The following is a 65973-nucleotide window of genomic DNA, read 5'->3' as shown; positions in this document are numbered from 1 at the left end:
GATAACAGAGTTAAACGCTAAGGAAAGAAGATGGGAAGGAAGTGAAAGAGAAAGATTGCACTTCTTAATAGGGTGACCGCTTATATATCACTCAGAAAGAGGAAATGCATCACACACACACACATGGGCAAAAGAGGATACAGATTTACATACAATTTGCACATATTGATTTTTATTTATAAAGCCAATTTAGATATAATTCCTCAGATTTAAATCAAATTACAATATATCTCACTCTAGTGGGGAAAACTGTGAGGTGGTGACCTGTATGCATTCCTGCCCAATTGCAAACTGTTGATGGGCATCTTCAAGGCCCCCTGCTTTGCCATGATTCTTTATCTAAAACTGGATTTGGACAGGACAACCCTTCAGACAGAGATGCCTTCAAGCAGAGGTCTGTCCTCTGTAAAGTAGGACACATGGACACCCATGTGGTACCATCATGTACTGACAGACTTCCCATAGTTGAGGGTTTGGTTCTGCCGCATAAGGGAATGATGTGGTCAAATGAAGTCTGTGTGGCTACTCAGTGAGACAAGGTGTTCAGACTGAGAAGCTGACATGAATGTAAGGCCTTTATGAGGCCTGGTTTGTTCCAGTTGTCATTTGGGTGTGTCCGCTGACAGTATTCAGGCTGTGAGTTCAGCTGACTACTAAGGCTATAACTGGGCCCTTAACCCACAGAGTCTAATCTACTTGGGTTGCTGAGAAACCAGTCTGCTCAAAGTCCTCGTTTCAGATTCCACCCCATTCCTCTCATTCCTCCCTTACAATCTGAGAATGTGTAAATACAGCCCCTGGGCTAAGTGATAACCAGAAAGATCAGGTGTGGAAAATGTGTGGCCTCTCCAGCCCACATCCCACCCCCCAGTGCAGCCCTGCCAACCCTCTCTGACTCTTCCTTTCCCTGCTGTCACACCGCTGCAATTTGTGATAGCAATAAATAAATAAAACACCATCCGTTTAACTACTATGGAACCATAAACAGGTCAAATTTAGCTTGTTCTCTTTTTACTGCTCTGTAGCGTCGATGGAGCAGTAATAAGGTCAAATTTAGCTTGAGAATAAAGTAAGTGGTAGTCCGGGCTGTGGGGACAGAGATGGCACCTAGGCCCATTGCAGCTGTCCACACGAAATAATCTTTCTAGTCATATCAGCTTAATAACATCAGGAAAGTGCTGAAGATGTTTTTTGGATTTCCGAAAGACATAGAGGGTGCTATGGCTAGTATCTTTGGCAATCCTGTAGAAGCCCTGGTTAATAGATGGAATCAAGATCTAACTAGGGCTATCGATATGATCGCCCCCAAATGTCCTCCCCGACCCGCTTCTAACCGGGCACCCTGGTATAAAGAAGATCTCAGGGAGCTGAAGTGGGAAGGATGACGACTGGAGCGCCAATGATGGAAAACTTGACTTATATCCGACAAGACACGACAGAGAGAACATCTTCGTTCCTATGGGGTGGCAATACGTGCAGCGAAGAAAGCTTTCTACCCTGCACGTATTGCATCTGTAAATTCGCGTCCAGCATACCTGTTCAGGGTGGTGGTGGGTTTATTGCAGACACCTTCCCCTCAGAACCCGATCTTACAACCTTCGGTATTTTGCTGTGATGCCTTTAACGATCATTTCAGATAAAAATATCTCAGATAAGGGCTGACTTAGACGCTGTCAGTATAGCAGAAGCTGACAATGGAGTGTCCAGCAACTCTGCGAGTAGAATTACACTGTTATCAGTTTCAGTAGGTGAGTACCGAGGACATGGACAAGCTGAGTGAGGAGGACAACTTGTCCTCTAGATCCCTGTCTTTCTTGGCTGGTCACCTTAGTGGATGATCTACGCTTCAATATTAACAGGGGGAGTGTGTTCCTGCTGGTAGTTTTGAACCTCTCAGTGGCTTTCGATACCATCCACCATGGCAAACTTCTGGAATGCCTGAGGGGATTGGGGGCATTGTGTTTCAGTGATTGTGGTCCTGTCTCTCAGGCAGGTTCCAGATGGTGATGCTTGGGGATAGCTGCTCCTGAAAGAAGAAGCTGTTGTATGGGGTACCACAAGGCACCATCCTATCCCCAATGCTGTTCAACATCTACATGAAACTGCTGGGCGTGACCATCTGGAGGCATGGAGTTGGGTGCTATCAGTATGCTGATAACCCCAAATATATTTCTCTATGCCTTCGACAACAGCCTCAGCTCAGGATAGTGTGTCACCTCTGAATGAATGTTTGGAGGAGGTAATGTGCTGGATAAGGAAAAACAAACTAAAGCTGAATGCAGACAAGATGAAGCTGCTTGCTGTCAAAGGCCCCAACCTGGGTTTGGAGGTGTGTCAACCAGTTCTGGATGGGGTTACACTCCCTCTGAAAGACTGTGTTCGCAGCTTGGGGGTGTTCCATGCCAGCTGCACCCCTTGCTAGAGTTGGAAGACCTAAAGATGGTAGCGCACGCACTGGTAACATCTAGGCTTGACTTCTGCAATGCGCTGTACATAGGGCTACCTTTGTGCCTAGTCCAGAAACTTCAACTAGTTCAAAATATGGCAGCCAGGTTGGTCACCGGTACACCTAGGGGTGACCATATTAAACCAACTTTAAAATCACTTCACTGACTGCCAATTAGTTTCTGGGTGAAGTATAAAGTGTTGGTTATTACCTTTGAAGCCCCACATGGTTCAGGTCCAAGTTACCTGGGCGATAACCTTCTCCCATACAATCCGCCCCACACACTCAGGTCCTTTGGGAAGAACTTACTCCAGTCAGCAAAAACTAGGCTGACGACTGTTACCCAGGGGACCTTCGCTTCTGCTGCTCTGACTGTGGAATGGTCTGCCAGGAGGGATTCCTCAACTTAAAAGTCTTCTGGAATGTAAGAAAGCCATAAAGACTTATCTCTTCCAGCAGGCCTACCCAGTTGAATTTAAAGATACCTTTTAATAATGTGTTAGTTTTATGTTTTTAATCAGTTATATGTATTTTATGGTGTTTTTTATTTGGTGTTGTACCCCGCCTTGATCCAGAGGGGGAGTTAGGTAAGAATTATTATTATTATTTCAGCACTAGTGTCTATCCCTGCTACCACTCATCTCCTCTGTCCCCTGGTAAGCAGAGAAGAAGAGCACCTTGCCTAGGGCTGGCCCTGGAGTTACCGATTGACCTTCAGACTAGAGACTCTTTGTCTCACTGTTTCCCATTTAATACATGAAGCTTTCCTACATAAGGCTTTTAATTCACTGTATCTACTTTTTGCTTTCAGTGCAGAATTCAGATCTGAGCCCTACAGAAATAGCTTTTTCTTTCCTGCTTTAACCTGTAGGTAACGCTGTACTATAGGTGGCACTGTACTATAGTAGAATAATGTAATTATTCAAGTAGGGAAATAAATTTTCTTTTGTTTTCAGAAATAATTCTCTATTTCGCCCCGCTGTAAATCCCCCCCGCCCAGAAAATGGTCTTTAAAAAACAGAAGCAAAACTGAATGGTCACAACGTAAAGAAAATGTAAGGAATGTCAAGTTTACAATAAATACCTCGTGTAGAAAAGCTCATGGTTTCATGTTCCCTCGAGGAAAGAGAGTCCTCATGCAACAGGAGTCCCAAGGAGGAGATGAATCCACTCCCTGGACTTTTCTATGTGGATCCACTGGCATTGGAACCCACATTTCATCTCATGAAGCCCAAAGTGCTACCTCTGCCGGCAGAATCTGATCAGACTCGGAACCATCTGAACTGCCTCACTCAAAGAAATTCCTGCAGCTTCAAACTCCGCTATCCAGAAGCCAAAGGCTGCCTATAAATTCCCTGGTCCTTTTATTGGCCACATTCAGCACCTGAAGGGGAGGGATGGGCTCTAATTGTGACTACCTAATCCAGACTATAAAACTCTAGCAATTCTTTCAGGCCATTGCTGAGGCAATTTGCTTCTTTGCATCAGCTGGAGGATTGCTAATTGTGGTCTTGAACTCTACTTCAGCACCTTGTCCAGTCCCCTGGCCTTGCCTTATTTCTTAGCCAGTCCCAGAGTCCTGGCCTAATGGCCTCCATCTTGCTTCAGTCATCACCTCTTCTTTGTGGAAGGAATTACAGTTGATCAGGATACATTGCATCTACATTTCTAGAATATCTTTTAAATACCTATCCGTCAGGGCTGGGCACCTTTTAGACTTACAGATGTTTTGGCCTACAACTCCCATCAGTCCAAAGCATAATCAGTGGTGAGGAATGAATATAAGTGTAGCCCCAAACCTCTGGAGGGCCAGACGTTGTGCATCCTTGGCCTGTATCCTTGACAATATGTTACCTATGTATGCATGTGTATAATGTTATGTGGGGCTCACAAAGCTGAGTACAAATACAAAATTGAAACAATACAACAAAATACAAATGTATACAAATTTAATACAGCAATACATCAACAATATCTTTAAAACACAATTCTAAAATCAAAATTCACGATTCAAAAAGAAAGCAGGAGGAACTTCTCCTCTTCCCCAGAGAGTCCTTGCCCTTTGGGCAGCCATACAAAGGGCCACCTTCAAAGTAGTTTCTGAAAAGGTTCCCAGTAGCTACCTGGCTGGGGCAGAACAGGTGGAAAAGCTCATGCTTGCTGGTCAGCCTTTATTTATTTATTTATTACATTTCAACACTGCCCTATAGCCAATAATGCTCTCTGGGTGGATCACAGAAATTAAAATTCTAAAGTACAACGTGATAACTGTTGCATTCTGCAATCCCCCACCACATTCCAGGTACAAAGTGCCACCAAGGAATTGTAAGTTTGCCATATCCCAGGTATTAACAAACAGAGCTTTTGCCTGTTTACCCTACCCTGTGCCTGTTTGCATTCTCTTTCCCTCCTTATTGTTTACTACAACTTTATTAGATTGTAAGCCTATGCGGCAGGGTCTTGCTATTTACTGTGTAATCTGTACAGCACCATGTACATTGATGGTGCTATATAAATAAATAATAATAATAATAATAATAATAATAATAATAATAAGGTGTGAGATCAGGCGTGTCAAGGTCTCTGGAAAGTTCTGCTATACAGCAATCTGCCTTGGACCACAAGGTGGCGATCAAGTCCCATACTGATGGAATCCTCAAGCACAGCGAACAGGTGTGTCTACATGATCCACATTTCATATAAGACAGCAGTCCCCAACCTTTTTGGCACCAGGGACCGGGTTTGTGGAAGACAACTTTTCCATGGACAGAGAGGGGGGGTGAGGAGATGGTTTTGGGAAGCCCCCCCCCGCCCCACTCCAGCGTCCTGGCTTCGTTTCAGCTGGGTGGGCGCCAGCCGAAGCGAAGCCAGGAAGCTGGGGCAGCCGGCCGGCTTCGGAACGGCACGCCCGGAAGTCGCTCTCCCAGAGTGGCTTCCGGCCGGGTGCGCCGTTCCAAAGCCCCCCCCCCCCCAGCATCCTGGCTTCGCTTCGGCTGGGCAGGCAAGATGGCGTCCCACGCTCAGGTATGGGGGGGTGAAAGCAGCTCACCTGTGCGGCCCGGTTCCTAACAGGCCACAGACCGGTCCCGGTCTGTGGCCCAGGGGTTGGGGACCCCTGATATAAGAACATTAGACAAATACATACTTACATTATTGTTTACAACCAAAGCACACTGTAAAAGCCTTTTAAGTTTAGTTCTTGGACTATTGCCTTTTAAGTAACAAAATATCTCACCCACATGGTTTTACTGAGCTTGCAGCAAAACGGAGTAAAGAAGTCATGGAGTCAGGTGTTAAACCTTAGGTCTAGCTAAGGCCTTGGTCTCGCATGGGTGGTTGAGAGCATTGTTTGGCTGATCTACACATGAGAATTACAAGGCAACTAGCTGTACCCGGTGTAACATATACCGTATCTTAGCCCCCTGCCCCCCCTCTCCTCAGCTGCTTCGGCCCCCTCACGTATGAGGGCTTCAGTTCACCTAAGGGGTTGAGCATGCGGGCAGTGCTGCCTTTCCCTCAGGGCCCCCCCACAGGCCACTCCCCCGCTGCCCGCATCGCTTTCCGTCAGTAAGATTCCCAGCCCATTATCGGCCTTGAGCCCCACCTGAATCCCTGAATCGGCCAGTCCTTCCTGCCTCCCTCCCTCCCTCCAGCGGCCAGGCCGGTTCACCCAGAGAATGGTCACCACACTCCTTCCCCCCTCTGCACCCCGCTGTTGTTATTGTTGCTTAGCAACTTGGTTCTGAACGCAAGTCTGGAAGCCCCACCCACCAAGGGGCGGAGCTTGTATGGAAACATACCTAAGCATTTTTTATATATATAGTGTCGTTGGGAGGGCTTCACTCCAAACATAAAGCCACGGCTCCTTCTATGAACAAGCGTCCTGCTGATGAAGAGATTTCAAAACGGGCACTGTACCGGACACCTGTCTACTTTTTACTTAGGCGCCTAGCATATTGAACTTGTTGGGTGGTATTTTTGATTTACCTACACATTGAAGGCTTCCGCCTTGTTGGAGGCTTCGCTGGAGCGCTGATTCAGCATCCTTATTTCTATACGTTAAAGGTTGTGTATCAACAAGAGCAGCATATCTTTTTGTATGTTCGATTATTACCATTATATAATAGTATCTTCAGGCAGCATATGTAGGTTTGATTCAAATATGATTCACCCACAATAGAAATATATAAAAATGTTTGTTTATTTTCCACTTTAAATGTGAGTTTTTGTGGTTGAGTGCTAAGCACCCTAATTGTGTTCTGTTTGGTCTCTCATGAGGACAGGTGTGGTGTCCTGTGAGAACCAACGATTGATTCTGTGATGACGGGGAAATGTCCTGGAGTTCCTGTGGTTTGGTTCTTATATTTAAATGAGTTCTTATAAGCACTGCTTCTGTGCTTCCTTTCCGTAGAATGGAATTTCTTTAATAATTAGTTATTTTTTTTCACAGTTCCCAGCTGTGATTTGGGAGTAATAAATTTATTTCATACCTTGTTTGCTTTCTTGTCCTCTTTCACGCATCTATTTCTTTTTCACAACATTTTATGTTCGCTTATTTGCATCAGAACCTGAACATGTACAATTGTTTAGCAAGCAGTTATCCTTTCTCTCCCCCAACTTTCTTATCGGAAACACCTACTGGCTTTTTCTGAGTTCAGCTGAAAAAAAAATCATTTTTCTCATAGCAGGCTCCTAGGTCAGTGGAAGGTTCAGTAAAAAGTTAGCACAAATGCTCCTGTTAGAATAGTGTTGTTAGAATCAAACTGATCCAACCTTCATATGATAATACATTCCAATATTTCTTTATGAAAATGGTAATTTAGGTCATTTTAGCAATTTATGAGAAAAATGTGGGAGATCAATAACTTTATTTTGGATAAATATTTGCAAAGTAGCTTATTATGTAGGTTGGTGCAGGAGTCTTGCCAAATGCAAAAGCTTCTGGGGCAATTATTTGTCACACACTGATGGGTGGGATTTTAGCTTTTTAAAACAGGCTCTATGCAGAAATGCTTCACTGAACTGGGGCAAAAATATCATGTAGGCCCCCTCGGTTGCCAGAGGATAACAAGATGAGCCTTAATTTTACAAATCAGTGTAAAAGTTTACAAAGTTTACAGATCTTTAATTTAAAGTGATTCTATATAGAATATGTCCCCACTGAATAATCATTAAGTATTCAGAACATTCTGCATGAGGAGTCTTGTAGAAAGTAAATCCATGCATTACTGCTTGTATTACTAAATCTATATATTACTAAAATATTTTCCAAATGCTTACTTCTAATAATTTATTAACTTTGCAATCTTACACCTCTCTATTCAGAAGTAAATCCGACTGAGTTCAATAGGATATAGTCTCAGGTAATTGTGGGTAGGAATCCAGTCAAACTTCGTTAATTTTCCGTTTTGTTGTCCGCAACAGATAACGAGTCATTCTTAAGAATAATCGCATTGTCACAATACAAAGAGTTGTGAAAATTAGTAGTGGTTTGTGGTCGTCTGCTACGTCGTCTGTAGAAAATATAGGCTGTGACCGCTGCACCAGCGAGGATGAAGATAACCAGTAAAACAGCCGTCACCGTTTTGCCCTGTGTAGATGCAACAATCCCTTTGTTTGCTGTGAATGGAAAAATGTGGATACAAAGCATTAAATATTATGGCAGAACTATGAGTACCCCTTGCATGAATTGGAGAAGTAGCTGCTATTTGCTGCACCTGATCATGGTGTGTTGACAATTTTCAAACAGAGGAAATGAGAGGGAAGGGGGTGTAGATGCAGAGCAGATATGGCATCAGAACCCAGGCTGGTATAGGAGCAGCCCTGAAGCTTCTTGAGTTGGAACAGGCTTTGGGGAATGGGGCTGGGATTTCTTTTGCAGAAAAATGTAAGATTGTGGATTTAAGCTAATGGAATATGGATAATTTGAGGTTATTTTGTGGGTTATTTCTTACATGGGAGCAACATTTCTTAAGGGGTTTGGCAGGTCTGTTTTTTATTATGCCTTTTTACTGTTGCTGAGGCAGCTGCTGTTTTATTTTTCAAAAAATGATGTAGTGAATACGTATCATTTGAGAGCATAAATGGTGGCTCCCACAAAAACAATGGTAGCTCCCCACTGATAGCAGCCATTTTGTGTGGCGGGTGCTCTTCCCCTCCACCCACACCCCTTGACACCCCAGAACAGTACTACATCTAGGAATTTGGGAGGGAATGAAAATGGCAGCCAGCAGCCACCTTAAGATTTTCTACTGTCACTGCTTCAAGCATCTAAAAAAGAGGCCCTGTGGCCACTGCAGCCTTTCAAAAGGAAGCACCCGCGGAAACCTCTTAAGAAATTTTTGCTACTTACTTGTCAGACAAAAGTTCTCTTTTGAGTACTTTTGGCTCAGTACTATGGATAAAACAAATCCTTATAATTAGAAGTGTTTATTAAAAAAAGAAAAGAAAACAAGCAGCCTTACCGTCATGTTTTGTAGGGTTTGTAGTTGCAGACACTTCAATAACTAGAAAATTAAAAAAAAATGTATTGCATTGCAGCAAACTCTGGAGGCATGAAAGAATTTTAAAGCATGTTTTCTCAGCGCAGCAGGAAGACAAGCATACAAGGGAGATTTTTTTTTAGCTCAAGGCTCTGACCAGAAACAAATTTTGACTGTGAACCATACTGAGTTGGAGAGAAAAAGATGAGGGCTCAGGCCAAAATGGTCTTTCTACTAGGGATGTGCTCCGCTTCTAATCGGACCGGAGAAGCAGGAGCGGAGCGGGGGGCTTCGCCTGCCCTTAAGGCGGAGGCGAAGAGGATTGGGGGGCCGGCAGAGCGTGGCGGAGAGGATCGAGGTGAAGGCGGATCCTTCGCCTTGATCCGGAGCTCCGCCGGAAAGGTAAGTGGGGTTTATCGGGCCCTGCCGCTGTCGCTGTCGCCCATGCGGCGACAGCGGCAGGGCCCGGTAACCCCCCCGCCCTCCTCTCCATTACCTGCCTCCGTCCGCGGTCCGTCAGCATCTTCAATTGAGCCCGCGGTTCCACCAGGAAGTGTGGGCCGCTTGCGGCCCAGACTACCTGGTGGAACCGCGGGCTCAATTGAAGACGGCGACGGACCGTGGACGGAGGCAGGTAAGGTCCCCCTCTCCCTTGGTCCCTTACCGGGCTCTGCCACCATCGCTGCATGGGCGGCGATGGCGGCAGGGCCCGGTAACCCCCCCTATGGGGGGGAACGGAGCTCCGATCCGGATCCGGAGCTCCGAGCGGAGCGGAGTGGGCACAGGCAGAGTGGGGGTGGGGCGGAGTGGCCCCATCCGAAAATGGCGGATCTGAAAGTGAAGCGGAGTGGGGGGTCCGTGCACACCCCTACTTTCTACAAGCAAGTCAAACCATTCTCCATACAGCACTCAAAAGTGAGTTTGGGCATTTGACTAGTCAAAAAAGATTTGGTCAATTGATTGGTCAGATATTATCAAATTGGCAAACAATATAAGGGATATTCCATTGGAACAATATAAGGAATACTTCAGTGGAACAATGAAATATTTCATTATCAACAGTTATGATACTTATGGTCATTATTGAACAAGTTAGTTAGCTGTTATGGTGAAACCATGTAATTAACATTTAAAGCAGACTCCTTATTATAAAATATTATGTATGGTTTCTATAAATATGAATGATTCAGTGAATACTTCTTCTCTTTGGCCTAATCTACACCAAGCAGGATATTGCCCTATGAAAGTGGTATGAAAGCGGGATATAAAAGGCAGGAGCCACACTACTGCTTTATGGCGGTATTGAAGTGTACTGACAACTGTTGGGGCCCATTGACACATACCTCATGCAGCTTTCATGTAGCTATATCCTGCTTGGTGCGGCTCCTGACTTTTATATACAGCTTTCATAGTGCTATATCCTGCTTGGTGTAGATTAGACCAATATCTTTTATACTGGAATACCAGGGATAGTTACATTGCTTCATATATATATAAAACAGCAGTTGTGTTAAGTAGGCGGCAGGCCCATTTTTCACGCATCAGTTCATCTACTGACAATATCTGACCATTAAATTGACTGGAGGGCCAAAAACAAATAATATGGCATTGGCTTAGATTGGGTAATGTGAGAAAGAACCGAAAGGGACAAAGAACATTTTGAAGTCAAGGCTCTAGATTGGGCTCTGCCCTATGGAAGCAGCTGTTACCTAGAAATGAAAATATATCTCAAATAGGTCAAATGGTAAGCGACCATTTGTCTATTGCATTTGTATTCCACCCTTCCCACAAAGAGCTCAAGATGGTGTACATTTTTATTGGTGTACAAAATGGTGAGCTTTTCATCCTAGCAATGAACCTGAAAGACATGAGAGATCAACTCCAAAGTCTATAGCTCCCTAGTGAGCTTAATTGCTGAGGAGACCTTATCCCCACATCTCTCTGATTTAAGCCCAGCATCTTATATGCTAACTCCACTAGTTCACAACTGCAATGTCTGGGAAGTACAGTTTTTTCTGATCCCATTTCCTTGGATCTAAAACTATTTTCTTGTACAGATTTTTCTATTAAAAACCCAGAAGCAAGACATTCCAAGGTATATGAGAATACTATGGGCCAGTTCATAGGTCACTTATCTAGTGCAGACATTGCATTCTGAACATGTAGCCTGCAGGTCTATCTGCCATGAATGCATTCTCTAACTGCATTCTCTTCTCAAAGATCTTCCACTGTGGATTTTTAAGACTGAAAGATCATAGGAACTGGGCATACATGGATGCATTGCCTGCTGAATATACACATGATGGTGTCTGGAGGTCTACATATCCTCGTATGTTCAGTATTATATTACTACGCTGGAGTGAACAGAGGCTCAGAGATGCTCTAAAAACATTATAAGTAAAACTAACTAACCTCTTTAAATTCTAAGAACAACTCTGTCAATATGGAGTCTATTACACTATGCTCCCTTGTGAAGAAAAGTATCAATTCATTAATGCTATAAAAACAACACACAACTATAATAGCACAACAGTTATGCAGATTGCAAATGATAGTTGGAAACCTGATTATTAAAAGTATAAGTACAACTAACTAACCTATTTACTTTCTAAGAACAATTCTAACTGTCAATATGGAGTCTATTACACTGTGCTCCCTTGTGAAGAAAGAATTAATTCAGTAATTCTATGAACCCGTGGAACACAACAGTTATGGGGACTGCAAATGATAGTTGGAAATCTGATTATTAAAAGTTTACCAAATATTAATACTGTTATTAAATATCAGTATTAGAGATGGAACATTTTATCATTGGTAGCAAAAATCAATATGTTTCAGCATTGGTTCTTATTGAACTCCAGCCATTTATTAATAGATAGAGCATGACTGGAAGCATCAGTCAAATTTGCCACAAACTGAGAAGAGAATAGGAGGTGACCAAGAGTAAGAAATACAGAATATAAGGAATAGTTTGAAGAACTGTGTTTTCCACTACAGCAGGGGTGAGCAACTCATAGCCCTCCAGATGTTTTGGTCTACATCTCCCTTCATCCCTCACCTTTGGCCATGCTGGCTAGGGCTGCTGGGAGTTGAAGGTCCAAATATCTGGAGGACAAGTTACCCACTCTTGCACTAGAGAAAGGATGATTAAAAGACTGTCAAAATGAAAACTCAGAACAAGAGATCAAGATGGAATGTTTTAAGATACTCAGAGCTTTTCTAGATGAAGCTTTTTAACCCTCTACTTCTGCTTCCAGACTCTATGCAAAATTAAAGTTGGATCTTTTATACACAGGGTTCCCCCCCTTCCTTCCTTTCCATACTTTCAGCGACATAACCTCTAGGCTGTACTGTAGTATAGTGGGAGAAAGCTGAATAATCCAACTACATTGGTGGAGAGTTGCGCTTTGCTTTACGATATCAAAAAAGAACCACATTCTCAACCCCCACCCCAAAATGGAAACATGCTTGAAAACACAGGAGAGGAACTAGAGGATGACAATGTTGTCTAAAGTACCATGTAAACTACCATGAGTGAGGAATGGGAAACTGACAATAAAACCCTGATCTAGAAATGCTGCTATTGCCCAGAGATGCCAAGGATAACTGTAATTAGCATGAATTAAGCCAGAGAACAGTTACACTAGAGTGCCATAGGGCACTAATAGTGTAGTTCGAAACAAGTCGGCTCAGTACTTGAATGTTTTGAATAAGAGTCATTGCTAAATTCAGTATAATAATGTAAGCCTTACTTTTGGGTGTTTTGCAAATAAATCCCTTGTGGAAATAACTGCAGTGGGATTTGGACCACTCCCCAGTATCTCCATTCATGAAAATGCATTGGTCATGAAAACTAAATTCAGTTTCATATGGAAATTCATCATCATGGAGCTGTCCCCCTTCCCAGTTGACAAAATCCACTTCGGTGTTATCTTGCCATATCCATTCTCCTGTAAAAAGAAATGTATGGCATCATAAGTAAAAAGGGAAAGAGCACCACGTTGACTGTAAAGGACTCTATACAGGGAATCTATATTTTAAAATTATACTGATTATCCTCTGAAGCCTTTTCACTTTGGGGGGAAAAATGCAAGTGCATCAGATTTAAAATCCTCTCTTATTTCTGGGTAACTTTGGCTGGGCTTGGAGTTAATTTAATTTCTCAACAGCTCTCTGCCCTGGCCAGTGCTAGGAGAAGGACAGAGGGCAGGTAAAATGAAACTGCAATTCTCAGGGGTCAATATGATAATGAATATGCACACAGCACCATCAGAATATATCCGCCAATATTAAGAATCAAGAGGGAATTCTCAGAAAACGGTTGAGCTTTTTCTATGAACCAAATTTATTAGTGCAGTTCACAAACACTGGCCACTTTTCCTATTAAGCTCTTTCACATTGAAAAAATGCAATGTGTATCATATTTCACCATACTGCTATATAGAAATATATTTAACACTAAAGAATTACCGTCTGTATTTTTGAACATTCCTATCCAAAACTCCTTATGGCTGAGTTCTTCAATGTGTTCCGTCAAAAATCTCTGTTCAGTTAAATCTTCTACTGAAGTTAAGGTGGCACCTAAGGAACAGAAGAACGTAAGAACATAAGAAGAGTCACGCTGGATCAGACCAAGGGTCCAATCAAGTCCAGCACCCTGTTCACGTAATGACCAACATGAGAAGAGACAGGTGAGCTCATCAAAAGTTGTTCACCAGTTGAAAGACATGAAGCAACTTCACAGAGTAGGACGAATGAATCACCACCCAGCACTGGCAACCATGCACAATGCGCAGTTGTCTAAGGGCACTTCTTTTGCAGACTGCCCGGATGCAAATGCCACCACGGCACGTGCATGATGATGATCACAGAAAAGATACGGCATGTTTGTTCTATCATCAGTGTTAAGAGTCCTTGGGATTACTCCGTCTGATATCTGTAGAAAGTGGATTTTACTTTATAACTGGGACAGCATGCCTTTAGGGTTAGGGAAATTTGAAATGCTAGCTTTTGGCGCTTTAGAACTAGTTCCCATTTATGACATGTTGATTTTAATCTGTCTTGGATGGAGATTTGATTCTTGAACTTGGTCACTGGGCAAGGGCTCCTGTTGAGAACATGGGTCTTGTATTACATCTGCAGTAACCACTGATTCGTTTGATCCATGTGGAGGCACCAGTGGCTCAGGATCAATTTGGACTATGGGCGTCACATTGCTATGCTGCTACAGCTCACATTTCTTACATTTCTGCTGGGTAGGTTTTGATGAATCCTCCAGCAATTTGAAGAGTTATTTTTGTATGTTGCTGGGTCATTTTTATTTTACTTTTCCTACCCACTTTTATATTTTTGCTCTTTTTTGTGGGCCCTTCCTTTGATTGCTTTTCCTTTCCTTAATAGACTTTTTGTGGAGCATGCTGTTTTTCTGGCCAGTGTTTACCTATGTCTCCTTTTGGTTGTCCTTGCTCAGAGTAGGCCAGGCTGGCCCCCTGACTGCCTTATATATTTCAGCCATAGTGCTAAGCAGCCCATGGCATTCTGACAGGAATTTCTTACTTAGCTCCAATTCCTTGGTTACTGAGACAATATGGTTCTCAAGCATTCTTTCTTGTGAGACCAAAAATCCCTAGAAAAAAGTCTTATCCCATTTATGTATAACAGGACAATAGGCAGAGTTTGAATCCTCATCACCCTCTTGAACCCTTGGGTTAATTCATATGTTTTGGCTTCACCCAAGGGCTGTTTCTTCTGGAATTCCAGCAAAAGAACTTTCTAGTTTCAGCTGAGGCAAACCGGGTCCACTCCAGGACCCAGGGGTTAGACCTGCTAAGCTTTCCTCTTGGGCAGTTTCAATTGCTAGGTTTGTTCCCCCCTGTTTCAATTGGTGTTTCAGATCTCTTCCATGAATAATCCACAGTCCAGTCTAAAGCATTGGTATGGGTGTTAACTGCTTCCTTTCCCCTCTTATTTTTCCATTCTTTTTTTTAAGAGGAAAAGGGATGAAATTGTTGTTTGACTTTTCCTTTGCGGTAAGTCAAGCACTAAGGGCGAGAAAACCCCCGGAGTCTTACACCCATGTCTTGTAAGGACCATACTCACAGTAAATTTCACCAGCTCAGCTCGGTGTCTGAGCAGTTTTGAGGGAATAATTCAGTTAAAATCCAGTTAAAAACTTTTAAAAGCTGAAAACAAACTTTAGAACAGTAAAAACAGTTAAAATCCAGCTAAAACCATTAAATGGTAAAACAGACTGGGGCGCTCCTGACGCAATTTGAAACAGCCCTTGTAGCCCCATCCTCACCCCTATGTTTAGCCCAGAGTTAAGCCTTTCCACTACAGCAGGCCTCAAACGGCCACTGCCCAAGGCCGCTGCCTTGGCCTTCTGGTTCTTAAAGACTAGCAGTCTGGGCCACGCCTCTGGAGCAAGCTGATGCTGTTGGGTGGCAGGTAGATGGCTAGTCCCACAGGTGGGCACTTCTCTTACCCCCTTCCCCAACCTCCCCTAGCAGAGAAAATTATCATGATGGTGATGATGTAATTCAAAATGACACCTACCTAACTGAGTACATTTCGTGGATGCTCTAGACCAGGATTCCCAGACAGGGTAGATGGCATAGCAATGAGACCGAAAAGGAATCCAAGGTACCTGGTTTTGTTTTAATGAGGGGCATTTTCCTGGATGCTGTGGAGTCTCAGTTGGGACTATACCTATTAAAGACATAAAAATTGTTAAAAAAGAATTGGTATCTTAAAACCTATATTTACAACTATAGCTCATCTTTACCTAGTCCCAGTTCATTTATTTATTTATTTATTTATTTATTTATTACATTTTTATACCACCCAATAGCCGAAGCTCTCTGGGCGGTTCACAAAAATTAAAACCACAAAAAACATCCAACAGGTTAAAAACACAATTACGAAATACAGTATAAAAAGCACAACCAGGATAAAACCACACAGCAAAGTTGATATAAGATTAAAATATAGAGTTAAAACAGTAAAATTTAAATTTAAGTTAAAATTAAGTGTTAAAATACTGAGTGAATAAAAAAGTCTTCAGCTGGCGACGAAAGCAGTACAGTGTAGGCGCCAGGCAGACCTCTCTGGGGAGCTCGTTCCACAACCGGGGCGCCACAGCGGAGAAAGCCCTCCTCCTAGTAGCCACCTGCCTCACTTCCTTTGGCAGGGGCTCACGGAGAAGGGCCCCTGTAGATGATCTTAAGGTCCGGGAAGGTACATATGGGAGGAGGCGTTCCTTCAGATAACCTGGCCCCAAACCGTTTAGGGCTTTAAATGTCAATACCAGCACTGTGAATTGGGCCCGGACCTGGACTGGCAGCCAATGAAGCTGGAAAAGGACTGGTGTAATGTGATCTCGTCGGCCAGTCCCTGTTAGTAAACGGGCTGCCCTATTTTGTACCAGCTGAAGCTTCCGGACCGTTTTCAAAGGCAGCCCCACGTATAACGCATTGCAGTAATCCAAGCGAGAGGTTATCAGAGCATGGATAACTGTAGCTAGGCTATCTCTGTCCAGATAAGGGCGTAGTTGGTATATCAACCTAAGCTGATAAAAGGTGCTCTTTGCCACTGAGTTCACCTGTGCCTCAAGTGACAGTTCTGGATCCAAGAGCACCCCCAAACTACGGACCCGATCCTTTAGGGAGAGTGCAACCCCTTCCAGGACAGGGCAAACATCACCTCGCCGGACAGATGAACCACCCGCTAACAGTACCTCCGTCTTGTCTGGATTGAGTCTCAGTTTGTTAGCCCTCATCCAGTCCATTACCGTGCCCAGGCACTGGTTCAGAACAGTCACTGCCTCACCTGGGTTTGATGAAAAGGAAAGGTAGAGCTGGGTATCATCCGCATATTGATGACACCTCAGTCCACATCTCCGGATAACCTCCCCCAGCGGCTTCATGTATATGTTAAACAGCATAGGGGATAAGATAGAGCCCTGTGGAACCCCATGGCTTAGGAGCCATGGCACAGAGCAATAATCCCCCAGCACCACCTTCTGGAATCGGCCATCCAAGTAGGAGCGGAACCACTGCAACGCAGTACCTCCAACTCCCAGCTCAGACAACCTATCCAGAAGGATACCATGGTCGATGGTATCAAAGGCTGCTGAGAGGTCCAGGAGAATCAACAGGGTCGCACTCCCCCTGTCTCTCTCCCGACAGAGGTCATCCCACAGGGCGACCAAGGCAGTTTCCATTCCAAAACCAGGCCTGAAACCCGATTGAAATGGATCTAGATAAGCCGTTTCATTTAAGAGTGCCTGGAGTTGTCCTGCAACCACCCGCTCAAGCACCTTGCCCAGGAAGGGGATATTAGCCACCGGCCTATAGTTGTTAACATCCCCCGGGTCCAGATTAGGCTTCTTCAGGAGTGGTCTAATTACCGCCTCTTTTAAAGAGGCCGGCACCACTCCCTCTCTCAAGGAGGCATTTACAACCTCCTGGACCCAGCCGGCGATCCCCTCCTTATTTGATGTAATGAGCCACGAGGGGCAAGGGGCAAGCACACAGGTGGTCGACCGGACTTGGCCAAGCACCTTGTCCACATCCTCAGGCCTCAATAACTGAAACTCATCCAATAAAACTGAACCGGATGGCGTCTGAACGCCTCTACTAGTGGAGCTGCATTAAGTGTGGTGTCCAATTCATCACGAACCTGAGCGACTTTATCTTCAAAGTGCCGTGCAAACTCGTCACAGCGTGCTACCGAGGGTTCCACCATCTCTCGCCCTGGCCCAGAGTGTAACAGGCCACGAACCACTCGGAAAAGCTCCGCCGGATGACACTGAGAAGACACAATGCTGGTGGAAAAAAACTGCCTCTTTGCCACCCTCACCGCCACAGAGTAGGCTCGATAGTGAGCTCTAGCCCGTGTTCGATCAGACCCAGCACGAGTTTTCCTCCACCTGCGTTCTAGCCGTCTCCCCTCTTGCTTCATTGCCCTCAGCTCAGGTGTATACCAAGGAGCTGACCCAGCTCTGCTGAGAGGGAGAGGACGCTTGGGCGCGATCGTGTCAACCGCCCGAGTCATCTCTGCATTCCACAGAGCGACCTGGGCTTCGACAGGAGCACCGGCCATATCAGCAGGAAAATCCCCCAGAGCCCTCTGGAATCCATCGGAGTCCATTAGCCTCCGGGGGTGGACCATTTTAATAGGCCCCCCACCCTTGCAGAGGGGAAAGGCCACCGAGAGTCTAAACCTCAGTAGGAAGTGATCCGACCATGACAAGGGGGTAGATGTTAGTTCCCCCACTTCCAGATCACCATCCTCCTGCCCAGTAGAGAAAACCAGATCAAGCGTGTGTCCCTTTGCGTGTGTTGGGCTGATGACATGTTGAGACAGCCCCATGGTTGTCATGGCAGCCATGAAGTCCTGAGCCGCTCCGGATACAGCAGCCTCGGCATGGAAGTTGAGATCCCCCAGAACCACCATCCTGGGGGTCCTCAACACCAGGTACGAGACAACCTCCGTCAGCTCAGGCAGGGAGACTGTGGGGTAGCGGGGTGGACAGTACACCAGCAGAATCCCTAATCTGTCTCGAGTACCCAACACACAGTACAAACACTCCAGACCAGCACTCGACTGAACAGGAAGCCTAGAGAGGGAGATTGTATTCCTGTAGACCACGGCAACCCCCCCTCCCCGGCCCTCGAGTCTGTGCTGGTGCTGCACCGAGTACCCAGGAGGGCAGAGCTGGGTGAGAGCAACCCCTCCCAGTTCACCCACCCAGGTCTCAGTGATGCATACCAGGTCAGCCCCCTCATCCACAATCAGATCATGGATGAGAGAGATTTTATTTTGGACTGACCTGGCATTCAGCAGCAGCACCACCAGACCCGAGAGCAAGCTGAAAAGGCCGCCAGGAACCATCTGGTTGGGAGAAGGACTAGAAGAGGGGATAGCTGTAAGGAATCTTTTGATTAGGTCTGTAGAGTTTAGTGGCAAAGAAATGTGGTTTATCTGAAGTGAATCCTTATCCATAATCAGATACTCTCCTTGGTCTTACTTATGTGTAGACTCAATTGGACTTACTTATGCCTAGACACATGTACAATTGTGCTGTATGAAATCTGGTTTGTTGAGCCATGACAGCAACAGAAACCCCGACAGGACAATCCCATATAGGTCTACTCCTAGGAATTTTAAGGTGTTGTGACTCTTATTTTAATATTGTATTGGTTTTATATGCTCTTTTAACTAGTTTTATGTATTATATTGTATTTAATGTTGTTCCCCGCCTCAATCCAGAGGGAGAGGCGGTTAAGAAATAAATAAATAAATAAATAAATAAATAAATAATAATAATTATTATTATTATTATTATTATTACTACTACTCTAAAGTAAGTCTCCAGCTGATTACAGCTGATGTTGTTCGAGAGAGACTGCATTCATTCACAATATGACCATCTGTTCGGGACATTCAAACAAACAAAGCCCATTGGATTCCAAACCATGTCCTCCACGAGCACGTGGGATGCTCAGGCCATTGCTGGGGGCCCAGATGTCTTGCAGGTCTTAACACTGGTGCCTGCCCTGCAGCTTTGCCCATGAGCACCAGGTAATGCTATGTTTGGAGCACTGTGGGGAATGAATACATCCCAAACCTCCACAAGTGCTTGCCTGGTGCTCAGAGTATTGCTGTCCCTGCCACCTGATCTGCTCACCAGGAGGGCACACCAGCCCAGCCTGGGGTACAGCAGCAAGCATTTTGCCAAGGGCCCCCCTCAATTCTGGAGTTGACATGGTTCCCAGCAATCAAAGATTAAAAACACGTCTGATCTCAGAAGAAGTTCTGTGTGTCCATACCAGAAAACAGTGAACCTGCATTTTCCTGGTGACATGTTGTTCTTAGGAAATAGAGCGACATTCTTGGGGTTATGTTAACTGCTGATCAAGCTATCTGAAGGAACGCCTCCTCCCATATGTACCTGCCCGGACCCTAAGGTCATCCTCAGGGGTCCTTCTCCGTGAGCCCCTGTCAAAGGAAGTGAGGCAGGTGGCTACCAGGAGGAGGGCCTTCTCTGCTGTGGCACCTCGGCTGTGGAATGAGCTCCCCAAGGAGGTTCGCTTGGCACCTACATTATATGCTTTTAGCTGCCAGGTGAAGACCTTTTTATTCTCCCAGCATTTTAACAGTCTATAAATAAATTTTAACTTGGTGTTTTAAATTTGTAATTTTGCATTGCTGCTGTTTTTATCTGGTTGAGCTTTTATATTGTATTTTATATTATGGTTTTATACTGTTGTTTTATACTTTGAATGTTTTTAATTTTTGTGAACCGCCCAGAGAGCTCCGGCTATTGGGCAGTATAGAAACATAATAAATAAATAAGCTAAATACAAAAATCCCATTTCATAAAATCCCCAGACAACAGCAGATCTGTCACAAGGACACATTGACCAAAGGATGCAAATGTATCAATGGGATAGCACCTAATGAATATATGGACAAATCTTCAGATTCCTGCCCTACACACTAACACAATCAAAAGACATGGCCTATAAATTGCAGAAGAAGCAGAACATTTAGAAGAATTAACTGTAACATCTTTGGGAAATGACTGCAGGACTGATGAGCCACTCCAATGCAATCTGTTATCCAATTAATCACAATAGAAATAAGAAAAAATCCTGGCACTCAAAGAAGGCTATGCAACAGGTATGAACAACAGAGAATTGACATTTTCTCTAACATCCACATAGTGCCATGTTTTCTCCTGTGGATGAAAGGGATTTAGGCAGAGAGAAAACGAGGCCATCTCCACAGGCCTACAATGTGAGTCTGCATGTGTATATTCACTATTACAAGCTAATTTCAATTATTCATTCATTTATTTATTACTTTTATATTCTGTCTTTTTTCCCTTTTGCAAGGAATCTAGTAAATCTGGCATAAGCATGGGGTGCTTGAAAAGAGCTCTTCTCCCATTGGGTACCAGGATAGCAGCTAAAACTGACATCTAGGACTTGGAGGTGTCTGTGCGGATCCCTTATTTCTTTGTTCTATAAACCAACACTGACTGAACAAATTCAGTACTTGAATTAACACTTTACTCATGTCATCATTTTGCATTGAATGGATAATCCAGTTGTAGATCCTGAATGGGAACAGCACTCCTAAGTGTCTTGGCCAGAAATGTGTGTGCACTATGTGTGAGTAGGTGTGTGTACACCTGCACACTAACACCACACCACAATACAAAAATAATTATTTGGCCAGTTGAAGCTTAACACTGTCTATTGAATATATTGGGATCGAGAATCGACTCTGACTCATTGAAACAAGTATGCTGAGGAAATATGGTGCCGAAAAGAAAACCAGGTTGGCATTAATTGCATTCTACAGCTGGGGCAGCAGCACAGAAAAGAACCTCTTTTTTATAAGTGTGTCTCTTACTGATGGGACTTGGAAAAGGGCTCCCTCTGAAGATCTAAATGCATTGGAAGGATGATCTGGGATTGAAGATTCAAGAGATTTGCCGGAGTCTCTTCCACTGAAATCAATGTTACCTGAAAGTCTTTCTGAGAGGCTGAATTGTGCCCTTTGTTTATTTGTCACCTCCATTCTCCCTTTGTTGGCCTGTTTGTTATAGCAGGATGGCTATTTGTTACGGCATGACATCGCTATGAAACAGCCGTTCCTTCATACGCTATGAAAGAGGAAGAAGGGCCAAGAGCACATTTCCCAACTCCGTGATTTCTATTACTCTACGTGGCAAAATTCAAATGCAGAGTTTATTGGAATTAGGGTACAATGTTGCCCATTCAAATAGATGCACTCCATCCTTTGCTTACCCTGATACTTCTCGCAGACAGAGAAGTGCTTTTCATTGCAAGATCCTGTTTTCCAGTGACCATCAAGGCCTAAGTAAACACAGGCAATTTTCTGTTTTGGCTCTTCAGCGGCCCAATGAGTATACACCAGTCTCCAGTTACTCACCCACTTGTAAGCCTCGTTGGTCTGAAAGGAAAATGCACAAAGGAAAATGCTCACGTTGGCTTAGAAAAAGCTTCTGAGTTTTTGTAAAGAAAATGTGAAAATGTACTGGTCCGTCTGCTTTTATATTTTAAAGCAACTGTTAACAAGAGCTAAGGTACGTTTGACAGAAAAGCATAAACACAACAAAAGTGTGAAGGGTTTGTGCGCTGCTGATGCCTGTTCCCTCCCCTGACCAATGTCTGTTAGATATTTGTGAGAAGGAGTTCTCTGTGCCTGCAGATGTTCATGCAGAGAGGTCCTACATGCAAGGAAGCAATCTGACCGTTTTGTGTGCCTCCTGGAGTGTAGGAGCTCTGTGTGTGTACATCGGTACATGTGGAGAACTCTTTCGTCTGAACATGTGCCAGGGGAGAGTGCGCAAGAAGCAGCAGGGAGGAAGAGAACATGTGCCGCAGGTCTGGCTTTTTGCAAGTGCTGATAGGCACCAGGAAACGGATTGCTCCGCTTATCCCCTGGCCTGACAGATTAACTTTTGTTAAGGGAATACTGGAGTGTTCAGTTTCTACAGGGAGAACTTCATTGAACTTCATTGTCGAATAAAGTGAAGGCAGAGGCTTCAGTCTCAAGCACTCTTACTTTATTTCATAGCATGTGTGCCACCTACCCTCAGTCATTCAGTGACCTGGGAAATTACAAGCCCCATCATCCCAGGCAGGAAATGACATTTCTGAGCATCTTACTGGTGCCCAGTCGTATGGAGCACCTATGTGCATTCAGCTGATCTTCACAGACATCACACTCAACAACCACGTGTTGAGGGAAAAGCCCAGCAGTGTGCATGATGGCTGGGGCTAGGCCAGCGGTGCGACCTCACCCCTCTTTCTCCACGTAGACTTTGTCCATGTGGAGAACGTCTGGAAAGGGCTATGGACACTTGTATCTACTTGTGCCTCTACAAGTACTGTTAACACTGTTTCTGTCAGAATTTCGAGTTCAGCTACTACACCTAATAAATGGGGGTTAGATACACAACCATAAAATGCCTACTGATTTTATCCAAAACTATTTTGGATGATACGCTAATATCATTTATTGATATTTATTATCAATAAAGTCAGTTAATAGAAGTCCAATGCTTGCAATTTCTAACGATAGCCTTCTGAATACAAACCTCTGAGGGTGATAAATAGAATTATGCTCTTGTACATCTTACGTTCTTACCATGTTGCTATTTAGACCAATCCACACAGGCTCCCCGTATTTTAACACCTGTAGCCATAGGAAGGATTGGATGTAGGGAGTTAAAATGCTGGCAAGCTCTGCATTTTCAGATTTACATTTTTTTCTTGCTTCTTCCCATGTCATATTGGGGCTAACGAGAGAATAGCTGCTGTTTCCGTAAAGGATATAGCCAGAGGCTGGAATCGTTGGTTCCGAGTGAGAGGATGCAATATCTATATAGCAAAGTAATAAAGGGAAAAAGCAGATATCAATTTAGACCACACACAGCCTTTCACAAAGTAAACTGAGCTTATCTGAAGCTGATATACTAAATACTACTGCCCCCCCCCCACATTTCATCATATCAAAGTACTGAAAACCTGAAATCAAATATTTTAAAAACCTTACAATTCAATGAAGGTTTACATTGTGACAAAAAATAAAATTTTACTCCATTTCTAGATAAAAATAGAATCTGGAACATGCCACAATATATATTTTGTTTACAGTTCCCCAAAAGGAAAATCAGATCCCTAACAAGTAAGATCTTTCTCATCTAGTTTTGAATGATCTGGGATGGGGGAAACAAGTTACTCAACAGCGGATACGTAATTGTGGCTCTTGGCATCATGGCTTATTTCAGTGCATGTATAAAATTGTCACAATTGCTGCCTTATTTTCTTTTCTTTAGAGTGATGAGTATGGATTCAGTAAAACATGAAAAGCTGATAATGTCATTTTCTTTCCTCCAAAAATAATGTAACATAGAAAGCTGGCTTTGAACTCTATATGAATTGCAAACTGTTTTCTGGTAGATCTTTTCTGAAGAACTTACCACTGTTTCTTTGGCAGATATAGCTTTTTTTAGCAACACATTTGCCATCTCTCCAATTTCCTGCCTGTCTTTCAGGTGTTGTCATCATAAAAACACAGTCACCCTAGGGAGTAAACAAGAGTTTGTGTTGTACAACCTTTCTAACCGCAATTGTACTTCCTTCTATATTTTGCAAATGAGAGGAAATAAGATGTTCAGATGTTCTGCAGATGAATACCTGTCATGTACCATACCATACCATACATCTTTATTGCGATCCATAGATCCATGAAAAAAAAAGAATCAAACATGAAACATCACACAGTTAGAGCTATTGTCAACTTTCGTCTAATACACAGAGAGCTCTAATCCTGGCCGCCACTGTAAGAAATTTAGCAACAGCCAAAGTTACTTTTGAGGACTTCTCTTCCAACAGAAATTTAACATAAAATTTGTCTGAACTTCTGGACAGTTTACTCAACAATGGGGTGATCGTAAGATGACGGGCCTGATTATAAAAGCGACAGGACAGAAGGATATGCTCCATCGTCTCCACTTCCATATTCCCACAGGGGCACCGTCGTTCCTGATAAGGGACACCAGCATATCTGACCCGAAGTAATTCAATAGAATAAACATTGCATCTGGCCTTGGAGAAAGAAATATGATATTTAGCCACTGACAGGTTCTTTAAATAGTCAGCCAGCTGAAGAGGCCCAACGTAATGAACGTGCAATGCACTGGGAGAGCAAGAAACATAAGAGCGAGTGTGTAAGTCGCAGAAGGCTATGCCCCACAGTCTTTGTTTAACAGATTTAAAAGCAAAATTCAAGCCCAGATTAAGGAGGAAGGAAGAGGAGAGACCGATTGAAACTGATTTCCTGGCAAGAAGCTTGGACCAGCTGTTCACATAGTTGTCCTGAGCCAGACGGAAGCAGACCTGAGCTCCTCCCAAAAAGACTAACTTACATCCAAAATTTTAAAGCAGACCACCAAGCCCTAAGCAAAAGAGAGCTTTCCCCGGTTTCCAACAAAAGTACAGAATTAGGGACACACTTTGGGAGTTGAAGAAGGGTCCTCAAAAACCTTGTCTTTAGCCTATCTATCTCAGATGTTAATCCCCCTATCCAGATATTGGAGGCATATAAAAGCTGGGCTGCAGACTTGGCATTAAACACTTTGATGGCAGACTGTATAAACATTCCCCCTTTAGTAAAGAAAAAATGTGTTATTGCGGCTGAACTGACCGAAGCTTTATTAAGGGTGGCCGATCTATGGGGACTCCAGGACAGGGTATGATGGAATAACAACCCCAGGTAAGAGAAATTGTTCACCTGTTCCAGGATATGCCCATCAAGGGACCACTGGCGTTGAGAAAATCTATTTTCAAAGACCATGACTTTTGATTTCTTAAAATTAATTTTCAGATCGTTAGTCAAGCAAAATTTGGAGAATTTCATTAAAAGATGTTTCAAACCAAGTCTAGAACGGGAGAGAATAATAGCATCGTCTGCGTTAAGTAAAATAGGAATTTTCCTTGCACCAAGTTTGGGCAAGTGTCCTTTGTGGTCAGACAGGGCCTCCTCAATATCGTTTATGTATAAGTTAAACAACGTAGGGGCGAGGATACAGCCCTGTCTTACTCCTCTAGACATAAGAATTTCATTTGAAAGCTGTCCCTGTGTGCCACATCTAACTCACATCCTGCTGTCGCTGTATAGAACCATTATAAGATTAAGAAGTCTTTTGTCCACCAGGATCTTATCTAATTTCTCCCATAGTTCGGTTCTAGGGATGGAGTCAAAAGCGGACTTCGGATCCATGAAGATGACAAACAGTTTGCTATGTAGAAATTTAAGATGTTTCTCCGCTAAGTGAAAAAGAATCAGACCATGGTCAGAGGTGGAGTGATTCTTTGTAAAGGCAGCTTGGGCCTCCATGACAGCATCATTGGCCTCGAGGATGTCAGTCAGTCTATTAGATAGAAATCGAGCATTGAACTTGCCTATTATTGAGAGCAGGCTAATAGGTCTAAAATTCCCAGGGTCCTTTGGGTGTCCCTTTTTGTATATCAGAACCACAATTGCATGTCTCCAACTGTCAGGGATTTTGCCAGATTGATTTATAATGGTAAAAAGGGCGTCTAGCAAAGGGGTCCCCCTATCCTGATTGATTTTAATAAATTCAGCAGGGATAAAGTCTATGCCGGGTGCCTTACCCCCTTAAAGTTGGTGGATTAATTCGATCACTTCCTCCTTAGAGACCAAATTCCATGGGGGGAGAAAGGAAAAAGTGACATCCTGCATATCAGCCTGAGCTAATATACCTGTCATGTCTCATCAAGTTCCTGTAGGGCCTAGCCCAGAATCAGGAGGATATTGCCACTGGCCACAGTAGGTAGTGAGATCAAGGGGAGTCAGTGGACTTTGACAAACACCCTGAAACTACCATCACACAGGGAGTCAATTAAGTGATGGTATCTAATGAACACTGACCGGTCACATACTTCAGCTCCAGATGTTTCACAGTCATCCCTGGGTCATAGGGTGACCATATGAAAAAGAGGACAGGGCTCCTGTATCTTTAACACTTTATATCAAATGGAATTTCAGCAGGTGTCATTTGTACGCATGCAGCAATTGGTGAAATTCCCTCTTTATCACAACAGTTAAAACTGCAGGAGCCTTGCTCTCTTTTCTATCTGATCAAGAGGGCAGGGCTCCTGCAGCTTTAATGGTTGCGATGAAGAGGGAATTTCACTGGGTGCTCCATGCATACAAAGGACACCTGCTGAAATTCCTGTTTCTATACAACTGTTAAAGAGGAAAGGAGCCCTGTCCTCCTTTCCATATGGTCACCCTTCCCTGGGACCCGCCAGGAGCAGAGAAGGTGCCAAGTAAGGATGCTGCAGAAATCTGAGACAGGTTTAAAAAATGACTTCCAATTTCTAAGAATCCAATCTGCCAAATCTGGTGTAGACCGGCCTCCTCAAACCACACGGAGTCCGCAGACTTACTCCCCTGAAATGTACGCAATTTTTTTTATTGGAAACGTGCAAGTTTATGTTGAGACATATGTCATTCTGAAAAATCACAGAAACATACACTAGAAAAACTTGAATGGAATGGGGGAAAATACATTACAGTTTATGTACTAATATAAATTATGCAAATAGTAGTGAAACCTGTAACTTTTTTTTAAAAAAAAATTGCATACTTTTTTAGACACTGAAAAAAACTGAATTTATATCTGTGATATAAATTTATATCTGTGATATAAATGTTTGAGCAGACAACCAAACAAACGATGCTGGACCATCCGTGAAACACACATGTTCAGGAAGAGGAAGCAATGACTGATTCATATTCTGGATTAGTGCCCTGCTGGAATTCCAGGAAGTGGTCCGGTAGCAGGACCAGCTATAAAATCGCTCTGTTGCTGCTAGCTGTTGCTGGTTCAATACCACGTCTGACTAGAAGCTTGACCTTAGATGCCTATTCTTGTGACCTGGAGGGACAATCCTGTTATCTCAGCATCCTTGCCCTGAACTTTTCTCCTTGTCCTACTGGATAACTCCTCTCCCTCATCAGGACACAAGGAATCTAGGGGCATGGCTACACTGGGCGATATCCCTGGGATCGTCCTAGGATCATCCCTGTGCGTCCACATGATGCACAGGGGATCCTGGGAGCAGAGAGGGATAGAGATGTGAAGGCCCGGAAAGAACTGGAAAAATTTGGAAAAGAATGTTGTTTTCCTGAAGCCTTGTTTTTTTCTGAAAAATTGAAAAAATGAAGAAAAATGGATTATGGGATGTTTTATTTTAGCATGATGAATAAAATGTTTAAGACAAGGTGTTCAGATATTTACTTCTCCAAATGATTTCTAAAAACTATGTACAGTATCAGATTATTACAATTTTTGTGCACCAAGGACAAGCAATGTCCTTAGGAGCTCTGTGCCCATTGGGCGTGGGGTGGGGTGAGCAGGGAAAAGTAATTTTAAAAACAAAACACTTATCTTCTGCTCAAGAGCGCTCGTGCGCTTCATGTTCTTTAAAAGAAAAAAATGCCGGCTGCAATGTCACCTGCTGCGTGTAAACCAGGGAGACTATCTCGCGATCATAAAATTGCGAGATCGCCTCCCTCTGACCCCCCTCGTCTAGCTGAGGCCAAAGTTTCAAGATCTACCATAATTGGTGCATTTAATGCACAGATTTCATTTTGATTCCAAATGGCTACATTTTTTCCCCTCAGGGGTTCTTTGGAATCTGTTAACAACCCCATTGTCTGTTCTGGATACTTTTCCATATGTGTAGTTTCATTGTACATCAGGGACATTTATTACATCCGAGAAAAAAGACAAAAGCCTTTCCAGGCACGACTTACGTTATAATTCGGAAAACCTTTGGCCCAGTTTGTATAGTAGACACCACTTCCATCTGTCCAATAGAATCGATTTTCCCAGTTAGCATCACTCAGTCCAATCCAGGTATCAGTTGGAGCACCTTTTAAGTACATGGTGAGGAAAGCTGTGTGAAAATAAAGAACGTTTTATCATGACGTATTTGCAGGCACAGACCTTTCACCTACCAGTGAATAATACTGGATGACCATAAACTGAACTGATGATCTTTTGTTCATCTTGACATTTTGTTTTTGTTCTGAACCGCTTCGGGCTGATCTGGACCTCCCCCGATCCAATCCGGAACCGGGCTTCAGAGGTCTGGATCGGCCCACTCCGCTTTGGATCTGGAGATCCATAATGGAGCAGAGCACACCCCTAGTTTAATGTAGCAGCAAGAAGATTTTTTTAAAAAGTCCTAGCTGGAACAGACTAAAGGGTCACCTAGACCACAATAGCACACTCTGCCCCTGGAAAAAGCATAAACATGTTATGATTAAGGTAATGATTAATTTCTCATAGAACAAAAAGAATACTGAGTCTACAATCTTATGCATGTTCAGAAAGGGGGGGGAATCCTGAAACTCCCAGCATTTCACTAACTGGAAAGCTTTTTTTTAGAGTTTATGAGTCAGAAATATAATTTGGATATTGGTACATATAAGGTAAATTAAGGAAAAGTGAGATTTAAAGATTAGAGGTATGATTAAGTTCAGATTAAATGTACCTATTGACAGCAATTATATAATATTGTAGCATTTTTTTAAAAAAAAGTATCTAAAAACATTATGTAGTAGCAAAAGTCACATTGTTAATTCTATATAATAGAATAGTTACTAATTTTGTAAAATGTTACTAGACTAACAAAATTTGCCAAGGTGTATTTGCATTTTATAATATGTATTTTTTTAAAAAGAGAGAGGGAGGGAGGAAGAGAGAGAGAGATAAATGGGCAAAGCAATCCTATGGTTCCTGGGAGAATGTCCCAGGGACCATAGGAGATGCTGGCTTTCCCCTCTCGAGGCCACAGACATTCCTATGACCTCAGGAGGGGGGACTCTGAAATCGGGGCCATTCCCCCCCTTCCTCCATCCCCCTGCAGCTGCCATGGAAAGCACAACAGCAGCTGCGCTTCCAAGGTCACAACAGCCACTTTGGAGGAGCTTGGGGAGGGTGGAAAGGGTGTGTGATGGTGGGCAGGGAGGGAAGACGACGGGAGGAGTGGGCAAAGGTCAGGAGCTGCAGGGTCCTAAAGCCTTTCCATTGCTGCCCACCATCGGGGACCCATTTAGCTGACATTTTTTGTTTCAGGAGGAATGGAAGGTGCAATCGCTCTTGCCAGCAGAGTTTTGGATAGAATGAGGGCTCTTCCTATGGATTTCACTCTAAATAAGTATATGGGAAGTGGGATGTAGCAGTGCAAGTTTCGACGCGTCAAAAATAAACCTTTAAACAAACTCCATTTTAGAAGCCAAGGAAGTTTGCCAAATTAGGATGGTTCCAGACAGACAGCTCCCAGCGCTACAGGCCTAAAGATATCATACCACTATTCCATCTTTTCATCCTTATTTTTTTATAATCTTTTTTGTGCATGGAAAAAGAAAAGATGAAAGGATTGGTGGAAAAATTAAGGAGGGTTACATGTGGGAAATATTATTGCCTGGACCACCGCCGCCCCACCGCCCCATAAAATTCTGTAAATAAGGCAGATAGAATGCACAATAACAGCCTCATATGGAGACACTCTTAGGGTGCAACCCTATGCATGTTTAGATGGAACAAAGTCCTACAACTCCCAGAATTCCCCAGCCAGCATGGCCATCTAGGGAATTCTGGGAGTTTAGGACTTTTCTCTGTCTAAACATGCATAGGGTTGTGACCTTAGTCATTCTGCCATTGCCAAGCTGCTTAGATATGACAAACTGAAGCCAACGTATGCATTTTACAGTATTGCCCTTCTCATTCTGCTTAAGTAATGAGGAGCCTGGAGCCACATTTAAGGAGCTCATGTTGTGGGCTGCCTCAACATTGTCCCTGTTTTCCATTCCTCCCATGTAGGTTGGGGTTTCTCATGTTACCTGGGCGGCAAGGGAAGGAGCCACAATGCAGCAGTTCCTATGGAACAATGTTAAAATGATTGGAGACTCCTGGGCTTTTAAAACAGTTAACTTTATATTGGAGCAAAATGATTTAAAGGAGTGACTGTACCTTGAACAGGCTTGCTTGGTATACTAGCCAGGTTTCCTCCTCGACTTCTGCAATCCGCACGAGCTTCAGTCCAGTTTTTCCTCTCATTTTCATTAAAACCAAATATCTGGAAGCACTGGGGGGAGGGATTCCAAAATTACGTCAATAATGAAATATTCCATGAAATCTCAGTTATGAAATCATTAATAATAAAATCATCATGATGATAATTTACTGGGATAGGAGATCTGGATAATTAAGAACTTAAGAAGCAACCCACTACTAGTGAGGCTCTAGCAAATCAGTGTTTTCCACTGCCAGATAACATTTTCTGGCATTTAAATGTATGCTGTTTTAATGTATTCTCTATGTTATGTAATCATCTTTAAATATTTTGGAATTATGGAATTTATATAGCCAGGACCAGCTCTGCTGTGCAACAGAGTGGTACCTTGAAAAGGGAATTGGTGAAGGCAGGAACATGCAGCAAGAGCTTTTAAAGTCCTGGCCTTGGTAGGTGTGTGTGGCTCTGTAGTACTATGGCTCTGCTTCTGGGAGCAAAATGTCTTGAGTGGCATTGGCCTGATCTGAGTTACCAGGAGAGAGCCAACATGCTAGTACCTGCAGCTCAATCTCTCCCACTTGGCTTCTCCTGCCGGTGGGAGTGGTCATACAAGCCAGGGACTCCACATTCCTACCTTGGTTAGTGTTACAACCAAACCAGGAGCTCTGGCTTGCCCATCCCCTGACAAGCCAGGGCTGTAATATAGGATTAGTTCTTGGGTTGCAACTTTGGCTTGTCAAAAGAGAGAAAGCCAGAGTCCTCAGTTCAAGCCAGGGATGGAGACTCCCTGGCTTCTGTAGCCAAGCAGAAGCAATTGAGCTGCATGCACTAATATGCTATCCTGGCTTGCTCATGGTTGACATGAAATCCAAACACTGCCTTTGTGAATAGGAATTTTTTCTAAGATTGTCATTAAATAAATGTCAATGTAAATAAAAAGAAAAGAAGAATGATGAAAACGTTTTTTTGAATCCCCTTTTATAGCTTTATTTTGGAAGCATAACAAGGATGCCAAGCAAGTCTGTCTGTGGAGCTCCATTCCCCAACCAGATGTAAGCTCTAAAAAGAACCCTGAGCATTGAACTGTGCACATGGAGGGCAATCGCTGCACATTCAGGAATGCTGGAGCATTAATTGTACATGCACTAAAACCTAAAAAGAGCTGATATACTGAGATATTTGTAACGACAATATCAGTTACCTTGTTATCAAACAAAAGCCAACCTTCAGTGCAACCTCCCTGAGGTGCAGGTGATGTGGGAGCAACAGTAGGACGGACAGAGCTGTTATGCCTTTCACAGATGAAGCACGTCTCAGTACCACAATTTACATCATTCCATAAGCCTGAACAGAGAAGGTATGTTGTCAACATAATATTATTTTACTCCCCAAATAAAAAAGTGCTGAATAAAATTCAATTATATTATTTTCCATTATTATTATTATTATTATTATTATTATTATTATTATTATTAGTTAACTAGGGCTAGGTCTGGTCAGTTCATGATGAATGTTATAGATGACATGTAATAAATATATAAATAAATAATTGTATACTGCCTTAAGTTCCATGTTGGAGGAGAGGTGAGCTATAAAAGTGATACGTAAGGAGGTTTTGGTGCAGTTCTCTGCTGAAAGTCTCAAAGATATTAAAATTAGAAATATACAGCTTTTAAATTGCTAGTCTGTGTAGTATTTACGAAGATCTTTCTCATTCTGCAGTCTTGTTCATTTAATATGGTGTTGGTAGCCTTTAAACCAAAAGACTTTAATAAGCTGTCATGCTCAAAGGAATACTTAAAATCAAAGTGTTTTAAAAGAATGGATTATTCCATCCTTTCAATATATGCATGTGGGTAGAATAGTGATTCTGGCTACAGATTCAGCAGGCTGGTTTGAAATTGAGTCATACTTAGTGCAATCCCACCGAAATCAATGGCTCATGGCTAATTTAAGTCCCATCGAAAGCAATGGGTTTCCTCTAAGTATGTATCAATCGGGAACCAATGCAGTGTGCGGCAGTTATTCTATATGAATTAATTCCTTGCTTCACTCCCAAATATAAACATTTGGAAGAACGGAATTTTTAAAATATATATTTATTCTATTTGCCTCGATTTGGAATCAATCCAGTGTGTGACAGTTATTCTATATTTTTAAATATATATTTATTCTACTTGCCTGTACTGAGGTACATAACCACACAGTTTTCATCATCATTTGCAAAGTTGGGTTCATCAGGGGCCCAGGCTTCATAGGTCACTGGAGTGCCATCCATCCAGCTAAAGAAAATGATGCAACAGTTTTGGGCAGAGCAGCACAATTAGCCATGCATACATTTACAACACGTGTTTTTGTGTGTTTGCATTTTTATCCAAGTGAACTTCAGACGGAGAAAATTTTTGAATGTTGATTTTCTGTCTTTCTCATCCCATTGTTAAAGGCACAGTAGCCATTCCAGAAAAATGTTGGCAACATTGACAATGTCTAACAGGAAAAATTGAAATACTATAGCAAAAATGGTGAGGAAAACTATTATCTTTAAAGACTGACGTGTTATTTAAGAAGAGCAAATTGCTAATTTAATAATTTAATATATTTTGACCACTATATGGGATTTCATTTGGATTTTCTGTCTCAGGCACCAAAATGTCTTCTTTATTTTTATCTGTATTATGAATGGTTTAATATTTGGGATGAATAAAATTATGAATAAAGGAATTATAAAGAACCTTAAACATGTTTCTGATAAATACAACACAACATACACACACTTCCAAAAATCATATATACATTTTATTACTAACTATAATCACATTACAATTTGTGTCCTTTTTATTCTTTTTGTTCACTTACCCAAACTTTCTATCAAGTCCCAAAATCAAACCAATATAAGGGTCCTGCATAGAAGTTCTATAAAAGATGCTCTAAAAAATACAAAGGGAGAATGGGAAATAAACATAAGTTGTTATATAGCTAGAATTAGTGAATGGAGCCAGCTCCTCACAAGCACAGAGCCCTTACGTGTGATGCACAGGAAACACCTAGAAGAATCCATGGTTTGCTGTTGTGTTGTGCATTCTGGATTGTTTAATTATGGGTTGCATTCTGGGTTGTTTAAATTCTGGGTTGCTTTTTGTGTAAACTCAGAACTGTGGGTTGTTCATGGGTTATTTTGCCAGGCTACAGTGGCAGCAGGCAAGAGTGGTAAAAAACCTAACCGCTCTATATACCAGTGTTACAGTGCCACAAAGGCATTTGGGATGCAGAGGGGGAGCCAGTAAGTGAGAAGAGAAACATACAATCCAGAGATTGAGAAAATAAAACAGTTCATTCAATCATTTGTCAAACAAACTCTGAATAGGACAACAAACCATGGCTTAAATAAACCATGGGTTAGCATTATGTGTGAACCAGGCCATTGTACCCTACTTCCGTTAATTTCTGGAAGATTTCTACTATAGCATGGTTGCCATCCAAAATTGGTCAGGGCTCCACATAGGACTACCTTCCCATTTAATTGGACATATCACTAGCAGCACCTGGCAAACGTAGCATTAAGGTGGTACATACTACACAGTCTGGTGGATCTACTTAGGAAGCAGATTCAAATGTTTCCACAAGTGTGTAGAACCATATTCCTGATGATATGGAACAGTTTTCAGCATACTGAAAAAGCACACTGCAGTGGCTGTGAATAAAGTCTGGTTCTATGATCATTATTGGGAGGGGTCATGCATTTTTGAATTAACAATTCTCACTTTCCTCTTAGTATCTGATGCTCTAGTGGAAATATATTGATACAAAGGCTCAGGTAAGCTTCCTTAATTACTGCTTGGTTCTAGCTATCTAATCTGATGCAGAACCTCCAGCCGATGAGCCTAATCCAGCCCACAGGGCACCCAATCTGAGTTGTGGGGCCTCCTGGGATTCCTTCAAGGGCCAGAGCCTTGATTCCAAGTCCCGCCACCTGGAAGAAGTCCTTCTAGATTCTGGAAGAAAATATTTCGTAGGCACAGAAATGGCAGTTCTCAGATAATTTCTCTGGTTCTTTTTTTGAACACAGTTACATTCGGTTAGGGAAACGTATTTTCCATAAATTCCTTACATATCTATGCAAAAACTTTCTTTCACTTTCACCGTCAATGACAGTAAGATCTCCACCATGCTTCTTGCAGAATGCCCGAGATTTTTCTGCAGGAAGTGTTGCATTACTGAAGTAGTACTCATTGTTCTCATATACAATCCAGCCATCTTCAATTTCTTTGAAAGAATATCCTGCAAAAGAAGAAGAAGGAGGAGGAGATAACATTTAATACAGAGTTTCTAACACAAATTATATAAATTGTAACTCTTAAGAAACAAAACATGAAATCAGTCAACATACCAAAAGTATTGTTTGGTTCTGGTTTTAAGGGCACACCTGAAAAACCAAAGAAATGTTAGTTATAAAATATCTAAGTGCCATCTATAGCATTGCATTATTTCATATTGCAAATAGCAATTCATAAAAATGAAAAGAAAGCATTATTATCAGTGTACAACATTTCTGTTATGCAAGAAACAACAAAACAAGAAAGAACAATCAGTGTTTGCCTGTATTTACCATGCCTTCAAGGCACAAGATGCCTTCTCATCTAACTGGTATACTTTACATTTGAGTAGATCATAATACAAAGTCCACGAATTCAAACTTTGCAGTGTTCATAATGAGGCAAGACTTTAACACTTAACATCGGGATTATTTTTCATCCTCTCAAAAGGTAGTAGGGTAACTAGCATGGCAATGTCAAAAAGCCAAGTTTAAAAGCACTACAGCAAACGATGCAGCTGCGGTTTTTACTTAATGAACCAGTTGTAAATGAAAGGAGTCTTGCCTCGATTTATTTGACAAATCCATGGATGGACATGGTCACATCTAAAAGGCTTCCAAAATCCAGCTGCATGCAGTACAGAGCAGTGTTCTTCATTATTGTTGGAATAATACCAACGGAACAGATGTTCGTAATCTACCTACAAAAGAATTAAAGATTTATTACTCTTTTTCTTTCTAAAAATCAGCAGCTATAATATTCAGAGAGAAGACAGACTTACAATAGTGTCCTTATAGATACATATACAAATACATATACATATGTATATACATATACAAATGTATATACATATACAAATATGTATCCATATTTGTTTCCATATGCATATATAGAAATTAACTTTGTGGGTGTTACAGGTTACCATAAAGAAATAAACCAATTCCTGCCCTTGCAAATTACTCACATGAGTGGTCATTTTGGACTTGCACCTACCCATTCACTATGTTGCCACTGGGGAAAGCAGTACATACATCTTGATCTTGATCTTTATAAACACTGGGCCAGGATCAGGGCAAACTTACGTATTGGTCTAATTGTATAAATAAAGCCAGCTCACAAGACTAAAGCAAAGAGGCGACATGTTTCCGTGCATTTATTTATTTATTTATTACATTTTTATACTGCCAAATAGCAGACGCCCTGTGCATTGACACAGGGAAGTTCATGTTGAGTCCTACGTTTTGCTTAGCAAACAGAGCACATGCTTTTTATACAGAACATCCCCAGTTCAATCTGAAGCATCTTTTAAAAGGATCTGAGGTGCTCAGATTTCCTAGAGATTTCCACAGTCAGAATAGAAAATATTAGGTGAGATTAGAGATGTACGGATTTTGTATTTTGCAGATTGTCAGGCATTTTTGTTCCATCATCCACTCATTGATGTTATTTACCAGAATGTCATTCTACTTACAGTGATGTGCATTAGTACTAATGGCAATTAGCACAAATACCCTCCAAAAGTGGAGGGGGGGGGAACTGGTTTGTAAATCCACAGAATTAAGAAAACGCCGGAATCATAGAAATCCAAATTCATCTGAATCCACTGCAGAGATGGACTGAGTCAGTATATAGCAGGTTAATATGTTCAAAACATAGGATTGGACTGATTTTCAGGAGCACTAAGGCAAAGGGGAAGGGACCTTTTGGGGGAACATTTTCAGCAGCAGTGTAAAGCGTCCTCTTGGGAGACGTTTCAGGGATCACATCAAAAGAAGGCAGAAGTGTGGTTCATTGAGAGTATAGGCAATGCTAGTTCATTTGCACACAGTGCCACGTGTGCCTGTGCAGTACCACGACACTGTTCCGTTCATTCCATGGATGAATGCTTGTTATAAGGCAAGAGGCACCACATTCTCAACAAGAGGAATTAATGACAGCGGTCAAGTTACAAGCCAAGCCCCTCCTGGAGGGGATCCGCACGTTGTACCCAGAGCGCTTCTATGCGACCCCAGTGCACCCCGAAAACGATCGTCAAACTTGCCAGTAAAAGGAACGAGGAAGAAGCGTCCTTGCCAGCGCTGGCGCCACCCACCTCCCTCCTTGCCAGCCGGCGAGGAGAGCTCGGCGAAAGAAGGCGGGGTGGAGAGCTTCTTCCGCTCTCCACCCCGCTTTCTTCCGCCGAGCTCTCCTCGCCGGTCGGCGAGGAGGGAGGTGGGCGGCGGCGGCGGCGGCAAGGACACTTCTTCCTTGTTTCTTTTACAGGCAAGTTAGACGATCGTTCTCAGGGTGCACTGGGGTCGCATAGAAGCGCTCTGGGTACGACGTGCAGATCCCCCCCTGGATAATTTTGATCAGCTAAGACAGGCAAGGGTTAAAGGGCCATGATGTGCGTCTTCCACTGAGGACCTACCACAAGCAGTCTAGGCTCATAAGGTGGCCATAAGAAAGAGGGCCTTCTCAGTGGTGGCCCTCCAATTATAGAACACCCTCCTCCAGTGAGACTTGCCTGGCGCCATCCCTGTCATCTTTTCGGCTCCAGCTTAGAATTTGTAGTCCACTCCCAGGCTGTAATGGTACACCATGGAGCATTTATACCAGCTGTGTTTATCAGGTCTAGTATTTTCTTGAAATTGCTCAGCTGTTTATTTTAAATTTTGCATGTTAAAATTTTATACTGTGTTTTATTATCTTGTATTTTATGGTCTGTAATATTTGTGAACCATCCAGAGAGCTTCAGCTATTGGACTGTATAGAAATTAAATTGATGATGATGATGATGATGATGATGATGATGATGTGAATGTGAGTTTCAAAACAGCTTGTCTGCCTCCACAGGAGCAACTTAATAAAAGTAACCAAATCAAATAGGATAAACAACAACATCAGGCAACTCCGCTTCAACATTCAGGTTCAAGTCAGATCAGATATACAAATCATATTTTTAAAGCCTTTAATACTGCATACTTCCCTTGCTAAACATTTAAAATATTGTCAAAGATTAGAATTAGAGCAAGAGGACTTGAATATCAAGATTACATTTTTTTAAAAAAAGGGTAACAATAATTATATTAACAGCATATTAGTATTGATAATTTTCTTACAGGTGACCCATCATTCCATATCCTTCCTTTGGTGGGATCCAGAGAATTTAAACCAATCCAGGCATTTTTTCTATTTCCCCTAGAATATAATAAAAAATAGAGTCCAGATAATACACAAGCAGAAGCATTTCATGGCACTCATAGTTATAATATTTGCATAATGAATAACTTCATATTCTCCAGAAAAATATAATTCATCTTTCACTGGTATGTTTGTTTAAATCTTACTACAGTGTGAGATTTCTAGAACAGGTGTACCATTCCAAGCAGAAGCCGAATTCCCCCTCTTAATGGGGAGTGATGCATTGTGAGGATGAGCAGGCCAGCAGCGAAGGGAGAAAGGCTGGTAAAGAGCAGCTACAAGCTGCAACAGCAGCAGCATCTCCTTTCCAAGAGGGGACCGCTGAGCCAATGAGCATGATGACGGGGTGGAACCAAAGAAGCTGACCCAGCAGAGTGAGATATCTCCTTTGTTCTGCGTCCAGTTCAACCAGTCATTGGGTCACTGGTTCTTCAGGTGTGACTATATTATAAATAGTTTTCAAGAGGCCCACAAAACCTCCAAATCTTTTTGTATTAAAAGGTTCATATTTTGACCTGGATAATTAATATTGCTATGTTCATTGTAGGATACAAAAATAACCAGAATAAGAGCTTTTATATTTTATACTGAATAGATTGAAAATCACCTTTTGGTGAGATCTGTGCCTTCCTTTGTTAATCCCGGATTTCTAGGTGTCCATCTCATGGATTATACATTAAGGTGGATTCCTGCATTGAGTAGGGGGTTGGTCTCAATGGCCTTATAACCCCCTTCCAACTCTACCATTCTGGGAGGCTGTGATTTTGCCTAAATACAGTGGGGGGCATTTTCGGGGGAGGGGGACAGCACTGGTGGGGGAGGGAAAGACTAATATTCCCCTCTCCAGTGCTGCAACCTCCCTCTGAAAAATCACCCCTCCATTGCTACAACCAGGCAAGGAAGGGTTTTTAAATGCCCAATTGCAGCTGGGAGGGGGAAAGTTTCAGGAGAAAAGATGTATAGTGTATGTGTGTGTATGTGTGTGTGTGTGTGTGTGTGTGTGTGTGTGTGTGAGAGAGAGAGAGAGAGAGAGAGAGAGAGAGAGAGAGAGAGGCCTATGCAATCAAGTGGGGGGTGGGCACATACTAGTAGTGAGTTGGCCCTGTCCATTTTGGGATATGGTCCCACCCACTTTGGATATAGCCTTGCCCACTGCCGGCACGTAGCTCCCAATGTGGTTGTCTGAAGCCAACTTGGTGCTTGAGCCATAAAACACACTGTTAATCTTGAATATAAGGTTCTTTTAAAAACAAAGACAAAACTTTGCTGAGAATCTTATTTCACTTGTGAAATCTATTTTGTCATTATTCTTAGTAGTAATATTTCTGCTATGAGCACTTATCCCAATTTATAATTCAAGAAATAGTTTGATTTTTCTTAAAAATCATCATCACCTAACTGGATGCAGTTATTCCAGTAATGAAATTGTGGACCTTTATTTTAAGATGGAATAAGCATTTTATTCAACTCACCATTCCTCTGCTAAATTGTTCTCTTCATTACTATGAATAGAAGCCAGGTCGCCTCCAATTTCTCTACAAAAATCTTGTGCTTCAAACCAAGTTTTCTTATGCTTTTGCACTTCCATATAGCCCTAAAAGTATATAGGACAAATTAGATATTTTGCCACAAATATTGACTTTTACTCTATAATTCTCTCCCTCTGAACTTTGCTAAATCCATTCTTTGTTTCCCCTCCTTAGCTCATACCTGGATATCTTTTACCCTTATCACTTTTCAGCATGACCTTCAACCAGTAACCCCCAGCCCCTGCAACTTCTGCATACTTCAAATGTCATATATATAGCAAACATCTCTTCGGCTGAAATTTGTTCTCTATGCTAACTGAAACAAAATAGTTGGACTCACAACACTCATTTATAGTGAAATCTGCATGGTTTGCTTTAGTGCCTATTTTGCATGAAGCTAAAGGCCTAAGTAGATGCTATATAATTACATGTAATTAATAAATGTGCAATTTTTACAATTTAAATATTCCTAAATGGAAACTTGTATTGGTGGCAACTGGAGGACTCCTCCCAATGCAAATAGCAGCTTCAGGATAGTGATTTTTGGAACTGCAGCAGAAAGGGCACAAGTTAAAAAGCCCTTCCTGTGTATAGTGGTCCTGATCCTGCCTGCATTCCCCCAAAGCTGCTATGCAGGTGTTTTTAAAAACAACAACAACAGCACCTGCTTATTCATCACTTACATGCAATTTATATCATGTCTAGTTAGGTCCTACAAAACCGACATCCCTCCTTTCTCTCTTTGTCTGTAATATCATATGTAATTTAAGAATGTCTGTACTTGTCACAAAATCAGCCCAGAATCAATTTCATGACACATCAAAGTTTTCAAAATAAAGACTGACAGTTTTTGAAATGGTTACTGTTTGTGTGCTTTATGTCAAAACAATCTATTTTCTTCTTTCAGTTGTGCAATTAAGCTATAAAACCAGGGAAATAAAGTCAATGTTACAGTTCATTTTTAAGAGATTTGAAACAATTCAATGTCAGATCTACACACCTATGGCAGAAAAACAATGTGAAATAGAACTATCACAGCATGCATACATTTGGTTGAAAAGCTGTATTGTAAGTAAAGAGATCATTTCTCTTCTCCCAGGCATTTAATAGCATTTAACAACATATGCTGAGTTTTTTAACGGACCCCAGAATAGTTGTTTTTAAGTGGATATTGTCTGTTTTTGTTTGTATTTTATGCTTTTTATGATTTTAAATTCTGTATATCTCTTTTTAATGTTCATTGTTTTTTAACTTTTGTAAACTACCCAGAGAGCTTCTGCTATGGGGCGGTATGTAATAATAATAATAATAATAATAATAATAATAATAATAATAATAATAATAATAATAATAATAATGCCTTATACCAGACAAGCTGAAGGGGGTTCAGAGGAGGGCAACAAGGATAATGAGGGCTCTGGAAACAAAGCCTTATGAGCAGACACTGAAAGAACTGGGCATGTTTGGCCTTGAGAAGAGAAGATTGAGGAGAGACATGATAGCAGTCTTCAAGTACTGCACATTGCCTTCTAACTGGTAGCACCAGGAGCTCTCCATCTGGAAACACCCATGATCTGTTACTACATTTAGAGTACTGCATAAAGAAGGATCAAAAGAAGGATCAAAAGAAGTCAATACGTTTGCATATAAAAAGAAGGCTACAGAAAATGTGCTGCTGTGACAAGCAGTAGGATAAGAAGTAAGAGGCACAAGTTAGATTGAGTTTAGATATCAAGATTTCCCCACCACCCCAAACATTAGGCCATTCATTCTCAAACTGTGTGCCATGAGAGAGTCTGAACTTTGCCTTGAAAATTAAGCCACCATGTTAGATGCATCCACCAGTTCCTGCCAAATAAGGATTGGGTTCACCAACCATGCCTCCTCCACGCCAATGTGTGCAATACAGCATTTTGGCAGCCACATGTTTGGCCTCAGTGAGAATTGGACTCCGTATGCTTGGGAATCTCTGTGCATAGGGTTCTTACAGGCAAAGGGTAATCCTTCCTGGCCAAGGATCCCCCCTCACAATAGGAGCTTTACCTGCATTCATTGAAACAAGCGTAGGGCCTATTCTTGACACACAGCTGCCAAGGGGCATTGCTGCTGGACAGGCGTCCGTTTCCCCACACATGCGTTGAGGTAATGCATGAGGGGTGTCATGTGTATTCACTGTTACCTCAAATGAGGGATAAGTATGATGTAACTCATGCAACAGGTATGAAGAAATACAGACCTGGTCAATAACTTCCCATTCTTACAACTGAGATAATATACATGCACCTTTTTTATTGCAAGAGTGAAGTGTGCCTGCAACTTTATTGCACATTATTGTAGTCTAGGAAACACGGCACCTTAAGCCAAGTGGGAAAAGCCTAGGTCAAGTCATAGGGAACTTGAAGAATTCCTCTTACTGCCTTAAAGACAAAATTAGTTAGGTACCTGGCAGATATGGTTGAGCTTTTAGGATTTTGTGTGAATGAAAGTTTGCATGTAATTTCTGAGTGATACAAAAATAAGGAATGAATACAAACTATCCCCTAACAATTAATATCAAACCAACAGTTATGTGAATATGTATAATATACAAAAAGGAAAAAATAAAAGTTGATTGATAAAACTCCTATGGGAAGGAAGCTTAATCAAGTAGAGAGAGAGAGAAAAATTAAGGAGGAAAGAAGACAAAAAAAGGAAAAGAGAAAAAGAAAGAAAGAAAACCCCAAATCATAAATGTGCTGTATTCGTTCATTTGCATGAATGAATTTTTTTATTTTTTTATTACATTTTTATACCACCCAATAGCTGAAGCTCTCTGGGCAGTGCACGTGTATTTGCATGTAATTTCTGAGCTTTCTTCTAGTGTTATCTTTTTTGTGCATGATATCATGATTCACAAATAGAGATGTTAGTTAAGTTTCAACTGAGACTTCCTTTTAGTATATCTTGTTATACATTAGTATTCTGCCTCCTACAGTTTGCATTAGCCTCAAATGTCTTCAAAGGCTCAGTGAAATGCAAAAGCCATTTCTGCCTTTGCTGTGATTCAACAAGCTGGATACTTACTTTGAAGCATACGTTCCTCGTTGGGCTTGGAGTCCATCCTCCTGGGCATGGGGGTGGGCGAGTAGTTACAGGGGCAGGAGGAGGCGTCACACCTTCTGCCCACTGTTTGCAGAGGAAAGCTGCCTTCTCCTCACAGCTCACAACATCCCACAATCCAGCTGCAGTTCCAGTTCTCATAGCAACACAGCCAGGCTGTTGCCCTTTTTAAAAATACAAGACAAAGAGCCAGTTGAATTACACTTCTTTTCACATACATAAAACATGTAAAATGAATATGGTACCTGATGGACAGCTGGAGTACATACCAGGCATTTCTGAATTCCAGTGGGTGAATACAACACTGTCTCCACTGGTCCAGTTAAATGCCCCTGGTTGCCCTACATCTGAAAGTCCAATCCAGAAATATTTTTCAGAACGCAGCCCAATTAGGCTAGTTAGGTAGGCCTGTTCATATCTGTGGAGAAAAATAAGTAGTAAATCTATTAAAAGCGCAGAGGTTGTACTAACTTTTTGGATTTTTAGACTAAAGGCACAATTCTATGCATGTTTAGATGGAAAAAAGGCCTACAACTTCAAGCATGCCCCAGTCATGCAGCTTAAATGTCTTAGTTCAGAGCCCTACACTAATGCCCTACTCTGCGTTCAGCTTGCCTGATCATGGGAGGGCCGCTGCAGGTGGGGCTTTATGGTGACACTGGCCATTTCATTCCTGCTGCTGGGAGCAATGATACTGTCTCTGAAACAGCGGTTCTTCATCACAGTGATGGAGCAGCGAGGGGCATCAGAAGGGCAGTTCCTGCTGTGTCTGGATCATTCACTGATCCCTACCCAATGCCACCCCCCAGTTCAGCACGTATTGCTTGAGACATTAGGGAGTGCCTGGGCACACTCCGCACACCTCTTGCACACGCCTATGCTCAGCAGGCCCCCTTCCCTCATTGAATTCTCACCACTATTGTCAGCAATTGCTATTGCTCCTCCTCCTCTTTCTCCTCACTGCTACCATTTGCTAGCTTGACAGTGAGAAAGTAGGTAATGGCATCTACTGCTCCTCCTTCTCACTACCACCATTGTCTGAGCCATAGGGAGAAGCAGGTGAACAAGCAGGTTGGGGCACCTTATCTTCAAAGTATATTGTCTGTGTTTCACTTTTATTTTCAAATACACTTTCTCTTTCACTGATATCATCTGGCTCTCAATTGTCTAAGGGCTCATCTACACCAACCAGGATATTCCACTATGAAAGCGGTATAAAGGGGTTTATAAAAGGCAGGAGCCACACTACTGCTTTATAGTGATATTGAAGTGCGCTGCAGGATCTACACTACTGCTTTATAGTGTTAATGAAGTGCACTGACAACTGGTGGGGCCCATGACACATCTACACCATACATGATATATAGCACTATGAAAGCAGTATCTGGTATGTGTCAATGGGGACCAAGAGTTGTCAGTGCACTTCAATGCCACTATAAAGCAGTAGTGTAGTTCCTGCATTTTATATACCGTTTTCATACCACTTTCATAGTGGAATATCTGCTTGGTGTAGATGAGCCCTAAGACTACCTAGCAAAAAAGGAAAGCAATGGCATTCTGAAATTAAATCACCACAGCTTTTTATTCTCCTGCCTCACTGTGCATGGGTCTAAAACAAAACAAAACAAAACAACTTAAAAGTAATTGAAGAAGCAGATGGGCACAAATAAACAATATTTCCTCTTAATTGACCAGCAATGTGTCTAGCGAGGGATAGGAATGCTGCCAAGCAGCTGAACCAGTCATTTTCTGATCGGTTGGCAATTTTATGCAACACACACATACACACACTGCTCATCAGTATTAAAAATGCTTATATCTGCTTCTTTTCTTTTGATCTAAGCACAATCTCTTTTAATACCTGTCTTCCACGGAAGCCAAAAATCCCTTTTTTGCTTCACACACGCTAATTGCTTCTGAAAATGTTACAGGTGTCTGTTCAACGAAGTAACAATATAAACCATGCCTTTTCCAGCCCTGTTGATATATTTTAAAAAAACCAATCACAATTTACAGCAATATATTTTGGATACACTGAGTTTATTTGAGTGAGGCTGCTCAACGTGCTGTAAAAAACAGGATTCCCACAATGCACTATGAAACAGCTCTCCTACATGTTGCATGGATCAATGATGTCACCATCCCAAACAGTGAAGGAGGCCGTGCGCCTGAATCCATGCATCATAATATGCTGGCCATCCTGCAATTCCCTTTCAAATCCATAATCCCTATGAATCAGGAAATGCTCCATAATGCAGTGGAGAATCCAGAAACATATGCAGAATATTACCTGGATTACAGGAAAGCATGGCAAAGCCCCTATGTCCACACACCTCCATGGACACTTCAGACCCACAGAACATTTTAAATATGTTAAAATCAGTATGAAAATTTAAAATAGTAAAACAGTAATATCCAATGAAAACAAGACAGTGTGCAGGCTGGTGGATTTAGCCATCAAAGGCTTTGTTAAAAAGCCATGCCTTTACCTGGTGCCAAAATGAAGCCAGTGCCGGTGCCAGTCAGGCCTCCAGTGGGAGTGCATTCCACAGCCAAGGTCCCACAACAGAGAAAGCTCTCTCCCATGAGCGCTTGACACTTTGGTAGGGTGACCAAAAAGGAGGAGCTATACTAGTGACCAGATTTAAAAGAGGGCAGGGCACCTGCAGCTTTAACTGTTGTGATGAAGAGGAAATTTCACTAGGTTCTCTATATATACACAAATGACACCTGCTGAAATTCCCTTTTCAATACAACTGTTAAAGATACAGGAGCCCTGTCCTCCTTTTCATATGGTCATCCTAGTGCTGTCATAAAGAAACACTTAGGGAGGAGAAGGCTAAGAGCATACAGAGCAGACAATGTGGGTGGGGAAGACCTTTTACTGGTCACAATGCCATGGGTGTTTCTATGTTGATGGGCAGAGAAATTGCAGGCCTTTAAGAACATAGGTGGTAGACATCTTCATATTTTTTTTCTTTAAAATAAGCAGTAATTGCATGAAGACAATAGCTTTATTAAACTTCTTCATAGTTTTCTTTAGACTTACTTTGTGACATTTTGGATCAGTAACTTCAGCTTCGTTGGGAAGAAATGCCAAACGTTCTTTTTTGCAGATGTAACCATGTTCCTCTTCACAAAAATAATCTGCCCAATCTCCATTCTGGGAATGGAAAGGTGAGGAAATATGAGTCTTCGTGAAAAACAATCCACCATGTTTACACTTCCTATTTTCACAATGCTTGATGTCTTCTGTGAAAAATGCCTGTTCTATTTCCTCTTCTCCGAAATCTACAGCCTAAGGGCTATACTGCCTACAAATCACCATACCGCCTACTACTATACTGAAAATAGAGAGAGAGAGAGAGAGATTGATCTCAAGGCTGTGAATGACAGGGTATTCAGCCTGCAAGAAACAGGAGCTTTTGAAAATACATTTCTATACCAATTTGAGAACAAGTCTGACATAGTCTAATTCACACTCATATAACATCTAGAAATATTATCAGTTATATATGATTCTTGCTTATATTATCAAGCTTATAAATAAATCAAACCTATTTTTTCTTGCCAATTCAGAGTCTGTGACAAAACGAGCTGAATTCTGTTGTCTTTATATATTATGCATATTCTTTATTTTTGACATTTGTTTTTATTTTGCTTTTTCTAACATTGGGAAGGTGCAAAAGTTACAAATTGAAGGGATTGAATCTGCACAGCCAGAAGCTGGGAATCTTGTTCAGAAACCCATCAGGCTTGTGAGATCTTAACAGGCATGTCTCACGCAAACACTGGTGCATTAATAACCATTAGAAACTCCCGGGGCAGATCCACACATAGTCTTCGGGACGCCCTGAAGGCGCTTTGGGGCGTCCCGAAATCGATGATGTGTACCCTACCTTAAGCGTTCCAAGAAGAGGAGGCGGCGGAGGAGGCGGCCCCTCGCGGGGAGTGGATGAAGACTTGCCGCGCCCGGCGCCTTCGCCGGGGAATCAGCTGCCGCCCACCTACCCGCCGGCCTCCTTTTGCCGGCGAAAGAGCCACCCGGGCCCACCCGGGTTGGAGAGCTTGGCGGAAGAAGCCGCCACCGGCTTCCACCGAGCTCTATGACTCGGGCGGAAGCCGGCGGCGGCTTCTTCCGCCAAGCTCTCTGACCCGGGTGGGCCCAGGTGGCTCTTCCGCCGGCAAAAGGAGGCCGGCGGGTAGGTGGGTGGCAGCTGATTCCCCGGCGAAGGTGCCAGGCATGGCAAGTCTTCATCCCGTCCCCGCGAGGGGCCTCCTCCTCCGCCGCCGCCTCTTCTTGGAACGCTTAAGGTAGGGTACACATCATCGATTTTGGGATGCCCCAAAGCGCCTTCAGGGCGTCCCGAAGCCTATGTGTGGATCTGCCCCGTTAAAGTTTGTTCCTCAACTGATAAATAAAGGCTAAAAATCTTATGCACATTCCCCTGAGAATCAGCCCCATTGTACATGGTAGGAGTTATTTCTGAATATACATGCAGCAGATTGGGCTAAACATTTTGAAATTCAAAAGTATGCTTTCTTAGGCAAAAACACTGATTAAATGGCTGCAATCCTAGGCAGAGTCTGGTACACTTAGGTCCATTGACTTCTATCGTTGTAGGCAAGCATAACTCCACATACATTGGACTGTTTAGCTAAAGAGGAAATTAGTACGTGGGGAAAATATATTTTAACTAGCTTTTTCTTAACTGAAGTTACTTTTAGACAGATTTTCACACCAAATAGAATTCAAGGGAAATACATATTCTATAGAAAGATAGCAGTTCCTTATTTTTACCTCCCCTCTCATGATGACACAGTCTTGTTGAATATTATTTATGTGTGTAGGTTCTCCTCGCTGCCACTTAGTAAAGCTCACTGGACTCCCATCACTCCATTCAAAATACATCTGGGTCTTCTGGTCATTCAGTCCTAGCCACAGTACATCTTCTGTTGGTTCTAAGAACAGAAATATATGATCTTTACTTGCTGCCAGACATAGTTGTAGGGAGCCCAAGTGTTGAACACACAGCTCTGTGATACGTAGATGTGGAAGTAGGGGAGTATGCAAAACTGCAACCCAATCAGACATGTTCATGTACAACTACACAGCTAATTAGGGAGTGTTCATGCTGGAATGATCAACAAAAATATTCAAACAGGGCTTTCACATCATTGTTACAAGTGAGTAGCATCTGATTGCCAGTTTCATCTCACACATTTGACTTGGCAGTGCCTCATAGGCACTGCAACAAGATGTATCTTCCCTCCATGATACATTTCATCAGCCACTGAGAACAATGCATGCACCAGAAACTCTAAAGTGTGTCAATTATAACTAGGATTTGAAAAGCAGACCCTTGGAGTTTTAAACTCTTAACCTAACTCCTTATTCAACAGTGCTGGCAGAATCTGAACTGTATTCTTGCTGTGATTATGAAATTCATTTGTGTTGTTAAAAATATGAATATATGAAAGCAGAAGTTTCCAGACATGTGCTTCTTCACACAGCTCATAGTTAAATTATGGAATTCTCTAAAACAAAATGTTGTGATGGCTAATGTGAAATGGCGTACATATAGACGTTTACAGGTGTCATGTAAAGTACACTTTCTGTGGTGTCTATGAGGCTACAGTGTACCTGAGTAAGCCTGAGGCCTTGTGTTGTTATTGTCAAAGGCCTGTGTAGTAGTTCCTGAGTGACATTCTGAAGGGGGAGAGGGAGAGATGGGAAAAGCGAGAGAGAGTCATTTTGAATCTTGTTAGATGGGACCTGAATCAGGTAAATACAACTCTGATTGTCTGGGGATTCTAGCTAGGTAACAAAGAATAGATGGGGAAGGACAGTTAAAGTATGACAGTTGGACATTGAGGGCATCTGTAATAGTCAATAGGGAGGTTAGTGTGCAGTGTTTTCAAAAAAGGTGAGGAGAAAGTGGATAGCTAAGGTTTGAATTGTAAGCTATACTTTCTCTGTGGGATAACAGTAGGTGGTGGGTGTGTAGGGTGACCATATGAAAAGGAGGACAGGGCTCTTGTATCTTTAGCAGTTGTATAGTAAAGGGAATTTCAGCAGGTGTCATTTGTATCACAACAGTTAAGGCTGCAGCAGCCCTGCCCTATTTTGCATCTGGTCACTTTAGTATAACTATATACTAAGAAACCCGATCGGTGGGATTGCTCCGTGAAGGAACAGTTTCCTCATAGGTGGGCAGTGGAAATCTGCCATAGCTACCAATGTGGATGGCTTTAAAGGTGGAGTATACAAGTTCATGGAGGACTGGGCTATCAAAGGCGACTACTCAAGATGACTGTATATTGAGTATCAGAGGCAGTATACCTACAGGGGCAGTTGATGGAGGGTCAGGGCTGCACTGCATGCAGATTTCAGAGGGGGGTGGATTCACGATGCATGAGCCATATTTGCATTATTCATGAGCCCCTCCGTGCTGAGGGGACTGTTGTTTTTATACTGTTGTTTTTATACTGTTTTTATGTTTTTAAAATTTTTGTATACTTTTAATGTTTACTATTTTTAATTGTTGTAAACCACCCAGAGAGCTTTGGCTGTGGGGCGGTATATAAATGTAAATAAATAAATAAATAAATACCAGGGAAAGGAGCAGGCCTACTTGTGCCCATGGCAACACAGACTTTACTCTAGTATGTTATGAAGACAAGAGAACAGAACTTTTGGGATATACTTACTGTAGCCAAGCTGAGAAATGACAAAGCTGTATTCTTCAACGTTGTGTATACTTATTAAATTCCCATCATCCTTTTGACAGGATAATAACGCACGTTTCCATGTCTTGAGGTCTCTGTTCAGACGGTAACAATGGCCCGCATATGCAACCCAGCCATCTTGACATTTAATAGGCTTATCATCATCTAAAAAACAGAACAATACTATTTAAAACAGCATAAATGGAAACATTCATAAGCCATTTTTCTTACATACTATAAGAATACTTTGAGAGGCATGTGAGGAAGAAGACAAAGAATAGAAAACAAACATTTTTCTCTATGTAGTGCAGGGCCCCTTACATGTTTTTTGTCAGTGGGTACATTTAGAATATTGAGAGTGTTACAGATGCTCTCACAAAATGGTTGCCATAGAGGGGAATTGTAACAATTTGCATATTTTTCTTAGGTCACCGTAAATTCAATGAGGAAAGCATACACAAAAAGGTTGCTACATAGCAGAGGCTGAAGATAGATCAGAGATGTATAAAACGTTGAGTTCATAGGTTTTTTTAAAATGGCGTATACATTAGCCCATTTTACAGCAATGTTCATATTTTTGTACAATTTAATTTGTGTACACTTCTGGGGAGTTAAACAAAACATTTGGCAAGTCTACGGAATCTGCGCGACTCATAAGAACTAGAGACCTGCATGTCAGATTCAGAGAAATCCAATGCCATTTCAATCCATTGCAGATTTCTCTGACATTCCTAAACCTGTGTGTGTGTAATTTCCCTGTGTGAGAGCATCATCACACGGAAGAAAATCCCGTTTGCTTACTGTCGCTTCTCCGCTCGCGTGTTTGTCCCTCATTACTTCCTCTCTTGAAAGAGGAAGTAAACAATTTGCATGTTCCACATTCAGTGGGCTGTTTTGATCATGCTGCTTCTCTTGCACATAGCAGGAGAGAGCAGCAACTTCCATCTTTAAAAATAAGTCAGACTTAATGGGGTGGGTTTTTGTTTTGTGACGAAGGCTAGAAAGATGTTTTTTAGGCCAAAAGATTTGACAGGGCCACAAATTGTCCTCCCCTGTTTTGGACATTGGCACCCTGCGTAAAGGGATATAATCATTATATAGGTAAACTTCATTTCCAGTTTCCCATCCTACCTGGAGGAAGTACAGGAGTGTCTAATGAAGAGTTTGCTCTTTTGCAAATGTATCCAAGTTTCTGAAGACACTTTTCATTCATCCATTTCCCATTCTGAGCCACCATTAATCCACAAGTTTTTTCTGTTTCTGAAGATGGGTGACCTTTCAAAAAGAATAGAACAAATGTAACTATCATTCTATATGTCCTGTGTTAACACCACAATACTTTAAATATGAAAATACGCCCATATTGTTTTCTGATCCATCACTTCTATTTCAAGATTACAATGCATCAGGGAATTGTGGCAGCAGGGTTGAGGGAAGTATGCATGACTTGCTCTCTATCTGATAATGGGAAATACCCAACTGAGCACATATACTTTTTCACTGGGTTCTGACCATTGAATCATCTACTATCCAGACAGCATTTGTGGTACATTATGAGCTAGTACAGGATAATATTCTGCCAGTGCCAATTTTCCCACCACTGCAACACTGTAATGGAAGAAAATGCAATGTAGAATCTCTGCTTTTCACAGAGCTCTTAAATAGGGTGACCATATGACCGGATTTGACCGGATTTGTCTGGGTTTTTGACGGCAAATCCGGGAGGGGGAGGGAAATCCGGATTTTTTTCCAAAGAGCAGCTCTAATTGGAATTAACAAATATGCTTATAACTCCGTCATTTTTTAAGATAAAGACATGAAACTTGGCATATTGGTAGCTCTTAGGAAGGGCTTTAGTCATACCAAATTTGAAACAGATCCGTTCATCCATTGATTTTTTAGGATTTTTTTTAAAAAATTGGGGTTTTAAAATTATTATTTTTTAAATCGTCATTTTAAAGATAAAGAGATGAAACTTTGCACCATGAAAGGATTTAGGTAGAGCTTTAGCCACACCAAATTTGAAACAGATCCGTTCATCCATTGATTTTTTAGGATTTTTTTAAAAATTGAGGTTTTAAAATTATTATTTTTAAAACTGTCGTTTTTAAGGATAAAGAGCTGAAAGTTGGCACCATGATAGCTTTTAGGTAGAGCTTTAGCCATACCAAATTTGAAACAGATCTGGGGGCAGTAGCAAACCCTGTTAACAACAGCAGCAGCTTGAAATGAGTGATGATACAGTCAGAAAAGATATTTGAGGAGAATGTAACACACAGAGTACAGCAAAAGCTTCAAAGTACAGCAAAACCTACAAAAATAGGAGTGAGTGAAGTTAATTTCAGATACATTGAATCTCTCACTAGTTCTTTATTTCAGTGATTTTAACATTAAGATGTTATATAGAACAGATTTGTCTTAAATGTGTGCTGTAAAATCAGACATGTGACCAAGGCTGTTTGGGTGGGCACGCCCCCTTGGTACTGGACACACCCCCTTGGGGTGACCATGTTGTCCTCCTTTTTGGTTTCCAAAATATGGTCACCCTATCTTAAAAACCCCAAAAGGAACAGAGCAGATCGAACATGACAGACAATTTTCTCAGTATCAAAAGGTGTTTGTACTATACTTGATAGAAAAAACAATAGAAAAAAAGAATTGATAAAATGTTGAACGTTACATATGATTAAATCATTACACGAAGACTACCAAAGTTTAGAATCCTACCTAATTCTGTTTTAAAATGGGTAGCCATTGGGTTTTCAAATAGTCTAGCCTTCAGATAAATTCCTTGAGGTGTTTTGTATTTCTCACTAAATATTAAATGGTGATGGTGTTCAGTATTGAACGAGTTGTTAGTTCCTAGATGTTCACTCACCTGGAGCCCAGTTTATATATCGTAAAGGGTGGTTGTCAATCCACTGCCAGCCACTGTCAAAATCCAAACTGTTAAGACCAATCCAGTACATAGTATATGAATTGCCGGTTAGTCCTATTTAAGGAAAAGGAAACCAGTTGGATTGTACTACATAGCCAGGGGTTTTAAAGTTATGAAGCAAAAGGGAAACAAAAGAAGATAAAACAAAAAAACTTGGCCTGATATATGTATGTATGCATTTATTTATTACATTTCTACATTGTCCAATAACCGAAGCTTCACAACAATTAAAAATCATTAACTACAAGACAATAAATAACAACATAAAAATGTAAAAGTTTAAAACTGCATCATAAAAATAAATATAATAACCAAATAGAACCTAGCTGCAGTGCAAAGGTCTAAAATACAATATTAGAGCTAGAACAGCCACTAAAAAGCAAAAATGCCTGATAAAATAAAAAAGAGTTTCACCTGGTGCTAAAAAGAGCATAGTGTAGGCTCCAAACGAGCCTCTCTGAAAAGTTCATGCCACAACCAGGGTGCCACAGCAGAAAAGGTCCTCTTCTTAGTAGCTACCCATCTCACTTCCTTTGGTGGTGATTCCCAGAGAAGGGAGCTGATTTAGGGTATGGGCAAGTAATTGAGGTTGCCAGTTTTTCTTGTGGCATGACTTTTATACTTTTTATGGCTTACATGAAGCAGGAATTTATCTCTATCATGCAAATGTGATGATTCATGAGCTTCAGCCCATTTATTTCTGCTTGTCATACAATTGTTAAAGGTGCAAGGACCTGCCAGAAGATATGGGAACCCTTTGTGCAATGGATAATCCACATTTAGATTGTTTGAAAATGATTTAACCCAGATTAATTTTTCTGGGGAGAAAACGTGTTTTCCTCATATTATGTTTTTGAAATCATTTGCTATAGTTAAGACAACATTTTGTCGTGAGAAGAATGTATTAAGGTTGGATCACTTTTTAAGGTATGCTTTGTTATGTTATACCTGCCAGATATGTTTGTTCATGTAGTTCTCCGATACTCAATAATTCTGCATTCTGTTGCTGACAGCTTGCTCTGGCTGATACCATGTAAGAGCTGACTGGGTGTTGATCTGGTAGAGATCACCTGTCCAATGATTTTTGGTCCAGAAGAGTTCATTATGGCTATCTGTAAGCATTATTAACAATAGCGTCAAATCATTGTATCACCAGTAGCAAAGTTAAATTCACACGTGAGCTATATTTGTTTATTTAATCATCTCGATGCTACTTTGCTTAAATAATATCCAAAAGCACTTTGCAGAAACACAAAAGTCTGCTTCATTCCTTATTTGCATGAAGAAGTGTTCACACAATCAAGGGTCAGCAAACCCATCAGGTCATGCAACACCCCCCTGTCTTGCCTGACAGCCATGCATGAGATTTGGACTTCTCCAGGGGGAAAGCATACACACAGAGAACTTTATAAGTGTAGGCTTACCCGGGACTTGGAACTCTGCATGAACCCAGGTCTTGTGGAAGTTTAAGTGTGTGTAGGCCTTTCCCCACTAAGAATGTGCATGTCAGAAGAAGCTGCATGTGCTGTTTTGTGGGGCCATGTGAGCACCCCTTCACACAAACAACATATGAAAGGAGCCAGAGAAGTATACTCCAGCCTTTTTGGGTTGACACTTGACACACTTGTGATTTTGAGATGCTGTCAGGTGCACGCTCACAAAATGGCTGCAATAGGGTCACCGTGCCCATTCATAAAATATCAACCATGGTGGGCATGTCCAGTCACAAAATACTCATTTCCCAGAAGCCAAACTCATGACAATAAAAGAAAAGTAATTTGCCCATGAACCTAAGTGCAAGGCAAAGTTGGGGTCTGACCTCCAAAACACAAAACCACTCTTTTGAACCAAAATAAAGATGGCACTGGAAGGCATCACTTTGCTTTGCAGCAAACCAACCACTGAGATTTAAAAAAATGTAATGAGAACAATTGTAAGAAATTAAATTTAAAAAAAACCAGGAGGGGCAGGCATCTTGGTGGGTGCCAGTAGAGGTGCCCATGGGCACCCGGGCACCCATGGGGCACCACATTACAGATCCAAGGGCAACAGTTACAAGTAAAGACTGCTTAGACTGTAAACCTCTGGACAGGATTGTCTTTTATTCTGCATTTTATACTGTGGTGAAGTACCAATAAATATTATAGTTAATAGTCAGTCAATCAACTTTATTTCATAAAACCATAGGTTCTTACAATTTGTGCCCTCAAAAAGAGACACAGGCCGGATCTACACTACTGCTTTAAAGCGCTATAAAACTGTTATAAAGCATTTTAAAGCAATAGTGTACATCCGGCCACAGTCACACACACAAAAGTTCAAATCAATTCATCATGTGCACAGTCTACAGCAATAGTTTAGGACCTTTACTCTAATCATTTTAGCAGGTACTGCAAATTAGGCATGTGCTCCGCTCCGATTAGGAGCGTAGAAGCAGTAGCGGATTGGCCTGCTTCGCCTTACCCTGAGGCGGAGTAGAAGCGGACCGCGTACCCCTAGAAGCAAGGCGAAGAGAAGCGCCCATTTTTCGGAGCTCCTCTTTCAGGCGGAGCGCTCTGGTCGCCATCTTGAAACATTTCACCCATAGGATTGCATTGCGGGAAATAATCGCGGATAACTAGGTTCTTTTTGAAGCTATCGTTCTGGAAATTCTTGTGCACAGAGAGTCGTGGATGGGGGTCATTTTGAGACTACTCTCAGCTCTCTGTGTCATGTGGGTCGCGTGCTAGAATTTTTTTAAAATCGGGTCAACAGCGCAGCTCAAACGGTGATTTTCGGCTTTTCGCCCATAGGATTGCATTGCGGAAAAGAATCGGGGATAACTGGGGGGGGGGTTTAAGCTATCGTTCTGAAAATTCTTGTGCACAGAGAGTCGTGGATGGGGGTCATTTTGAGACTACTCTCAACTTTCTGCGTCCTGTGGTTCACGTGCAATATTTTTTTAAAAAATCGGGTACATTTACAATACAAACGATAGAGTAAACCGGCTGCGGCGCGGCGGGGTTTATTTGAAGTGATGACAGGCACATTCAACTCCCAATCCTGATGAGAATTGATCGCATCCTCCAATCCCAGCGTTGGAGGGGGGGACTAAGGCAGAGTCATCCTGAGATCTTTGAGCTCTCAGCGTCTTGTGGGTTTAGCTTTCATTGGGAGAGGTCTACTTAGCTAGCTGCTGGCTGCTGTGTACTTGGAGATAGATTAGGATTTTAGCTTGGCGCTTGTGTTTGTTTGCTTCTTTCTGACTTTTAGCTTAGTTTGCCCTGTGTTTTTCCCTTACTTTGATTTAATATAAACTTTATTTTTAAATTTTGGAGTGTGTGTTTGGTTGGTTGGTTGTCCCCCCCTTCTCTCTATTAAAGCCTGACTGCTTTTGTGAAAGCTTTCTTTTGAAAGCATACACACACTTCTTGTCCCATTTCCCTACATATAGTATATTCTTATACATATTATTATATTCTTATACATGGACACATGGATAAGCTATCATGGTGCCGAGTTTGAGGTTTCTAACTTGCAAATTGACGGAGCTATCGAAAGGGGTGTGACTTAGGGTTATGGGTGGTGCGTTAGAGGTTAGAGCCGCGCCAAAAATCAGGGAATGATGGGACTGCTTTGAGTCTGGGCGTCCATGTGGACACATGGATAAGCTGTCCTGGTGCCGAGTTTGAGGTTTCTAACATGCAAATTGACGCTATCCCAACGGGTGTGAATGGGGTGCCCGATTTTCAAAAATTCACCAAAAATCAGGGGATGATGGGATTGCCTTGAAACTTGGCGTGCATGTGTATACGTCCATGAGGTGTCATGGTGCCAAACGTGAGGTTTCTAACTTGAACAGAAAAAAAGTTGTTTACTTTTTTAGCTTTCAATGCAACCCTATGGGGGGGGGGAAAACGGAGCTCTGATCCGGATCCGGAGCTCCGAGCGGAGCGGAGCGGAAGTGGGCGGAGCGTGGGCGGGGCGAAGCGGGCCACTCCGAAAATGGCAGATCTGTAAATGAAGCGGAGCGGGGGGTCCGTGCACACCCCTACAGCAAATAAGACTATTTGATTCATTACAAAAGGATCCATATCTACAAATAGTTTATACATCTGCACAGGCAAGGTTATACCAGATATTCCTCCCAACAAAGGTGCAAGGAATTTTCCCTGGGACTTCCATACAGTTCACAGGAAAATATATAATGAATAATACCCTCTATTTGTGGAGCCCCACATAAAGTAATATGTTGAAATATGATAACATTTATATACCTCCCATCCAACTATGCAGAAGGCATAGTCATGGAAGTATAATTCTGTAAATGCCTTCCTTAGCTCCGAGTGAGTCATGGCATTAAAATAATTAGAGAAAGATAGCTCACACTTATAAATTCTGTTTGTTGAATGGTTTCCATGTTTTTATTGGCATCCTGTGGGTATAACCCATTTCTAATTTTAACCTTAGTTTCACTTAGACAAAAGGAAGCCAATGAGAGAAATGAGCCAGTTTTTCAAGACAGGAAGAAGTCCAACCACCCTTGTTCTTCTGTTCTAAATAGCAAAGTTTAGCCAATTGGTGGTCAGGCATGAAAAGATCCTGACATTCCATGTTTCAATTGCTCTCAATGATAGACTGGACTGATCCTGCCCAACTTTGGTTTCCTTTAGAGTAGGGTGGGCAACTTGTGCTTCTGTGGACATTTGTCCTACAACCCCCACCATCCCTCACCGTTGATAGCTGAGACTGATAGGACTTGTAGGCCAAACATTTGGAGGGCACAATTTGCTCACCCCTGCTTTAGATACTATATTTCTCCTTTGGGAAGTAGGGAGAGTTGCTCACAGAAAATAATTCAGAATTCATACTTTATGCACTTGACACCTGTTACCCCTCCTCTACTATCAGAGCACTGACAGAAGAACTTAGTGCACTGGGCATGCTTGTCGTATATGATAAGAAGATCCCATTGACTTGAATGGACTGGGCTACTTAACACATAATGTAAAAACAACAGCAACAGTATGAACATGCATACATGTTCAGATTGTACAGCTCCATGTTCAGGGCATTCTCAAGTTAAAATAATAATTCTGAACACATAACTATAAGGAGGGATATAACTGTCCAAGATATCCATATATTAAACTTTTTCTCATTCCTGTATGACTACGTTTTTATCCATGAAACTCCTCACGATGGTTTACATACTTCTAACCCTCTACCTGTTTATCTTCACAACAACCCAGTAGTGTAGGAGAGGCTGTCAGAAACAGAGTGTTCACTGGACCAAAAATGGTTGTGTTCCAAGTATCGTGCAGGTGGCTACACTTTACATTGTTACTTAAAGTAGATGTTCACACAGAACACTGAACATCCGTTGATACTGTAGTATGTACATTCAGATGTTTGTGGGAATCTGTCTACATGCATTCATACCTGATTGGTACACAGATGTTAGATTCCTACTTAATCCAGGGAACAGATAATTTCCACAGCTGTATCTGAGTTGAATTAACTTACATATAGTTGTGTGAACTGATGAACACATGTTAACGTAATATAATAAAAATATTACTCCAGGGCCAGATCCACACCAAACAGGATATAACACTTTGGAAATTGTATATAGAACGTGTCCTGGTTCTGAACAGCTGTCAATACCATTATATACCATTATAAAGCAGTAGTGTAGATCCTATCCTGGTGTCATTGGGACAACTCTCAGTCAGAGGGAATTATTGGCTGGTCTTTACTGCACTGGATAATGGCCTCTAGTTTGGATAATGGCTAGAGAAAGTATTGTTGCTCATCGCCCTTCTAGATCATGTGACTGGAGCAACTAGGCCTGGCTTTTCCTATATAACAGTAACTTTATCATTAGTTCTCCAGTCTAAGCAATTCATTTCTGGAACCTGCCTTCGAATACATATCTGCCTCTGGCTTCTAGACCTTGACTTTAACCTGACCTGATTCTCCAGCCCTTCCAATAGACCAATATGTGGAAATTCGTGTTTGTTTTTTTAAATGTGCATTTCAAAGCACACAGTTTGGGAATTTGGGAACATTTCATAGACGCATAGAGTTGGAGGGGGCCATTTAGGTCAATGAGTCTAGCCCTCTGCTCAGTGCAGGTATCTAGTTTAAAGCAGCCTTTACAGATGGTTGTCCAGGCCATAGCTAGACCTAAGGTTTATCCCTGGATCGTCCAGGGCTCAAACCTGTTCATCTAGGTGACACACAGGGGATCCTGGATGATCCCAGGATAAACCTTAGGTCTAGCTGTGGCCCCAGTCTCTGCTTGAATACTCTAGTGAGAGCCCTCTACCTCCCCAGGCAGCTGGTTCCATTGTCTGACTGCTCTGGCTGTTAAAATGTTTTTCCTAACGTCCAAACAAAATTTGCTTTCTTTTAACTTAAGCCCATTATTTTGTGTCCTACAATGTTGGATTATAAAGAATGTTGGATTATATACCGCCCCATAGCCGAAGCTCTCTGGGCTGTTTACGAAGGTTGCAGCTGTCTTCAGTGTGACAACCCTATAGGTATTTGAAATGTGCTATCATATCCCCATCAATCTTCTCTTTTCAAAGCTAAACATACCCAGAAAATGCACTCCTACAGGCATGCACAATTGGAGTTGTGAACAGACCTTTCGCGTGATTTGCAAACAGAAACGACATTCTTGTGCATCCCTTCTGACCACTTGCAGGCATGATCCTGCAGGGCTCTGACATATCTACATCTATCCTGTTAGTGGTATTCTTTTTGTTCTGACTCACTGGGGAAAGAGGTTTCCCTCCTCATTTTGTGCTTTAGTTTCACAATCTCTAAAGAAGAGGCAATGACAACAGCTTCTGTTTTCAATATATATGCAGAAGAAATATTCACCTAAGCAGCAAGTATATGGTGGCAAAGCAAAAGCTTAAACACCATCTTGTAAAGAGTTACCTTTTAATGGGCAATATCCAACTGAAGAGTCTCTATCTACATCTTCAGTTGTTCCACACCAAAGTTGTCTATGATCATCACCATCTGGTAAGCACTTAGCATGCCACTTATTCAAATACTTGAATGGGAATACACAGGGGGCTCCAAAGGCATTGCCCTCTATGGTAAACAGATCTAAAAGGAAAATTAAAAGTATACTGTGTTAGGGTGGAGTAATTCTGAAAAGTATTGAGATGAGAACAGAATTAAGTAAACCAGAAATGCTTCAGACAAAGCCCTTAATCCAGAGCTCCATGTGTACACTGCTCTATACATGCTCTCTGTGTGTGTGTGTGTGTGTGTGTGTGTGTGTGTGTGTGTGCACGTGCACGCGTGCGTGTATACAGGCTTCCATGTTCACATCAATGGAGGGAGCCGTCTTAAGGACCCATATATGCAATACTGAAGAACATAAGAAGAGCCATGCTGTATCAGACCAAAGGTCTATCTAGTCCAGCATTCTGTTAACACAATAGCCAACCAGCTTCCTACGGGAGGCCCACAAGTTAATTATGAGTGCAATAGAACTCTGCCATTCATGTTCCCCAGCAACTGTTATATGGAGATAAACTGCTTCTGATAGCGGAGGTCATGAATACCCATCATCACTAGTAGGCATTGATAGCCTTACCCTCCATGAATTTGTCTAATCCCTTTTTAATAGGACTCAGGTTGGTGGCTCTCACTACATGTTGTGGTAGAAGATTCCAAATTTGCTCTGTGTGAAGCAATACTTTATATGTCCTGAGTTTCTCACCATTCTGCTTCGTGGAATGACCCAGCTTCTAGTTTTATGGGACAAAGACAAAAATGACTCCCTACCCACTTTCTCCGCACCATATATAATTTTGTACCCCTCTGTCATAGTTCCACTTACTGACTTTTTTTTCTGTGCTAGACAGTCCAGCACATCGTAAATTTTCCTCGTAAGGGAATTGCCCCAGCAGCCCCTTGTTTCTTTGGTTACCCTTTTCTGTACATCTTTCTGGTCTACAATATGCTTCTTGGGGTGCAGTGACCAGAACTGCACTCCAAGTGTTTTGTTACTTCGACTGAAGTAAATGGAAAGTCTTTTTGAACCCGACAGTATGCATAGTATGTGCCCTGGAATTCTGGTGCCTGGACAAGAATTGCTCACACTGAGTAGTCGGGTTTCCAAATAGCCGGAAAACTACTGGCCCAGCCACTTGTGGTAGAGCTAGCATGGCATCACCATGCAAAGGAGGTGAAAGCAGTGGGGTTTTTTACACACACACACACACACACACACACACGTGTGTGTGTATGTGTGCGTGTATGTGTGAAAGTGGCAGGAGGTACACAGCACATGGAAATGGATATGTGTGTGTGTGGTGTGCATGTTGCATGCACGTGGATGTACATCAGTGAAGCAAATGCACAGTTTAACCAAGAGAAAGAAGTGTAATGCTCTGAAATTTACCTTCGTAGCCTTTAGAGCATAAAGCATCTTTTGTTCCATAGATCTTCCAGGCACTCTTTATTGTGGATGATTGAGACACTATCACTTTGCCCTTACGTTGACCTTCAGGATGTAAAAATAGATCTTCTTCTTCGAGTGCTAGAAGGTTGTTATTTTTGCATTCCCATTTCTGAAGTCCAATGGTCCTGTTACAGGAGGAGACTGTGACTGGAACCTGGTTTGTTTTCGAAGGCACTGCTAGGCATTGCTTCACGGCCATGTTCAATATGTGGTTATCAGAAACCCACTTAAAATGTTGTCGTTCATTATCTGTATTACAGTAGTCCAGGATGATGGTGGAACTAGATTCTTGAAGTTGCATACAAAGCTTGAGGTTTTCATTATATATCAGAAAACTGTCACTCTCTACAACATTAAGATAGAAAAATAACAGTAACATTGTGAGACTGTGTTTTAATTATTATTTTAAAAAAATTGGCTTGTTTTATGGTATTACATTTCTACAACACCCAATGGCCAAAGCTCTCTGGGTGGTTCACAACAATTAAAACTATAAAATACAACAACCTGCTAAAGCATGTTATATACATAACTTTAGGAGTTTAACACTACAGTATAACACCAAAGTGAAAAAAAATGAGAATCAGTGTAAAAATCTTAAAATACTATAACATAGTTAGGGCCCAATCCCATGCATGTTTAGAGAGAGAAAGAAGTCCTACAACCCCCAGCATTCCCCCACCAGCGAATTGTGCCCTTAAACAACAAAAGCTGAAGGACTAAAATGTCTAAGAGAATAGAAAGGTCTTCACATGACATAGGGTGACCAACTGTCAGGATTTCCCCGGATTTGTCCTGGTTTTTGTTCTTTCCATGGTGTCGGGGGGGATTTTCTATAATTTTCAATAATGTCCTGGAATGATACACCTTCCTCTTTAAGGCTGCCATTAGCATGGCAGGAGGGAATGACATGCTTTCTTGAGGCACGTCATTCCCCCACCCCGAGCTCCAATTGAGGTCTTAAAGGGGAAAGTGGGTCATTCGTGGACATTATAGAAAAGGCCACAATTGGAGTGGATGGTGGTGGTGCAGAATGAAATCCTTTCCCCTCCTCCACTCCAATTGGGTTCTTTAAGGTGGCGGGGGAATAACGTACTTTCTGCAGGACTCAGAAAGCTGCTTCCCCACACACACACTAGGTGTCCTCTTTTTTGGTTTCCCAAATATGGTCACCCTACATGACACTGAAAAGATTCTAACACAAGGGGCCAGGCGAGTTTCTCTTGGGGGAGCATCCCACAACTGGGGGTGCCACGACTGAAAAGGCCCTCTTTATTAGACACCAACCTCACTATTTGGTGGGGCCTTTGAAGATGATTTTAGAGTCTAGGCAGATATATGAGTTCCGCATAGCTTGCAATGTGGCAACCACTGACACAATAACAGTGTCAAAAAATCACAATAAGAAACAATCAGATTTAAAGACATAAGGGAGAATTGGCTCCCAATTAATTCTGCAGCTTATTTTCACTATCCAAAATAACGCTATGCCTTATTTATCGTTCATCCTTCTAAATATGCTTTATTTGCTGTTCTTATGTTCCATTTTATTTTATCAATAAGACTGAGATAATTCTAATGTTGTTAACTTCTATATTTAAGCTACATTATATTATCTTTTTGCTAAGCTAATTTTAAAAAAAATCTTATTAAAGAAAAGTTTAAGAAACAAACCAAATCCAAAACTGCAGTATGTATTATTTCTAGAAAATCGTTGAGGGTCAAACTAGACATGATATAGGAGATATGAACGGACCAGAAGCCAGCCTAAAAGTTCTGGGATGTCTCCAAAAAGGAGGTGGATAGTTCATCTAATTTTTTTCTTAATTATTGGTTTAATAAAAAAAAAATAGAGGGGGGGCAGAGAAAATTTAGAGGGGCAGTCTCCCCTCCCCCCCGCCCCAGCTCGGGCCCAGCACTGGCTTCAGTTCCCAGTTAGTATTTTGCTAAAGGTATCACAGAAAGGCCAATTTCAGTTTGTGATATAAAGGGAAGAGGGTTAACCTTTTCTCTCCAGGCCAATTCCCTCCCCCCCCCTCCCCGCACCAGTTATTTTTAGGGGCACAACGGAAAACATGCAGGAACTTGTATTGCGCTAATACATTTCCCTCTCTGTCACTAATACCAGCTTTGGTGTGGGTGGGCAGGGGAGGTAATTTGTATCAAAGCAAAGGTGCAGGATGAAGGCTAAACACCCTTTCCTCAGTACCATGAACATGATACAAATTGTTCCCCACCCTCCAGCTGCTTTTAGCGAAAGAAAAATACATGTAGTTTGACCTCCACGTAAGGTTCTTAACTAATCTCTTATCCAATAGACATAGGAAAGATCTAAGATATAAGCTTAAGTTCTGAAAGATTATTTAAAAGTACCTAGAAGAACGCATATGGTAAGAAACGTAATGGAAGTGAAGAACTTACCTGATACCTGGAAGGCTGGCTGAATAAGAACCAAGAGAGTGAGGAGCTGAAGAGCATCCATAGGAGAGAACAACAAACCCTTCTACAAAGTTATCCTGAAAATATGAAGAATCAGAGTTATCTGTTTTCAGGAACTTCTTAAATGAGTCAGGAAGAATGAAATTTTCACTTTTGGGTTCAAGATTAGGAAATACGTGGCATTGTATATATCTATAACAACATTTTGCTAAGCTATTAATTGCTTCTGTGGGGGGAAAACCCCTATTTCCACATAAAATCTTAGGGTAATGTCAATAAAAAACTTGAATTCTGTCACTTATCCTGGTGGAATTCACCAGCTTAAAAATCAAGTTAACAGAGTTAAACGCTAAGGAAAGAAGATGGGAAGGAAGTGAAAGAGAAAGACTGCACTTCTTAATAGGGTGACCGCTTATATATCACTCAAAAGAGGAAATGCATCATACACACACACACACACACGCAAAAGATACAGATTTACATAAAATTTGCACATACTGATTTTAATATAGAGAGCCAATTTAGATATAATTTCTCAGATTTAAATAGAAATTCAATATATCTCACTGTAGTGGGGAAGACTACGAGGAGGTGACATGTATGCCTGCCTGCCTGCCCAATTGCAAACTGTTGATGGGCATCTTCAGCCCCCTGCTTTCCCATGATTCTTTATCTAAACTGGGTTTGGACAGGACAATCCTTCAGACCAAGATGCCTTCAAGCAGAGGTCTGTCCTCTGTAAAGTAGGATAGACCAGAACACCCATGTGGTACCATCAGGTACTGTCAGACTTCTCATAGCTGGGGTTTGGTTCTGCCACAGAGGGGGATGTTGCAGATGGGAGGAGGACACAAGAAATAACGACGCAGACACCAGAGCTTGGGTATAACTAGGGCCTCTTTAATTAAACATGATAACTCACCCAACCTTGATCTGCATGTGAGTGTGTGGGAATCCAAAAAACCTAACTCAGGCAACTGGCCTGGATAAAGGGCAAGCTACTCGGCCAGGACATAAGTTGGTTTGAAAACCAGCTCCTTTCCTAAGCATCATGTGCGTGCTTGGGGGCAACCTCACCATGTTGCTCCCTCTTGGTGCCACCCAACTCCAAGTGAGTGAAACCGTGAGGTTCCCAAAGGCAAGCCACATCCTGGGTCAAGAGCCACTCAGCTCCTGAGGACCAGGCCTCTGAACCTGCCAATCACCTTAAGGTGCCCGACGAGTGCTCACCAACCTCAACTGATATCCCCAGATTCCCGCACAAGCCCACCAAAGAAGGGTGTTAAGCCTCTGCTTTAGCGCCCTATGCCCCAACCTGGGATAACGTTCCGCAAACTCACCTGCAGATCGCGCAGGAAAATATCATTCCCTGCGTCAGAGAGCTGAACTCCATCGGCCCTATAAAGTTCCTCTCTGGATGGTAAAATTTCAGGGTAAAGGATAACATATCCCCCTCGTTCCTGTAGGAACAAACGAATTTCCCTATTGACCTTCTTAACGGCCCTATTTAAACCTCTGGCATCCGGTTCCTTGTGCCAATGACGCCTCAGAAGCATGTTAGACCACACAATGCACGTGTCTGGCCAGCGTCTCCAAATGATGTCAAAGTCTGCCTTAGCTTGAAAATCAGGGCTATCCCTTTAAGAAGCCCCAGGTCATTTCCACCCAGGTGAAAATGAAACACCAACATTTGCGGGGGGACAGAGACAATGCCAGACCCCAACAAGGTATGGAGGAGGTGTCCCCACTGCATGCCGCGCCTACCAACCCATTGGATGGAGGCTACATGGCCGAGCCCCAACTGCATGCCAACTGCGTGAGTTGCTCTGCGGCTGGCCCAAAAGACCATGCTGTGACCACATACAAGGACTCTCTGGGGCTCCAATCTTCTCCAACCATCTGTCAAAACAGAACATAAACATTAAAACTTGTAAACAGGCATCCATTACTTGCAAATATAGGTTCTAAAGGCCGCAGACTGCCATCTGCCAATGGCTTGAATGCTAGCATCATCCAGCCCAGTGGCAGCTGCCGCAGAGGCAGCCCCGATCCTGAAAGAGTGTGTACCAAAGGGATGATCCCCAAGGCCCAAATTTCGAAGGGCCTTTTTTGCAATGGACCAGAATTTATATTTTGTGAGGGGTAACTGATCCATGTGGCAAAATAAGAACCCATTCTCCATCCCACGCTGTGCCAAGAAGGCAGTTAAAGCCACAACCGGGCATATCTCCACTCGCTGAGCTGATGCTAGAGTTATTGTGGTGCCTTTCTATCGCTGGTCTGTCTTGGACCGCCTGAGGCGCAGGGCAACTTTGTTATCCTGAAGCCACACATCAGCGAACCGTAGAGCCCTTCCAGATCATCAAATCTGGAACAAGCTAAGACCTCCCCAATCCTGAAGGCCCCAAACCAATGCTGCTGCATGAATCAGCGCCTGCTCATACTGTGAAAAACAGAGAGCATGCCACTACTCCCTAATCCCTAATAGGATCACTGGAGTTATGGGACGTCGCCATGTGGTACCATCAGGTACTGTCAGACTTCCCATAGCTGGGGTTTGGTTCTGCCACAGAGGGGAATGATGTGGACAAAGAGAGTCTGTGTGGCTACTCAGTGAGACAAGGTGTTCAGACTGAGAAGCTGACTTGAATGTATGAGGTCTGGTATGTTCTAGTTGTCATTTGGG

General features: G+C 42.1%; 1 protein-coding gene across 1 annotated transcript; it reads right to left on the bottom strand.

The window, feature by feature from the left end:
* Window positions 1-7742: 7742 nt before the first annotated feature.
* Window positions 7743-63330, bottom strand: LOC134395016 (macrophage mannose receptor 1-like). Its single transcript, XM_063120992.1, is given in 31 exon segments — window positions 7743-8065; window positions 8911-8952; window positions 12681-12878; window positions 13399-13509; window positions 15484-15636; window positions 21750-21915; window positions 23116-23348; window positions 23951-24053; window positions 28318-28460; window positions 30542-30656; window positions 31786-31928; window positions 32766-32866; window positions 33441-33511; window positions 34693-34862; window positions 34972-35007; window positions 35576-35597; window positions 37999-38077; window positions 39553-39674; window positions 42673-42872; window positions 42978-43126; window positions 44570-44685; window positions 45758-45871; window positions 47510-47670; window positions 49420-49602; window positions 50569-50712; window positions 52316-52429; window positions 53324-53398; window positions 53401-53487; window positions 59309-59482; window positions 60789-61193; window positions 63270-63330. Coding segments are annotated over 31 exon segments (4215 nt in total). The 3' UTR covers window positions 7743-7841.
* Between the last annotated feature and the right edge of the window lie 2643 nt (window positions 63331-65973).

The sequence above is a fragment of the Elgaria multicarinata genome, chromosome 1 (assembly GCF_023053635.1).
Source record: "Elgaria multicarinata webbii isolate HBS135686 ecotype San Diego chromosome 1, rElgMul1.1.pri, whole genome shotgun sequence".
In the NCBI taxonomy this organism is placed as follows: domain Eukaryota; kingdom Metazoa; phylum Chordata; class Lepidosauria; order Squamata; family Anguidae; genus Elgaria; species Elgaria multicarinata.
This window is presented reverse-complemented; position numbering and strand designations above follow the sequence as displayed.